We start from the raw sequence: 72,089 nt of genomic DNA, 5'->3' as shown, positions 1-72,089 counted from the left end.
ATTGTTTACTTAAATTAGCCTGAAATGGTAAATGTGTGTCATACAAGGCAGAATACCATTGAAATAGAGAAAGAAACACCTTAGGCAGCTTTGGAAAGCCTTACACTTCACTGCAATGTAGTATTACACTCTGTAACATAGTTGAGAGACAATGTTCCCGAGGTTTTCAGGTTCATAACAGTGTTTAGGTAGCTGTTTGTCCATGTTACCAATGCTTATACCTTGCCCAGAAGGCCTAATGTTAGAAACTATGAGAAAACATCAGTAATTCTGGGAAAATAACGGTAAATAAATGAGAACTCGCATAGAACATGGATAAAACACTTCTCCAAGTCTGTTGTTAGTTTATGAAAGGTATCTACGATCCCGGAAATACTTAATTACAGTTCAGATCACATGAAACAGTGTATAAATCCCATATTGTTTACTGAAAGGAGCCTGGAAGGGTAAATGTGTGTCATACAAGGCAGAATACCAATGAAATAGAGAAAGAAACACCATAGGTATCTTTGGAAACCCTTACACTTCACTGCAATGTAGTATTACACTCTACAACATAGTTGAGAGACAATGTTCCCGAGCTGCTTTTGTTCATAACAGTGTGTAGGAAGTTGTTTGTATATGTGGCAAAGCTTATACATGAACAAGTAGGCATAATATAGGAAACTACAAGAAAAAATGAATAATTCATAGAAAATGTCAGTAAATAGATGAGAACTCATTTAGAAAAGCCGAAACAGATTATCCAAGTCAGTTCTTAGTGTAGAAAGGTATCTAAGATTCAAGAAATCCATAATTAGAGTTTAGAGAACATGAATCATTATATGAATCCTATATTTTTTACTTATTGGAGCCTAGAACTTTACATGTATGTCACACAAAGCTTGAAAGAGAGAAATAAGCAAATTAAGCAGCTTTGGAAAGCCCTAAAGTTCACTTAATGTAGCTTTACACTCTATAACATAATTGAGAGAAAATGTTCCCAAGGTTTTCAGGTTCATAACTATGTTTAGGTAGTTGTTTGTCTATGTTCCCAATGCTTATACCTGGACCAGAAGGCCTACTGTTAGAAACTATGAGAAAACATCAGTAATTCTGGGAATATAACAGTAAATAGATGAGAACTCGCATAGAACATGTATAAAACACTTCTCCAAGTCTGTTGTTAGTTTAAAAAAAGGTATCTGCGATCCAAGAAATCCTTAATTAGAGTTCAGATTACATGAAACAGTGTACAAATCCTATATTGTTTACTTAAAGGATCCCGGAGTGGTAAATGTGTGTCATACAAGGCAGAATACCATTGAAATAGAGAAAGGAACACGTTCGGCAGCTTTGAAAAGCCTTACACTTCACTGCAATGTAGTACTACCCTCTATAATATAGTTGAGAGACAATGTTCCCGAGGTTTTCAGGTTCATAACCGTGTTTATGAAGTTGTTTGTCCATGTTCCCAATGCCTATACCTGGAACTGAGGGCCTAATGTTAGAAACTATGATAAAACATCAGTAATTCTGAGAAAATAACAGTAAATAGATGAGAACTCGCATAGAACATGTATAAAACACTTCTCCAAGTCTGTTGTTAGTTTATAAAAGTTTTATGATCCAGGAAATTCTTAATTCAAGTTCAGATCACATGATACAATGTATGAAACCTATATTGTTTACTTAAAGGAGCCTTCAATGATAAATTTGAGTCATACCAGGCAGAATACCATTGAAATAGAGAAAGAAATATGTTAGGCAGCTTTGGAAAGCCTTACACTTGACTGCAATGTAGTATTACACTCTATAACATGGTTGAGAGACAATGTTCCCGAGGTTTTCAGGTTCAAAACAGTGTTTAGGAAGTTGTTTGTCAATGTTCCCAATGCTTATACCTGGATCAGAAGGCCTATTGTTAGTAACTATGAGAAAAAATCAGTAATTCTGAGAAAATAAAGGTAAATAGATGAGAACTCGCATAGAACATGTATAAAACACTTCTCCAAGTCTGATATTAGTGTATAAAACTATCTATGATCCAGGAAATCCTTAATTAGTGTTCAGATCACAAGAAACAGTATGTAAATCCTATATTGTTTATTTAAAGGAGCCTGGAATTGTAAATTTGTCATACAAGGCAGAATACCATTGTAATAGAGAAAGAAACACGTTAGGCAGCTTTGGAAAGCCTCACACGTCACTTCAATGTAGTATTGCACTCTATAACACAGTTGAGAGACAACATTCCCTAACTTCTTCTGTTCATAACAGTGTGTAGTAAGTTCTTTGTATATGTGGGTAAAGCTTATACATGGACAAGAAGGCATGAAATAGGAAACTACATGAAAACATGAATAGTTCAGAGAAAATGTCAGAAAATAGATGAGAATTCATTTAGAACAGCTCAAACCGATTCTCCAGGTTAGTTCTTAGTGTAGAATAGATATCTAAGATCCAGGAAATCCTTAATTAGATTTCAGATCACATGAAACAGTGTACGAATCCTATATTGTTTACTTAAATGAGCCTAGAAAGATAAAAGTGTGTCATACCAGGCAGAATACCATTGAAATAGAGAAATAAACACATTAAGCAGCTTTGGAAAGCCTTACACTTCACTGAAATATTGTATTACACTCTCTAACATAGTTGAGAGACAATGTTCCCGAGCTTCTTCTGTTCATAACAGTGTGTAAGATGTTGTTTGTTTATGTGGGCAAAGCTTATACGTGGACAAGGAGGCATAATATAGGAAACTACATGAAAACATGAATAGTTCAGAGAAAATGTCAGAAAATAGATGAGAACTCATTTAGAACAGCTCAAAGAGATTCTCCAAGTCAGTTCTTAGTGTAGAAAGGTATCTAAGATCCAGGAAATCCTTAATTAAAGTTCAGATCACATGAAACAGTGTATGAATCCTACATTTTTTACTTATTGGAGCCTAGAACTTTAAATGCATGTCACACAAAGCTTTAAAGAGAGAAATAAGCAAATTTAGAAGCTTTGGAAACCCTTACAGTTCACTGTAATGTACCATTACACTCTATAACATAGTTGAGAGACAATGTTCCCGAGGTTTTCAGGTTCATAACAAAGTTTACGTTGTTGTTTGTCCATGTTCCCAATGCTTATACCTGGACCAGAAGGCCTAATGTTAGAAACTATGAGAAAACATCAGTAATTCTGGGAAAATAACAGTAAATAGATGAGAACCCGAATAGAACATGTATAAAACAATTCTCCAAGTCTGTTGTTAGTTTATCAAAGGTATCTACGATCCAGGAAATCCTTAATTAGAGTTCAGATCACATGAAACAGTGTATAAATCCTATATTGTTTACTTAAAGTAGCTTAAAATGGTAAATGTGTGTCATACAAGGGAGAATACCATTTAAATAGATAAATAAACACATTAAGCCGCTTTGGAAAGCCTTACAATTCACTGCAACCTAGTATTACACTCTTTAACATAGTTGAGAGACAATATTCCTGAGCTTTTGCTGTTCATAACAGTGTGTAGGACTTTGTTTGTATGTCGGTAAAGCTAATATTGGACAAGAAGGCCTAATATAGGAAACTACATGAAAGCATGAATAATTCAGATAAAATGTCAGTAAATAGATGAGAACTCTTTCAGAAGACCTGAAACAGATTCTCCAAGTCAGTTCTTAGTGTAGAAAGGTATCTAAGATCCAGGAAATTCTAAATTAGAGTTCAGATCACATCAAACAGTGGATGAATCCTATATTGTTTACTTAAAGGAGCATGGAATTGTAAATGTTGTCATATAGGCAGAATTCCATTGAAATAGAGAAATAAACACATTATGCAGCTTGTGAAGCGTTACACTTCACTTCAATGTAGTATTACACTCTATAACATAATTGAGAAACAATGTTCCCGAGGTCTTCAGGTTCATAACAGTGTTTAGGTAGTTGTTTGTCCATGTTACCAATGCTTATACCTGGACCAGAAGGCCTAATGTTAGAAACTATGAGAAAACATCAGTAATTTTGGGAAAATAACAGTAAATAGATGAGAACCCGCATAGAACATGTATAAAACACTTCTCTAAGTCTGTTGTTAGTTTATAAAAGTTATCTAGGATCCAGGAAATCCTTAATTAGAGTTCAGATCACATGAAACACTGTATGAATCCTACATTGTTTACTTAAATGAGCCTAGAAAGGTAAAAGTGTGTCATACAGGCAGAATACCATTGAAATAGAGAAAGAAACACGTTTGGCAGCTTTGGAAAGCCTTACACTTCACTGCAATGTAGTATTACACTCTAACATAGTTGAGAGACAATGTTCCCGACCTTCTACTGTTCATAACAGTATGTAGGACATTGTTTGCATATGGGGGCAAAGCTTATGCGTAGACAAGAAGGCCTAAAAAAGGAAACAAAATGAAAACATGAATAATTTGAGTAAATGACAGTATATAGATGAGAACTAGTTTAGAACAGGTGAAACAGATTTTCCAATCAGTTCTTAGTGTAGAAAAGGGATCTAACATCAAGGAATTCCTTAATTCAAGTTTAGAGCACATGAAACAGTGTATGAATCCTATATATTTAACTTATTGGAGCATAGAACGTTAAATGTATGTCACACAAAGCTTGAAAGACAGAAATAATCAAATTAAGCAGCTTTGGAAAGCCTTACAGTTCACTGTAATTTAGCATTACACTCTATACCATAGTTGAAAGACAATGTTCCTGAGCCTTTTCTGTTCATAACAGTGTGTAGGAAGTTGTTTGTATATGTGGGCAAAGCTTATATTGGACAAGAAGGCCTAATATAGGAAATTACATGAAAACATGAATAATTCATAGAAAATATCAATAAATTGATGAGAACTCTTTCAGAAGAGCTGAAACAGATTCTCCAAGTCAGTTCTTAGTGTAGAAAGGTATCTAAGATCCAGGAAATTCTAAATTAGAGTTCAGATCATATCCAACAGTGTATGAATCCTATATTGTTTACTTAAAGGAGCCTGGAATGGTAAATGTTGTCATACAAGCGGAATTCCATTGAAAGAGAGAAAAAAAGACATTATGCTGCTTGTGAAGCCTTACACTTCACTGCAATGAACAATAGTATTACACTCTATCACATAGTTGAGAGACAATGTTCCCGAGCTTCTTCTGTTCATAACAGTGTGTAGGAAGTTGTTTGTATATGTGGGTAAAGCTTATACTTAGAAAATAAGGCATAATATTTGAAACTATATGAAAACATGAATAATTCAGAATAAATGACAGTAAATAGATGAGAACTCGTTTAGAGCAGCTGAAACAGATTCTCCAAGTCAGTTCTTAGTGTAAAAAGATCCAAGAAATTCTTAATTAGAGTTGAGAGCACATGAAACACTGTATGAATCCTATGTTGTTTACTTAAAGGAGCCTAGAAAGGTAAATGTTGTCATACAGGCAGAATTCCATTGAAATAGAGAAATAAACACATTATGCAGCTTGTGAAGCCTTACACTTAATGTAGTATTACACTCTATAACATAGTTTAGAGACAATGTTCCCGAGGTTTACAGGTTCATAACAGTGTGAACTCGCATTCAACATGTATAAAACACTTCTCCAATTCTGTTGTTCATTTATAAAAGGTATCTATCATCTAGGAAATGATTAATTAGAGTCGAGATCACATGAAACATTGTAAGACACCTATATTGTTTATTTAAAGGAGCCTAGAACAATAAATGTGTGTCATACAAGGTAGAGTGCCATTGAAATAGAGAAAGAAACACATTAAGCAGCTTTGGAAAGCCTTATACATCACTGCAATGTAGGATTACACTCTATAACGTAGTTGAGAGACAATGTTCCCGAGCTTGTTCTGTTCATAACAGTGTGTAGGAAGTTGTTTGTATATGTGGGCTATACTTTTACTTGGACAAGAAGGCCTACTATAGGAAACTACAAGAAAACATGAATAATTCAGAGAAAATGTCAGTAAATACATGAGAACTCATTTAGAACAGCTGAAAAAAATTTACCAAGTCAGATTTTAGTGTAGAAAAGTTATCTAAGACCCAGGAAATGCTTAATTAGAGTTAAGAGCACATTAATCAGTTTATGAAACACTTTTGTTTACTTAAAATAACCTAGAACTTTACATGTGTGTCACACAAGGCTTGAAAGAGAGAAATAAGCAAATTGAGCAGCTTTGGAAAGCCTTACAGATCACTGTAATGTAGCATTACAATCTATAACATAGTTGATAGACAATGTTCCCTAGCTTCTTCTGTTCATAACAGTGTGTAGGAAGTTGTTTGTATATGTGGGCTATGCTTATACTTGGACAAGTATGCCAAATATAGGAAACTACTTGAAAACATGAATAATTCAAAGAAAATGTCAGTAAATACATGAGAACTCATTTAGAACAGGTGAAACAGATTCTCCAAGACAGTTATTAGTGTAGAAAAGTTATCTAACATCCAGGAATTCCTTAATTCGAGTTGAGAGTTCATTAAACAGTGTATGAATCCTTTATTTCTTACTTAAAGGAGCCTAGAACTTTAAATGTATGTCACACAAAGCTTGCAAGAGAGAAATAAGAAAATTAAGTCGCTTTGGAAAGCCTTACGCTTCACTTATGTATCATTAAACTCTATAACATAGTTGAGATACAATGTTCTCGAGCTTGTAATGTTCATAACGGTGTTTAGGTAGTTGTCCATGTTCCCAATGCTTATACCTGGACTAATATTAGAAACTACAAGAAAACATCAGTAATTCTGGGAAAATACCAGTAAATAGATGAGAACTCGCATAGAACATGTATAAAACACTTCTCCAAGTCTGTTGTTAGTCTATAAAAGGTATCTATGATCCAGGAAATGCTTAATTAGAGTCAAGATCACATGAAACCGTGTATGAAACCTATATTGTTCACTTAAAGGAGCCTAGAACGATAAATGTGTGTCATACAAGGCAGAATGCCATTGAAATAGAGAAAGAAAAACATTAAGCAGCTTTGGAAAGCCTTACACTTCACTGCAATGTAGGATTTACACTCTATAACAAAGTTGAGAGACAATGTTCCCGAGCTTCTTCTGTTCATAACAGTGTGTAGAAAGTTGTTTGTATATGTGGGCTATACTTTTACTTGGACAAGAAGGCCTACTATAGGAAACTACAAGAAAACATGAATAATTCAGAGAAAATGTCAGTAAATACATGAGAACTCGTTTAGAACAGCTGAAACAGATTTACCAAGTCAGATTTTAGTGTAGAAAAGTTATCTAAGACCCAGGAAATGCTTAATTAGAGTTAAGAGCACATTAATCAGTGTATGAAACCATTTTTGTTTACTTAAAATAACCTAGAACTTTACATGTGTGTCACACAAGGCTTGAAAGAGAGAAATAAGCAAATTGAGCAGCTTTGGAAAGCCTTACAGATCACTGTAATGTAGCATTACAATCTATAACATAGTTGATAGACAATGTTCCCTAGCTTCTTCTGTTCATAACAGTGTGTAGGAAGTTGTTTGTATATGTGGGCTATGCTTATACTTGGACAAGTATGCCAAATATAGGAAACTACTTGAAAACATGAATAATTCAAAGAAAATGTCAGTAAATACATGAGAACTCATTTAGAACAGGTGAAACAGATTCTCCAAGACAGTTATTAGTGTAGAAAAGTTATCTAACATCCAGGAATTCCTTAATTCGAGTTGAGAGTTCATTAAACAGTGTATGATTCCTTTATTTCTTACTTAAAGGAGCCTAGAACTTTAAATGTATGTCACACAAAGCTTGCAAGAGAGAAATAAGCAAATTAAGTCGCTTTGGAAAGCGTTACGCTTCACTGAAATGTATCATTAAACTCTATAACATAGTTGAGAGACAATGTTCTCGAGCTTTTCAGGTTCATAACAGTGTTTAGGTAGTTGTTTGTCCATGTTCCCAATGCTTATACCTGGACAAGAAGGACTAATGTTAGAAACTACATCAAAACATCAGTAATTCTTGGAAAATATCAGTAAGTAGATGAGAACTCGCTTAGAACATGTATAAAACACTTCTCCAAATCTGTTGTTAGTCTATAAAAGGTATCTATGATCCAGGAAATGCTTAATTTGAGTCAATATCACATTGAACAGTGTATGAAACATATACTGTTTACTTAAAGGAGCCTAGAATGGTAAATGTGTGTCATACAACCTTGAAATAGAGAAATAAGCGAATTGAGCAGCTTTGGAAATCCTTACAGATCACTGTAATGTAGCATTACACTCTATAACATAGTTGAGGGACAATGTTCTCAAGGTTTTCCTGTTTATAACAGTGTGTATGAAGTTGTTTGTATATGTGGGCTATGCTTATACTTCAACAAGTTGGCCTAATATAGGAAACTACTTGAAAACATGAATAATTCAGAGAAAATATCAGTAAATACATGAGAACTCAATTAGAACAGGTGAAACAGATTCTCCAAGACAGTTGTTAATGTAGAAAAGGTATCTCACATCCTGGAATTCCTTAATTCGAGTTGAGAGCTCATTAAACAGTGTATGAATCCTTTATTTCTTACTTAAAGGAGCCTAGAACTTTAAATGTATGTCACACAAAGCTTGAAAGAGAGAAATAAGCCAATTAAGTAGCTACGGAAAGCCTTACACTTTACTGAAATGTATAATTAAACTCTATAACATATTGATAGTTGAGAGACAATGTTCTTGAGCTTTTCAGGTTCATAACAGTGTTTAGGTAGCTGTTTGTCCATGTTCCCAATGCTTATACCTGGACAAGAAGGACTAATGTTAGAAACTACAAGAAAACATCAGTAATTCTGGGAAAATAACAGAAAATAGATGTGAACTCACATAGAACATGTATAAAACACTTCTGCAACTCTGTTGTTAGTTTATAAAAGGTATCTACGATCCAGGAAATCCTTCATTGAGCAGCTGGAAAAAGCCTTACAGTTCACTGCATTGTAGCATTGAACACTATAACATAGTTGAGAGACAATGTTCCAGAACTTCTCAGGTTCATAACCGTGTGTAGGAAGTTGTTTTTCCATATCCCCAATGCTTATACTTTGACAACAAGGCCTAATATTGGGAACTACAAGAAAATATCAGTAATTCAGGGAAAATAACATTAAATAGATGAGTACTCGCATAGAACATGTAGAAAACACTTCTCCAAGTCTGTTGTTTGTGTATAAAAAGAATCTAAGATCCAGGAAATCCTTATTACAGTAAAGAGTTGAGAAATCAGCTGACAATCGTATAGGTGCTCCTTTATAGGTAACTACCTTCTTTGCTCTTGCTGCTTTTAATATTCTCTCTTTGCCTTTGGCTCTTGGAATTTTAATTATGATTTGTTTTGGTTTGGTCCTCTTTGGATTCCTTTTGTTTGTAGTTCTGTGTGCTTCCTGGACTTGTAAGTCTAATTCTTTCACCAGATGGGGGAAGTTTTCTGTCACTATTTCTTTCAGAATGTTTTCGATATCTTGCTCTCTCTCATCTTCCGGGACCCCCATAATTCTGATGTTGGTTCGCTTGAAGTTGCCCAGAGGTTTCTTACATTATGTTCAATTTTCTGGATTCTCTTGCCTTCTAGGTTCTGTGGAGGAGTGTCTTCTGGCTCTTTATGTTCCAAATCTTTGACTTGTTTCTTGCGATCTTCCATTCTGTTTTTAGGACTCTCTATAATATTTTTTTATTTCAGACAATGTATTCTTTATTTCTTGTTGATCCCTTATCATTTCTTTTTGATCCCTTATCATTTCTTATTGATTCCTTATTAATTGTAGTTGATCTCTTTTCATATCCTCATAGGTCTTATCAATCTTTTCTAGGAAATTCTTGAAAAACTTTATAAGCGTAGATTTGAACTCTATGTCCAGTCGCTTTTTGTCCTCCATTTCTTTCATTTGTAATCTATTTTGTTGTCGCATTTCCCAGCTACAGATGGGATGGCATTTCAGGGTGGAGCCTACAGCCTTGGCTTCCGTCAGCCCCGTGGCTCCTGGGTCTCAGAGTCCTTCAGTCCACGCTGCAAGTGCCTCTGAGAGAAAGGTGCCCTTGATTTTCGCCTGCTACCAATCAGTCTAGGCTTTCGCCAAATGAGCCCGGTATTGGGGTTCAGTTCAGTTGGAAGTGGAGCTGGAGGTGGCATTCAGAGCAGTCTGGAGCCCCAGTCTCCTTTCTGCCAGGGCAATCCCACGGCACAGCCAACCATCCCTTCTCTGTGCACAATGTGCAAGCCACCGGGACCTCCTTTTGCCGTTCCCCCAAGGATCCGCCTCGCAGCCCAGCTTCCTATGGATGAGCCTGGGTCCCCGGGATCTGGCCTAGAACTGGGGTTCAGAGCAATCGGAACTGGGGACCAGCACAGTTGGAGCTTTTATCTCCTTCCTGCAAGGGAATGCCAGCCAGGCACTCAGCCTCCCTCCTCTCTAGCTCCATCCTCTCCGGCTCCATCCTCTCTGCAAGCGCGGCATGTCTCCGTACCTTAGGCTTTTACAACTCCTCTGCACTTCCTTCTGGTTTTCTCCTTACTTCTCGCTGTAGAATTTCCAGTCAATCGACTTTCCTATAGTTCTGGGTAATGTCCATTTTATATTTTAGTTGTATTTTATTGAAATTGTTGGGTGAGGATGCGGCTAGGTGTCTACCTGAGCAGCCATCTTGGATTCTACAGGAACCTAGAAGTTTAAATGTGTGTCACACAAGGCTTGAAAGAGAGAAATAAGCACAATTAAGCAGCTGGAGAAAGCCTTACACTTCACTGCAATGTAGCATTGAACTCTATAACATAGTTGAGAGACAATGTTCCAGAGCATCTCAGGTTCATAACCATGTGTAGAAAGTTGTTTGTCCATATCCCCAATGCTTATACTTTGACAACAAGGCCTAATGTTGGAAACTACAAGAAAATATCATTAATTCAGGGAAAATAACATTAAATAGATGAGAACTCACATATTACATGTAGAAAACACTTCTCCAAGTCTGTTGTTTGTGTATAAAAGGAATCGAAGATCCATGAAATCCTTATTACAGTAAAGAGCTCATTAAACAGTGTATGAAATCTCTATTATTTGTTAATCGAGCCTAGAAGTGTAAATGTGTGTCATACAAAGCAAATATCCTTGAAATAGATAAATAAGCACATTTCAGCATCTTTGGAAAGCCTTACACATCACTGATATGTAGTATTAAACTCTATAATATAGGTGAGATACAATGTTCCTGAGCTTCTCAGGTTGTTAACAGCGTGAGAACTCGCGTGTAATATGTAGGAAACACTTCTCCAAGTAAGTTGTTTGTGTAGAAAGGTATTTAACATCCAGGAAATCCTTAATTAGAGTTAAGAGCACATGAAACAGTGTATGCAGACTTTTTATTTAATTAAAGTACCGTGGAACTGTAAATGTGTGCCATGCAAGACAGAATATCCTTTAAATAGAGAAATAAGCACATTTAAGCAGCTTTGGAAAGCCTTTGACTTCACTGTAATGTCGCAATAAACTCTAAAACATAGTTGAGAGACAATGTTCCAGAGCTTCTCAGGTTCAACACAGTGTTTAGGTATTTGTTTGTCCATGTTCCCAATGCATATACTTGGACAAGAAGGCATAATATTGGAAACTAGAAGAAAACAGTAATTCAGAGAAAATAACAGTAAATAGATGAGAACTCGCATAGAACATGTAGAAAACAATTCTCCAAGTCAGTTGTTAGGGTAGAAAAGGTATCTAAGATCCAGGAAAACCTTAATTACACTAAAGAGATCATTAAACAGTGTATGAAACCAATAAACCAAAAAAACCCACATAATTATAAAGGTATGTCATACAAGACAGAAATCCTTGAAATAGAGAAATAAACATATTTAAGTAGCTTTGGAAACCCTTACACTTAACTGAAATGTAGCAATAAATTCTATAACAGAGTTGAAAGACAATATTCCCTCACCCTAACCATAACCCTAGCCCTAACCCTAACCCTAATCCTAACCCTAACCCTAACCCTAACCCTAGCCCTAACCGTAACCCTAGTTCTAACCCTAAACCTAACCCTAATCCTAACCCTAGCCCTAACCCTAACCCTAGCCCTAACCATAACCCTATCTTCCCAGCTTCATAACAGTGTGTAGCAAGTTGTTTGTCCTTGTGCGCAATGCTTATATTTGGATAAGAAGGCCTAATATATGAAACTACAAGAAAAAATGAGTAATACAGAGAAATCAACAGTAAATAGATGAGACCTCACATAAAACAGCTGAAACAGATTTCTACAAGTCAGTTATTAGTAGAGAAAGCGATCTAAGACCCAGGCAATCTTTAATTAAATGGAGCAGCACATTAAACAGTGTATGAAACCTCTATTATTTTCTTAAGGTAGCCTAGAACTTTAAATGTGTGTCACACAAGGCTTGAAAGAGAGAAATAAGCACAATTAAGCAGCTTTGGAAATCCTTAGACTTTACTGCATTGTAGCATTAAACTCTAAAACATAGTTGAGAGACAATGTTTCCAAGCTTCTCTGGTTCATAACAGTGTGCAGGAAGTTGTTTGTACATGTGGGCAATGCTTATACTTGGACAAGAAGGCCTAATATAGGAAACTACATGAAAACATGAATAATTCAGAGAAAATGACAGTAAATAGATGAGAACTCGTTTAGAACAGGTGAAACAGATTCTCCAAGTCAGTTGTTAGTATAGAAAAGGTATCTAATATCCAGGAATTCCTTAATTAGAGTTAAGAGCACATTAAACAGTGTATGAATCCCATATTATTTACTTAAAGGAGCCCAGATCTTTAAATATGTGTCACACAAGGCTTGAAAGAGAGAAATAAGCACAATTAAGCAACTGGAGAAAGCCTTAGACTTCACTACAATGTAGCATTGAACTCTATAACATAGTTGAGGGGCAATGTTCCAGAGCTTGTCAGATTCATAACCGTGTGTAGGAAGTTGTTTGTCCATATCTCCAATGCTTATACTTTGACAAGAAGTCCTAATATTGGAAACTATAAGAAAATATCAGTAATTCAGGGAAAATAACAGTAAATAGATGAATACTGGCATAGAACATGTAGAAAACACTTCTCCAAGTCTGTTGTTTGTGTATAAAAGGAATCTAAGATCCAGGAAATCCTTAATTACAGTAAAGAGCTCATTAAACCGTGTAGGAACCCTCTATTATTTACTTAAAGGAGCCTAGAACTGTAAATGTGTGACATGAAAGGCAAAATATCCTTGATATAGAGAAATACGCACATTTCAGCATCTTTGGAAAGTCTTAGGCTTCACAGCAATGTAGTATTCAACTCTATAATATAGTTGAGAATCAATGTTCCTGAGTTTCTCAGGTTGTTAACAGTGTGAGAACTCGCATGTAATATGTAGGAAACACTTCTCCAAGTAAGTTGTTTTTGTAGAAAGGTATCTAACATCCAGGAAACACTTAATTAGAGTTAAGAGCACATAAAACAGTGTATGAAACCTCTATTATTTACTTAAAGTAGCCTAGCACTGTAAATGTGTGTCATGCAAGACAGAATATCCTTGAAATAGAGAAATAAGCATATTTAAGCAGCTTTGGAAAGCTTTTGACTTTACTGTAATGTAGCATTAAACTCTATAACATAGTTGAGAGACAATGTTCCAGAGCTTCTCAGGTTCAAAACAGTGTTTAAGCAGTTGTTTGTCCATGTTCCCAATGCTTATACTTGATCAAGAAAGCCTAATATTGGAAACTAGAAGAAAACAGGAATTCAGAGAAAATAACAGTAAATAAATGAGAACTCGCATAGAACATGTAGAAAACACTTCTACAAGTCAGTTGTTAGTGTAGAAAAGGTATCTAAGATCCAGGAAAACCTTATTTATACTAAAGAGATCATTAAAACCTATATTATGTACTTAAAGGAGCACATAACTATAAATGTATGTCATAAAAGACATAAATCCTTGAAATAGAGAAATAAACATATTTAAGTAGCTTTGGAAACCCTTACACTTCACTGAAATGTAGCATTAAACTCTATAACAGAGTTGAAAGACAATACTCCCTCACCCTAACCATAACCGTAGCCCTAACCCTATCACTAACCCTAACCCTAACCCTAACACTAGCCCTAACCCTAACCCTAGCCCTAACTTTAACCCTAGCTTCCCAGCTTCATAACAGTGTGTAGCAAGTTGTTTGTCCTTGTGGGCAATGCTTATAATTGGATAAGAAGTCCTAATATATAAAACAATTAAGCAGCTTTGCAAATCCTTAGACTTTACTGCATTGTAGCATTAAACTCTAAAACACAGTTGAGAGACAATGTTCTCGAGCTTCTCGGGTTCATAACAGTGTGCAGGAAGTTGTTTGTCCATGGGGGAAATGCTTATACTTGGACAAGAAGGCCTAATATTTGAAACTACAAGAAAACATCAGTAATTCAGGGAAAATAACAGTAAATAGATGAGAACTCCCATAGGACATCTAGAAAACATTTCTCCAAGTCTGTTGTTAGTTTATAAAATGTATCTACGATCCAGGAAATCCTTAATTAGATTTAAGATCACATGAAACAGTGTATGAATTATTTACTTACAGGAGCCTAGAATGGTAAATGGGTGTCATACAAGGAAAAATATCCTTGAAATAGACAAACAATTTAAGCAACTTTGGAAAGACTCCTGCTTCATGATAATGTAGCATTTAACTCTATAATATAGTTGAGAGACAATGTTCCAGAGCTTCTCAGGTTCATAACCTTGTGTATAAAGTTGTTTGTCCATATCCCAATGCTTATTCCTTGAAAAAGAGGCCTAATATTGGGAACTACAAGAAAACATCAGTAATACAGAGAAAACTACATTAAATAGATGATAACTTGTATCGAACTGGTGAAACAGATTCTCCAAGTCAGTTGATAAAGTTGAAAAGGTATCTAAGATCCAGAAAATCCTTAATTAGAGTTACGATCACATCTAACAGTGTATGAACCCTACATTATTTACTTAAAGGTGCTTAGAACTTTAAATGTGTCTCAAACAAGATAAATAAGCATAATTAAGCAGCTTTGGAAAGCCTTACCCTTCACTATAATGTACTATTAAACTCTATAACATCACTAATTCCGGGAAAATAACAGCAAACAGATGAGAATTAGCATAGAACAGGTGAAACAGATTTCTCTAAGTCAGTTGTTAGTGTAGAGAAGGTATCTAAGATCCAGAAAATCCTTAATTAAACTTAAGAGCACATTAAACTCAAAATGAAACCTCATACAAGTCTTGAAAGAGTGAAATAAGCACAATTCAGCAGCTTTGAAAAGCCTTAGACTTCACTACAATTTAGCTTTAAACTCTATAACGTAGTTGAGAGACAATGTTACCCTGCTCTTAGGTTCATAACAGTGTGTTTGTTTAAGTAGGCAATGCTTATACTTAAACAAGAAGGCCTAATATAGGCAACTACATGAAAACATGAGTAATTCAGCGAAAATAACAGTAAATAGATGAGAACTCGTTTAGAACAGGTTAAACAGGTTCCTTTTCTACACTAACAACTTACTTGGAGAAGTGTTTTCTACATGTACTATGAGAGTTCTCGTCTATTTTCTGTTATTTTTTCTGAATTACTCATGTTTTCTTGTAGTTTCCTATATTAGGATTTCTTGTCCAATTATAAGCATTGCCCATATGTACAAACAATTTCCTACACAATGTTATGAAGCTGAGAACTCGGGAACATTGTCTCTCAACCATGTTTTAGAGTTTAATGCTACATTGTAGTGAAGTCTAAGGCTTTCCAAAGCTGCTTAGTTGTGTTTATTTCTCTCTTTCAATCCCTGTATGTCACACATTTAAAGTTCTAGGCCCCTTTAAGTAAATAATAGAGGTTTCATACACTGATTCATGTGCTCTTAACTCTAATTAAGAATTTCCTGGATCTTCAATACATTTCTACAATAACAACTAACGTGGAGAAGAGTGTTCTACCTCTTCTATTCGAGTTCTAATCCTTTTACTGTTATTTTCTCTGAATTACTCAAGTTTTCTTGTAGTTTACTACAGTAGGCCTTCTAGTCCAAGTATAAGCATTCCCACAGGTACAAACAACTTCCTACACACTGCTTAAATGTGCTTACGTCTTTCTTTCAAGCTTCTATGACACACATTTACAGTTCTCTTAACTCTAATTTAGGATTTCCTGTATCTTATATAACTTTCTACACTAACAACTTACTTGAAGAAATGTTTTCAACATGTTCTATTAGAGTTCTCATTTATTTATTGTTATTTGTTCTGAATTACTCAGGTTTTCTTGTAGTTTCGTATATTCAGCATTCTTGCCTTATAAGCATTGTTAAAGGGTTTAAGGCTACATTGCAGTGAACTCTAAGGCTTTCCAAAGCTGCTTAAATGTGCTTATTTCTGCATTTAAAGGATATTCTGCCTTGTATGACACATTTACAGTTCTAGGCTCCTTTAAGTAAATAATAGATGTTTCATGCATTGTTTCATGTGCTCTTTACTCTAATTAAGGATTTCCTGGATCTTAGATACCTTTCTACACTAACAACTTACTTGAAGTAGTGTTTTCTATACATTCTATGGGAGTTCTCATGTATTTACTGTTATTTTTCCTGGATCTTAGATAACTTTTCTACACTAACAACTGAGTAGGAGAATCTGTTTCACTTGTTCTATACCAGTTTACATATATTTACTGTTATTTTCTCTGAATTACTCATGTTTTCTTTTAGTTTTATATATTAGGCCTTCTTTCCAAGGATAAGCTTTGCCCACATATACACACAACTTTGTACACACTGTTAAGAACCTGAGAAACGCCAGAACATTGTCTCTCAACTATGTTATAGAGTTTAATGATACATTGCAGTGAAGTCTAATGGTTTCCACAACTGCTTAAATATTTTAGAGTTTAATGCTACATTGCAGTGAAATCTAAGGCTTTCCAAAGCTGCTTAGATGTGCTTATTTCTCTATTTCAAAGATATTCTGCCTTGTATGAAACATAATTACTGTTCTGGGCACCTTTAAGTAAATAATAGACGTTTCATTCACCGTTTAATGTGCTCTAATCTCTAATTAATGATTTCCTGGATCTTAGATAACTTTCTACACTAACAACTTACCTGGAGACCTGTTTTCTACATGTTCTATGAGAGTTCTCATCTATTTACTGTTATTACTTCTGAATTACTCATGTTTTCTTGTAGTTTCCTATATTAGACCTTCTTGTCCAATCATAAACATTGCTCACATGTACAATCAACTTACTACACACTGTTATAAAGCTGAGAAGCTCGGGAACATTGTCTCTCAACTATGTTTCAGAGTTTAATGCTACATTGCAGTGAAGTCTAAGGCTTTCTCCAGCTGTTTAATTGTGCTTATTTCTCTCAAGTCTTGTATGACACACATTTACAGTTCTAGGCTCCTTTAAGTAAATAATAGAGGCCTCATACACTGTTTAATCTGCCCTTAACTCTAAGGATTTTCTGGATCTTTGATACTTTTTCTATACTAACAACTGACTTGGAGAAGTGTCTTCCACATTTTTTATGCAATTTTTCATCTATATGTTGTTATTTTCTCTGAATTATTCATGTTTTCTTGTAGTTTCCTATATTAGGCCTTCTTGTCCAAGTATAAGCATTGCTCACATATACAAACAACTTCCTACACACTGTAATGAACCTGAGAAGCTAGGGAACATTTTCTCTCAACTACGGTTTAGAGTTTAATGCTACATTGCTGTGAAGTCTAAGGCTTCCCAAAGCTGCTTACTTGTGCATATTTCCCTCTTTCAAGCCTTGTATGACACACATGTAAAGTTCTAGGCTCCTTTCAGTAAATAATAGAGGTTTCATACAATCTTAAATGTGATATTTACTCTAATTAAGGAGTTCTGGATCTTAGGTACCTTTTCTACACTAACGACTGACTAGCAGAATGTGTTTTACCTGTTCTATGGGAGTTCTCATCTATTTACTGTTATTTTCCATAAATTACTCATGTTTTCTGTAGTTTCCTATATTAGGCCTTCTTTTCCAAGTATAAGCATTGCACACATGAACAAACAACTTCTTACACACTGTAATGAACCTGAGAAGCTCGGGAACATTTTTCTTGCAACTATGGATTAGAGTTTAATGCTATCTTGCAGTGAAGTCTAAGGCTTTCTAAAGCTGCTTAATTGTGCATATTTCTCTCTTTCAAACCTTGTATGACACACATTTACAGTTTGGGCTTTTTAAAGTAAATAATAGAGGTTTCATACACTGTTTAATGTGCTCTTTACTGTAATTAAAAATTTCCTGGATCATAGATACCTTTCTACGCTAACAACTTACTTGGAGAAGTGTGTTCTACATGTACTATGGGAGTTCTCATTTATTTACTGTTATTATCTCTGAATTACTCATGTTTTCTTGAGTTTTCTATATTTGGCTTTCTTGTCCAAGTATAAGCATTGCTCACATGTACAAACAACTTCCCACACACTGTTATGAACCTGAGAAGTTTGAGAACATTGTCTCTCCACTAAGTTATAGGGTTTAATGCTACACTGCAGTTAAGTCAAAGGCTTTCCAAAGCTGCTTAATTGTGCATATTTCTCTCTTTTAAGCCTTGTATGACACATATTTACAGTTCTAGGCTACTGTAAGTAAATAATAGAGGTTTCATACACTGTTTAATGTGCTCTTTATTGTAATTAAAAAATTCCTGGATCTTAGATAACTTTCTGCACTAACAACTTACATGGATTAGTGTTTTCTACATGTTCTATGAGAGTTCTCATCTATTTACTATTATTTCTTCTGAATTATTCATGCTTTTTTGTAGTTTTCTATATTATGCCTGCTTATCCAAGTATAAGCATTGCACACATGTACAAACAACTACCTAAACACTATAATCAACCTGAGAAACTAGGGAACATTGTCTCTACCATGTTTTACAGTATATTGCTACATTGCAGTGAAGTCTAAGCCTTTCCAAAGCTTCTTAACTGTGCTTATTTCTCTCTTTCAAGTCTTCTATGAGACACATTTAAAGTTCTTGGATCTGTTAAGTAAATAATAGACGTTTCATACAATGTTAAATGTGCTATTTATTCTAAGGATTCCCAAGATCTTAGATACCTTTTCTACACTAACAACTGAATTGGGGAATCAGTTTCACCTGTTCTATACCAGTTTTCATCTATTTACTTTTATTTTCTCTGAATTACTCATGTTTTCAGGTAGTTTCCCATATTAGGCCTTCTTGTCAAAGTATAAACATTGCCCACATATACAAACAACTTTTTACACACTGTTAATGACATGAGAAGCTTGGGAACATTGTCTCTCAACTATGTTTTAGAGTTTAATGCTACATTTCAGTGAAGTGTAAGGCTTTCCAAAGCTACTAAAATGTGCTTATTTCTCCAATTTAAGGATATTCTGCCTTGTATGAAACACATAACAGTTCTAGGCTTTTATAGTAAATAATAGAGGTTTCATACATGGTTTCATGTGCTCTAATCTCTAAGGATTTCCTGTATCTTAGATACGTTTGCTATACTAACAACTGACTTGGAAAAGTGTGTTCTACATGTTCTACGCATGTTCTCATCTACTTAATGTTATTTTTATGAATGACTCATGTTTTCCTGTAGTTTCGTATATGAGGCATTGTTGTCCAAGTATAACCATTGCCTACATGTACAAACAACTTCCTACAAACTGTTATGAACCTGAGAATGTCGGGAACATTGTATCTCAACTATCTTATAGGGTTTAAAGCTACATTGCAGTGAAGTCTAAGGCTTTCCAAAGCTGCTTAAATGTGCTTATTTCTCTATTTCAAGGATATTATTCCTTGTATGACACACATTTATAGTTCTAGGCTCCTTTAAGTAATAAAAGAGGTTTCATACACTGTTTAATGTGCTCTTAACTCTAATTAAAGATTTCCTGGATCTTCGATACTTTTTCTATACTAACAACTGATGTGGAGAAGTGTCTTCTACATGTTCTATTAGAGTTCTCATCTATTTACTGTTATTACTTCTGAAATTATTCATGTTTTCTTGTAGTTTCCTGTATAAGGCCTTCTTGTCCAAGTAAAAACATTGCCCACAAGAACAAAATACTTCATAAATACTGTAATGCACCTAAGAATCTAGGAAACATTTTCCCTCAACTATGGTTTAGAGTTCAATGCTACATTGCTATGAGGTCTAAGGCTTTCCATAACTGATTAATTGTGCATATTTCCCTCTTTCAAGCCTTGTATGACACACATTTACAGCTCTAGACTACTGTAAGTAAATAATAGAGGTTTCATACACTGTTGAATGTGATCTTTACTGTAATTAAAAATTTCCTGGATCATAGATAACTTTCTGCATTAACAACTTCCTAGGAATAGTGTTTTCTACATATTCTATGAGAGTTCTCATTTATTTACGATTATTACAATGAATTATTCATGATTTCTTCTACATTCCTATATTAGGCCTTCTTATCCAAGCATAAGCATTGCCCACATGTACAAACAACTTCCTAAACACTGTAATCAACCTGAGAAAGTAGGGAATATTATCTTTCAACCGTATTTTACAGGAGGAGGTGCCCCCATAGTGGAAAGTGATTTTCTGGGACTTGACACAGCTCTCTCCCCATTGTCAAAGGCTAACCCTAACCCTAAAACTAAGCCTATCCCTCAACCTAACCCTCACCAGTGGCTAACGCCCTGGGGCCCTGTAAAATGTGGAGAAGGGTCTCAAGTGGCCACAAAAGCCTCACCTGCCTGAGCTTCAGACTGGATGAAAGCAAGAGGGACCCTTGTCCTCAGGGCAGGGCGTTCCCGGCGAATGGGGCAGAAAGCAGGCCCCCGGGACCAGGCCACCAGACCAGTAAGAACCTCCGGAGGGGCCGGGGAGGTGCCCCCAGAGTGGAAACTGATTTTTCTCGGACTTGAGACATCTCTCTCCCTGTTGTCAAAGCAGCCCATAGGCAGGGTTGTGGGCATGCCAGGACACTCTGCTGTGAGCTGCTCCTTGGTAGGAGGGATGGGGGCGGGGTGGGGGAGGGGACTGGCAGCGAGGCTCATGGAGGCCCCTGGGTGTCCTGAAGGGAGGGCTGGCTGGTCTGTTCAGGCTCATGGACCTGGGAGGCACCCTGTGAGCAGAGGGCCATGTGCCTTTACATCCCAGAGCTGGGGGCTATTCCTCTGTGTTTGGGGGCAGGGCACACTGGCCGGTGCTGCTCGCTCATTCGTCAAATGGACCAGGGGCGGGGCTTCAGGAAAAAGGAGGCGGGCCGAGGCCCACACCTGAGCCCTGTCAAGTCAAGGAGGGGGCGGGGCCAGGTGAACACCTGGAGGCAGTCACGGGATCAAGGGGGCGGGGCCAGGTGAACAGCCTGAAGTGGTGAGGTAAGCAGGAGAAAGGGTGGCAGGCAGGGACACGGGAGACCAGGAGGACAGTCTGCTGGCTGCAGGGAACTGAAGAGGGGGCCTGGCGGGCGCTTAGCTTACTGGCCGGAAGCGATCAAGGGAAGAGTTGGTTGGGGCCTGTGTCAAAAGCTGGAGGTGGTCCAGTGGTGAAGGCCCTGGGGCCCAGTGAATGTAGAGGAGGGTTGCCAGTGGCCACAAAAGCCCCACATGCCTAAGCTCCAGGCTGGAAGCCAGCAAGAGGTTCCCTTGTCCTCAGGGCAGGGCGTTCCTGGGAAATGGGGCAGAAAGCTGGCCACCGGGGCCTGGCCAGCGGACCAGTAAGAACCTACGGAGGGGCCGGGGAGGTGCCCCTAGAGTGGAAAGTGATTTTTCTCGGACTTGACACAGCTGTCTCTCGGCTGTCAAAGCCCATAGGTTTGGCTGTGGGCGTCCCAGGACACTCTGCTGTGAGCTGCCCTAGGTGTGAGCGATGGGGATGGGAGGGGCGGGGGGGAAAGGGCCGGCCTCGAGGCTCACAGAGGCCCGTGGGTGTCCTGAAGGGAGGGCTGGCTGATCTGCCCACGCTTGGGGACCTGGGAGGCACCCTGTGAGCAGAGGGCAATGTGCCTTTACTTCCCAGTGGTGGGGCCTATTCCTCTATGTTTGGGAGCAGGGCAGACTGGCTGGTGCTGCTCACTCATTGGTCGAATGGACCAGGGGCTGGGTTTCCGGAACAAGGAGGCGGGCCCAGGCCCACAGCTGAGCCTGGTCAAGTCAAGGACGGGGCGGGGCCAGGTGAGCAGCTGGAGGCGGTCACTGGATCAAGGGGGCGGTGCCAGGTGAACAGCCTGAAGTGGTGAGGTAAGCAGGAGAGAGGGTCGCGGGCAGGGACACGGGTGACCGGCAGGCGGGTCTGCTGGAGGCAGGGACCTAAAGAGGGGGCCCGGTGGCTTGGCTGGCGCTTAGCTGACCGGCGGGAAGTGGTCAAGGGAAGAGTGGGTTGGGGCCGGTGTCAAAAGCTGGAGGTGGTACAGTGGGGAAGGCCCTGGGGCCCGGTGAATGTGGACGAGGGTCGCCAGTGGCCACAAAAGCCCCACATGCCTGAGCTCCAGGCTGCAAGCCAGAAAGAGGTTCCCTTGTCCTCAGGGGTTGAGAGACATATGTTAAGAGACATAGTTGAGAGACAATGTTCCCGAGCTGCTTCTGTTCATAACAGTGTGTAGGAAGTTGTTTGATGATGTGGGGAAAGCTTATACTTGGAAAAGAAGGCAGAATATAGTAAACTACATGAAAACATGAATAATTCAGAGAAAATGACTAAACAGATGAGAACTCGTTTAGAACAGCTGAAAGAGATTCTCCAAGTCAGTTCTTACTGTAGAAAAGGTAGCTAAGACCTGGGAAATCCTTTATTAGAGTTAATATCACATGAAACCTCAGTGGTAGAGCATCGGTCTCTGGACTGGGTGGTCCCGGGTTATGTACAGGGGCATGTACATTGGTTGCGGGCACATCCCCGGTAGGGGGTGTGCAAGAGGCAGCTGGTCCATGTTTCTCTCTCATCGATGTTTCTAGATCTCTATCTCTCTCACTTCCTCTCTGTAAAAAATCAATAAAATATATATTAAAAGAAAAGAAAAGGTAGATAAGATCTGGGAAATCCTTTATTAGAGTTAAGATCACATGAAACACTGTATGAATCCTATATTGTTTACGTAAAGGAGACTAGAGTGGTAAATGTGAGTCATACAGGGCAGAATCCCATTGAAATAGAGAAGGAAACACGTTCGGCAGCTTTGGAAAGCCTTACACTTCACTGCAATGTAGTACTACACTCTATAACATAGTTGAGAGACAATGTTCCCGAGCTGCTTCTGTTCATAACAGTGTGTAGGAAGTTGATAAAGTGGGCAAAGATTATACTTGTACCTGAAGGCAGAATATAGGAAACTACATGAAAACATGAATAATTCAGAGAAAATGACTGTAAACAGATGAGAACTTGTTTAGAACAGCTGAAAGAGATTCTCCAAGTCAGTTCTTAGTGTAGAAAAAGTAGCTAAGATCCGGGAAATCCTTAATTCAAGTTAAGATCACATGAAGCACTGTATGAATCCTATATTGTTTACTTAAAGGAGCCTAGAGTGGTAAATGTTTGTCATACACTGCAGAATACCATTAAAATAGAGAAAGAAACACGTTCGGTAGCTTTGGAAAGCCTTACAATTCACTGCAATGTAGTACTACACTCTATAACATAGTTGAGAAACAATGTTCCCGAGCTGCTTCTGTTCATAACAGTGTGTAGGAAGTTGTTTGATAAAGTGGGCAAAGCTTATACTTGGACCAGAAGGCAGAATATAGGAAACTACATGAAAAGATGAATAATTCTGAGAAAATGACTGTAAAGAGATGAGAACTCGTTTAAAACAGCTGAAAGAGATTCTCCAAGTCAGTTCTTAGTGTAGAAAAGGTAGCTAAGATCTGGGAAATCCTTTACTTGAGTTAAGATCATATAAAACACTGTATGAATCCTATATTGTTTACGTAAAGGAGACTAGAGTGGTAAATGTGAGTCATACAAGGCAGAATCCCATTGAAATAGAGAAAGAAACACGTTTGGCAGCTTTCGAAAGCCTTACACTTCACTGTAATGTAGTACTACACTCTATAACATAGTTGAGAGACAATGTTCCCGAGCTGCTTCTGTTCATAACAGTGTGTAGGAAGTTGTTTGATAAAGTGGGCAAAGATTATACTTGGTCCAGAAGGCAGAATATAGGAAAGTACATGACAACATGATGAGCCTGGAATGATAAATGTGAGTCATACCAGTCAGAATATCATTGAAATAGGGAAAGAAACACGTTAGGCAACTTTGGAAAGCCTTAAACTTGACTGCAATGTAGTATTACCCTCTATAACATAGTTGAGAGACAATGTTCCCAAGGTTTTCAGGTTCATAACAGTGCTTAGGTAGATGTTTGTCCATGTTCCCAATGCTTACACCTGGACCAGAAGACCCATTGTTAGGAACTATGAGAAAACATGAGTAATTCTGAGAAAATAACAGTAAATAGATGAGAACTTGCATAGAACATGTATAAAACACTTCTCCAAGTCTGTTGTTAATTAAAAAAGGTATCTACGATCCAGAAAATCCCTAATTACAGTTCAGATCACAAGAAACAGTATATAAGTCTTATATTGTTTTCTTAAAGGAGCCTGGAATGGTAAATGTGTCACATACAAGGCAGAAAACCATTGAAATAGAGAAAGAAACAAGTTAGGGAGCTCTGGAAAGCCTTACCCTTCACTGCAATGTACACTCTATAACATACACTCTATAACATAGTTGAGAGACAATTTTCCCGACCTTCTTCTGTTCATAACAGTGTGTAGCAAGTTGTTAGTGTATGTGCCCAAAGCTTATACATGGACAAGAAGTCATAATATAGGAAACTACAAGAAAAAATGAATAATTCAGAGAAAATGTCAGTAAGTAGATGAGAACTCGATTAGAACAGCTTAAACAGATTCTCCAAGTCAGTTCTTAGTGTAGAAAAGGTATCTACGATCCAGGAAATCTTAATTAGAGTTCAGATCACATGAAACAGTGTATAAATCCTACATTGTTTACTTAAAGGAACCTGGAATGGTAAATGTGTGTAATACAAGGCAGAATACCATTGAAATAGAGAAAGAAACAAGTTAGGTAGCTTTTGAAAGCCTTAAACTTCACTGCAATGTAGTATTACACTCATTAACATAGTTGAGAGACAATGTTCTGGAGCTTCTTCTGTTCATAACAGTGTGTAGGAAGTTGTTTGTATATGTGGGCAAAGCTTATATTAATACATGAAAAAGAAGGCATAATATAGGAAAGTACATGAAAGCATGAATAATTCAGAGAAAATGTCAGTGAATAGATGAGAACTCCTTTAGAACAGCTTAAACAGATTCTCCAAGTCAGTTCTTAATGTAGAAAAGGTATCTACGATCCAGGAAATCTTAATTAGAGTTCAGATCACATGAAACAGTGTATAAATCCTATATTGTTTACTTAAAGGAGCCTGGAATGGTAAATGTGTGTCATACCATGCAGAATACCATTGTAATAGAGAAAGAAACACGTTACGCAGCTTTGGAATGCCTTAAAATTCACTGCAATGTAGTATTACACTCTATAACATAGTTGAGGGACAATGTTCCCGAGATACTTCTGTTCATAACAGTGTGTAAGACGTTGTTTGTGTATTTGGGCAAAGCTTATACTTGGACAAGGAGGCATAATAAAGGAAACTACATGAAAACTTGAATAATTCAGAGAAAATGTCAATAAATAGATGAGAACTCATTTAGAACAGCTGAAACAGATTCTCCAGTCAGTTCTTACTGTAGAAAGGTTTCTAAGGAGCAGGAAATCCTTAATTAGAGTCAAGATCACATGAAACAGTGTATAAAGCCTATATTTTTTACTTATTGGAGCCTAGAACTTTAAATGTATGTCACACAAAGCTTGAAAGAGAGAAATAAGCAAATTTAGCAGGTTTTGAAAGCCTTAAAGTTTACTGTAATGTAGCATTACACTCTATAACATAGTTGAGAGACAATGATCCCGAGATTTTCAGGTTCATAACAATGTTTAGGTAGTTGTTTGTCCACGTTCCCAATGCTTATACCTGGACCAGAAGGCCTAATGTTAGAAACTATGAGAAAACATCAGTCATTCTGGGAAAATACCAGTAAATAGATGAGAAATCGCACAGGACATGTATAAAATACTTCTGCAAGTCTATTGTTAGTTTAAAAAAGGTATCTACAGTCCAGGAAATCCTTAATTACAGTTCAGATCACATGAAACAGTGTATAAAAACTATATTGTTTACTTAAAGGAGCCTGGAATGGTAAATGTGTGTCATACCAGGCAGAATACCATGGAAATAGAGAAACATGTTAGGCAGCTTTGGAAAGCCTTACACTTCAGTGCAATGTAGTATTACACTCTGTAACATAGTTGAGAGACAATGTTCCCGAGCTTCTTCTGTTCATAACAGTGTGTAGTAAGTTACTTGTATATGTGGGCAAAGCTTATACATGGACAAGAAGGCATAATATAGGAAACTACATAAAAACATGAATAGTTCAGAGAAAATGTCAGAAAATAGATGAGAACTAATTTAGAACAGCTGAAACAGATTCTACAGGTTAGTTCTTAGTGTAGAAAAGTATCTAAGATCCAGGAAATCCTTAATTAGTTTTCAGATCACATGAAACAGTGTATGAATCCTATATTGTTTACTTAAAGGAACCTAGAAAGGTAAATGTGTGTCATACAAGGCAGAATACCTTTGAAATAGAGAAATAAACACATTAAGCAGCTTTGGAAAGCCTTACACTTCACTGCAATGAACTATTACACTCTATAACATAGTTGAGAGACATTGTACCCGAAGTTTTCAGGTTCATAACAGTGTTTAGGTAGTTGTTTGCCACGTTCCCAACGCTTATACCTGGACAGAAGGCCTAATGTTAGAAACTTTGGGAAAACTCAGTAATTCTGGTAAAATAACAGTAAATAGATGAGAACTCGCATAGAACATGTATAAAACACTTCTCCAAAAATGTTGTTAGTTTAAAAAGTTATCTAGAATCCAGAAAATCATTAATTAGAGTTCAGATCACATGAAAGAGTGTATAAATCCTATATTGTTTACTTAAAGGAGCCTGGAATGGTAAATGTGTGTCTTACCAGGCAAAATACCATTGACATAGAGAAAGGAACACGTTCGGCAGCTTTGGAAAGCCTTACACTTCACTGCAATGTAGCATTAAACTGCATAACATAGTTGAGTGACAATGTTCCCGAGGTTTTCAGTTTCATAACAATGTTTAGGTAGTTTACTGTCCAAGTTGCCAATGCTTATATCTGGCCCTGAAGGCCTAATATTAGAAACTATGAAAAACATCAGTAATTCTGGGGAAATAACAGTAAATAGATGACAACTCTCATAGAGCATGTATAAAACACTTCTCAAAGTCTGTTGTTAGTTTATAAAAGATATCTACGATCCAGGAAATCCTTAATTAGAGTTCAGATCACATGAAACAGTGTATAAATTCTATATTGTTTACTTAAAGGAGCCTTGAATGTTAAATGTGTGTCATACAAGGCAGAATACCATTTAAATATAGAAAGAAACACATTAGGCAGCTTTGGAAAGCCTTAAACTTCACTTCAATGTAGTATTACAATCTATAACATAGTTGAGAGACAACATTCCTGAGCTTCTTCTGTTCATAACAGTGTATAGGAAGTTGTTTGTATATGTGAGCAAAGCTTAAACATGGACAAGAAGGCATAATATAGGAAACTACATAAAAAAATGAATAATTCAGAAAAAATGTCAGTAAATAGATGAGATCTCGTTTAGAACAGCTGAAACAGATTCTCCAAGTCAGTTCTTAGTGTAGAAAGGTATCTAGGATCCAGGAAATCCTTAATTAGAGTTCAGATCACATGAAACAGTGTATAAATCCTATATTGTTTACTTAAAGGAGCCTGGAATGGTAAATGTGTTTCATACAAGGCAGAATACCATTGAAATAGAGAAAGAAACATGTTAGGCAGCTTTGGAAAGCCTTACACTTCACTGCAATGTAGTATTACACTCTATAACATAGTCGAGAGACAATGTTCCCGAGGTTTTCAGGTTCATAACAGTGTTTAGGTAGTTGTTTGTCCATATTCCCAATGCTTATACCAGGACCAGAAGGCCTAATTTTAGAAACTATTAGAAAACATCATTAATTCTGGGCAAATAACAATAAATAGATGAGAACTCGCACAAGACATGTATGAAACACTTCTCCAAGTCTGTTGTTAATTCATATAAGGTATCTACGGTCCAGGAAATCCTTAATTAGTGTTCAGATCACATGAAACAGTGTATAAATCCAATATTGTTTTCTTAAAGGAGGCCGGAATGGTAAATGTGTGTCATACAAGGCACAATAGCATTGAAATAGAGAAAGAAATAGGATAGCAGCTTTGGAAAGCCTTACACTTCACTGCAATGTAGTACTACACTCTATAACATAGTTGAGAGACAATGATCCCCAGCTGCTTCTGTTCATACCAGTGTGGAGGAAGTTGTTTGTATAAGTGGGCAAAGCTTATACATGGACAAGAAGGCATAATATAGGAAACTATAGGAAAACATGAATAATTCAGAGAAAATGTCAGTAAACATATGAGAACTCGTTTAGAGCAGATGAAAAAGATTTTCCAAGTCAGTTCTTAGTGTAGAGAAGGTACCTAAGATCCAGGAAATCCTTAATTAGTGTTCAGATCACATGAAAGAGTGTATGAATCCTATATTGTTTACTTAAAGGAGCATAGAAAGGTAAATGTTTGTCATACAGGGCAGAATACCATTGAAATAGAGAAATAAATACATTAAGCAGGTTTGGAAAGCCTGACACTTCAAAGCAATGTAGCATTATACTCTATAACATAGTTGAGAGACAATGTTGCCGAGCTTCTTCTGTTCATATCAGTGTGTAAGTCGTTGTTTGTACATGTGGGCAAAGCTTATACTTGGACAAGGAAGCATAACATAGGAAACTACATGAAAACTTGAATAATTCAGAGAAAATTTCAGTAAATAGATGAGAACTCATTTAGAACAGCTGGAACAGATTCTCCAAGTCAGTTCTTAGTGTAGAAAGGTTTCTAAGGAGCAGGAAATCCTTAATTAGAGTCAAGATCACATGAAACAGTGTATGAAGCCTATATTTTTTACTTATTGGAGCCTAGAACTTTAAATGTATGTCACACAAAGATTGAAAGAGAGAAATAAGCAAATTTAGCAGCTTTTGAAAGCCTTAAAGTTTACTGTAATGTAGCATTACACTCTATAACATAGTTGAGAGACAATGTTCCCGAGGTTTTCAGGTTCATAACAATGTTTATGTAGTTGTTTGTCCATGTTCCCAATGCTTATACCTGGTCCAGAAGTCCTAATGTTAGAAACTATGAGAAAACATCAGTCATTCTGGGAAAATACCAGTTAATAGATGAGAACTCGCACAGGACATGTATAAAACACATCTCCAAGTCTGTTGTTAGTTTAAAAAAGGTATCTACAATCCAGGTAATCCTTAATTACAGTTCAAATCACATGAAACAGTGTATAAATCCTATATTGTTTACTTAAAGAAGCCTGGAATGGTAAATGTGTGTCATACCAGGCAGAATACCATTGAAATAGAGAAACACGTTAGGCAGCTTTGGAAAGCCTTACACTTCACTGCAATGTAGTATTACACTCTATAACATAATTGAGAGACAATGTTCCCGAGCTTCTTCTGTTCATAACAGTGTGTAGTAAGTTATTTCTATATGTGGGCAAAGCTTATACATGGACAATAAGGCATGATATGGGAAACTACATGAAAATATGAATAGTTCAGAGAAAATGTCAGAAAATAGATGAGAACTCATTTAGAACAGCTGGAACAGATTCTACAGGTTAGTTCTTAGTGTAGAAAAGTATCTAAGATCCAGGAAATCCTTAATTAGTTTTCAGATCACATGAAACAGTGTATGAATCCTATATTGTTTACTTAAAGAAGCCTAGAAAGGTAAATGTGTGTCATACAAGGCAGAATAACATTGAAATAGAGAAAGAAACACGTTAGGCAGCTTTGGAAAGCCTTACACTTCACTGCAATGTAGTATTACACTGTATAACATAGTTGAGAGACAATGTTCCCGAGGTTTTCTGGTTCATAACAGTGTTTAGGTAGTTGTTTGTCCATGTTCCCAGTGCTTATTCCTGGACCAGAAGGCCTAATGTTAGAAACTATGAGAAAACATCAGTAATTCTGGGAAAATAACAGTAAATAGATGAGAACTCGCATAGAACATGTATAAAACACTTCTACAAGTCTGTTGTTAGTTTAAAAAAAGGTATCTACGATCCAGGAAATCTTTAATTAGAGTTCAGATCATATGAAACTGTGTATAAATCCCATATTGTTTACTTAAAGGAGCCTGGAATGGTAAATGTGTGTCATACAAGGCAGGATACCATTGAAATAGAGAAAGGGACACGTTCCGCAGCTTTGGAAAGCCTTACACCTCAGAGCAATGTAGTATTCCACTCTATAACATAGTTGGGAGACAATGTTCCCTAACTTTTTCTGTTCATAACAGTGTGTAAGACGTTGTTTGTATATGTGGGTCTAGCTTATATGTGACAAGAAGGCATAATATAGGAAACTACATGAAAACATGAATAATTCAGAGAGAATGTCAGTAAATAGATAAGAACTCGTTTAGAACAGCTGAAACAGATTCTCCAGGTCAGTTCTTAGTGTAGAAAAGGGATCTAAGATCCAGGAAATCCTTAATTAGAGTTTAGAGCACAGGAAACAGTGTATGAAACCTTTATTTTTTACTTATTGGAGCCTAGAACTTTAAAAGTATGTCACACAAAGCTTGAAAGAGAGATATAACCAAATTAAGCAGCTTTGGAAAGCCTTACATTTCACTGTAATGTAGCATTACACTGTATAACATAGTTGAGTGACAATATTCCCGAGGTTTTCAGGTTCATAACAATGTTTAGGTAGTTTCCTGTCCAAGTTGCCAATGCTTATATCTGGACCTTAAGGCCTAATATTAGAAACTATGAGAAAACATCAGTAATTCTGGGGAAATAACAGTAAATAGATGACAACTCTCACAGAGCATGTATAAAACACTTCTCCAAGTCTGTTAGTTTATAAAAGGTATCTACGATTCAGGAAATCCTTAATTAGAGTTCAGATCACATGAAACAGTGTATAAATCCTATATTGTTTACTTAAAGGAGCCTGGAATGGTAAATGTGTGTCATACAAGGCAGAATACCATTTAAATATAGAAAGAAACACATTAGGCAGCTTTAGAAAGCCTTAAACTTCACTGCAATGTAGCATTACACTCTATAACATACTTGAGGGAAACTGTTCTTGAGATTCTTCAGTTCATAACAGTGTATAGGAAGTTGTTTGTATATGTGGGAATGCTTATACTTGGACAAGAAGGCCTAATATAGGAAACTACATAAAAAATGAATAATTCAGTGAAAATGACAGTAAGTAGATGAGAATTCATTTCGAACCGGTGAAACATCTTCTCCAAGTCAGGTCTTAGTGTTAAAAAGATATCTAACATCCAGGAATTCCTTAATTCAAGTTGAGAGCACATTAAACATTGTATGAATCCTATATTTTTTACTTAAAGGAGCCTAGAACTTTAAATGTATGTCACACAAAGCAAGAAAGAGAGAAATAAGAAAATTAAGTAGCTTTGGAAAACCTTGCACTTCAGTGAAATGTATCATTAAACTGTATAACATAGTTTAGAGACAATGTTCCCGAGCTCTTCAGGTTCATAACACTGTTTAAGTAGTTGTTTGTCCATGTTCCCAATGCTTATACCTGGACAAGAAGGCCTAATGTTAGAAACTATGAGAAAACATCAGTAATTCTGGGAAAATAACAGTAAATAGATTAGAACTCGCATAGAACATGTATAAAACACTTCTCCAAGTCTGTTGTTAGTTTATAAAAGTATCTAAGATACAGGAATTCCTAAATTAGAGTAAGGATCACATGAAACATAGTATGAATCCTATAATGTTTACTTAAAGGAGCCTAGAACAGGAAAGTGTGTCATATAAGGAAGAATACCATTGAAATAGAGAAATAAACACATTAAGCAGCTTTGGAAATCCTTACACATCACTGCAATGTAGTATTACACTCTATAACAAATTTGAGAGACAATGTTCCCAAGCTTCTTCTGGTCATAACAGTGTGTAGGAAGTTGTTTTTATATGTGGGCTATGCTTATACTTGGACAAGAAGGCCTAATTTAGGAAACTACATGAAAAAATGAATAATTCAGAGAAAATCACAGTAAGTAGATGAGAACTCATTTAGAAGAGGTGAAACAGATTCTCCAAGTCAGTTTTTAGTGTAGAAAAGGTTTCTAAGGTCCAAGAAATCTTTAATTAGTGTTACGAGCACATTAAACAGTATTTGAAACCTCTTTGATTTACTTAAAGTAGCCTAGAACTCTACATGTGTGTCAAACAAGGCTTGAAAGTTAGATATAAGCAAATTGAACAGCTTTGGAAAGCCTTACAGTTCACTGTAATGTAGCACTACACTCTATAACAGGGGTCCTCAAACTTTTTAAAGTGGGGGCCAGATCATGGTCCCTCAGAGAGCTGGTTGGCCGGACTATATGAACTACTAATTCCTACTATAACACCTCGGATGCGTTCACTCCCCCAAAAACCTGGCGAGCCGGATCAGAATCCTCTGCGGGCCACATGTGGCCCGCGGGCCATAGTTTGAAGACCCCTGCCTATAACATAGTTGAGGGACAATGTTCTCGAGCTACCTCTGTTCATAACAGTGTATAGGAAGTTGTTTCTAAATGTGGGCAATGCTTATACTTGGACAAGAAGGCCTAATATAAGAAACTACATGAAAACATGAATAATTCAGATAAAATGACAGTAAGTAGATGGGAACTGGTTTAAAACAGCTGAAACAGCTTCTTCAAGACAGTTCTTAGCATTGAAAAGGTATCTAGCATCCAGGAATTCTTTAATTCAAGTTGAGAGCACATTATACAGTGTATGAATCTTATATTTTTTTCTTAAAGGAGACTAGAACTTTAAATGAATGTCACACAAAGCTTGAAAGAGAGAAATAGGCAAATTAAGCAGCTTTGGAAAGCCTTACACTTCACTGTAATATAGCATTAAACTCTATAACATAGTTGATAGACAATGTTCCCGAGGTTTTCAAGTTCATAACAATGTTTAGGTATTTGTTTGTCCACGTTCCCAATGCTTATACCTGGACTAGAAGGCCTAATGTTAGAAACTATGAGAAAACATCAGTAATTCTGGGAAATTAACAGTAAATAGATGAGAAATCCCATAGAACCTGTATAAAACATTTCCCCAACTCTGTAGTTAGTCTATAAAAGGTATCTACGATCCAGGAAATCCTTAATTATAGTTCAGATCACATGAAACAGTATTTGAATCCTATATTCTTTACTTATAGGAGCCTAGAATGGTACCTGTGTGTCATACAAGGCAGAATACCATTGTAATAGAGAAATAAACACATTAAGCAGTTTTGGAAATCCTTTCACTTCATTGCAATGTAGTATTACACTCTATCACATAGTTGAGAGACAATGTTCCCGACCTTCTTCTGTTCATAACAGTGTGTAGGACATTGTTTGCATATGGGGGCAAAGCTTATACATAGACAAGAAGGCCTAATAAAGGAAACAAAATGAAAACATGAATAATTTGAGTAAATGACAGTAAATAGATGAGAAGTAGTTTAGAACAGGTGAAACAGATTTTCCAATCATTTCTTAGTGTAGAAAAGGGATCTAACATCAAGGATTCCTTAATTCAAGTTTAGAGCACATGAAACAGTGTATGAATCCTATATTTTTAACTTATTGGAGCCTAGAACTTTAAATGTAAGTCACACAAAGCTTGAAAGACAGAAATACTCAAATTAAGCAGCTTTGGAAAGCCTTACAGTTCACTGTAATTTAGCATTACACTCTATAACATAGTTGAAAGACAATGTTCTCGAGCCTTTTCTGTTCATAACAGTGTGTGGAAAGTTTTTTGTATATGTGGGCAAATCTTATATTGGACAAGAAGGCCTAATATAGGAAATTACATGAAAACCTGAATAATTCATAGAAAATGTCAATAAATTGATGAGAACTCTTTCAGAAGAGCTGAAACAGATTCTCCAAGTCAGTTCTTAGTGTAGAAAGGTATCTAAGATCCAGGAAATTCTAAATTAGAGCTCAGATCACATCAAAAAGTGTATGAATCCTATATTGTTTACTTAAAGGAGCCTGGAATGGTAAATGTTGTCATACAGGCAGAATTCCATTGAAATAGAGAAATAAACACATTAGGCAGCTTTGGAAAGCCTTATACTTCACTGCAATGAAGGATTACACTCTATAACATAGTTGATAGACAATGTTCCCTAGCTTCTTCTGTTCAGAACAGTGTGTAGGAAGTTGTTTGTATACATGGGCTATACTTTTACTTGGACAAGAAGGCCTACTATAGGAAACTACATGAAAACATGAATAATTCAGAGAAAATGTCAATAAATTGATGAGAATTCTTTCAGAGGAGCTGAAACAGATTCTCCAAGTTAGTTCTTAGTGTAGAAAGTTATCTAAGATCCAGGAAATTCAAAATTAGAGTTCAGATCACATCAAACAGTGTATGAATCCTATATTGTTTACTTAAAGGAGCCTGGAATGGTAAATGTTGTCATACAGGCAGAATTCCATTGAAATAGAGAAATAAACACTTTATGCAGCTTGTGAAGCCTTACACTTCACTGCAATGTAGTATTACACTCTATCACATAGTTGAGAGACAATGTTCCCGAGCTTCTTCTGTTCATAACAGTGTGTAAGACGTTGTTTGTATATGTGTGTAAAGCTTATACTTAGAAAAGAAGGCATAATATAGGAAACTATATGAAAACATGAATAATTCAGAATAAATGACAGTAAATAGATGAGAACTCGTTTAGAACAGCTGAAACAGATTCTCCAAGTCAGTTCTTAGTGTAAAAAGGTATCAAAGATCCAAGAAATTCTTAATTAGAGTTTAGAGCACATGAAACAGTGTATGAATCCTATATTGTTTATTTAAAGGAGCCTAAAAAGGTAAATGTTGTCATACAGGCAGAATTCCATTGAAATAGAGAAATAAACACATTATGCAGCTTGTGAAGCCTTACACTTCACTGCAATGTAGTATTACACTCTATCACATAGTTGAGAGAAAATGTTCCCGAGCTTCTTCTGTTCATAACAGTGTGTAAGACGTTGTTTGTATATGTGTGTAAAGCTTATACTTAGAAAAGAAGGCATAATATAGGAAACTATATGAAAACATGAATAATTCAGAATAAATGACAGTAAATAGATGAGAACTCGTTTAGAACAGCTGAAACAGATTCTCCAAGTCAGTTCTTAGTGTAAAAAGGTATCAAAGATCCAAGAAATTCTTAATTAGAGTTTAGAGCACATGAAACAGTGTATGAATCCTATATTGTTTATTTAAAGGAGCCTAAAAAGGTAAATGTTGTCATACAGGCAGAATTCCATTGAAATAGAGAAATAAACACATTATGCAGCTTGTGAAGCCTTACACTTCACTGCAATGTAGTATTACACTCTATAACATAGTTGAGAGACAATGTTCCCGAGGTTTACAGGTTCATAACAGTGTGAACTCGCATTCAACATGTATAAAACACTTCTCCAATTCTGTTGTTAATTTATAAAAGGTATCTACCATCTAGGAAATGATTAATTAGAGTCAAGATCACATGAAACATTGTAAGAAACTTATATTGTTTATTTAAAGGAGCCTAGAACAATAAATGTGTGTCATACAAGGGAGAGTGCCATTGAAATAGAGAAAGGAACACATTAAGCAGCTTTGGAAAGCCTTATACTTCACTGCAGTGTAGGATTACACTCTATAACATAGTTGATAGACAATGTTCCCTAGCTTCTTCTGTTCATAACAGTTTGTAGGAAGTTGTTTGTATATGTGGGCTATACTTTTACTTGGACAACAAGGCCTACTATAGGAAACTACATGAAAACATGAATAATTCAGAGAAAATGTCAATAAATTGATGAGAATTCTTTCAGAGGAGCTGAAACAGATTCTCCAAGTCAGTTCTTAGTGTAGAAAGGTATCTAAGATCCAGGAAATTCAAAATTAGAGTTCAGATCACATCAAACAGTGTATGAATCCTATATTGTTTACTTAAAGGAGCCTGGAATGGTAAATGTTGTCATACAGGCAGAATTCCATTGAAATAGAGAAATAAACACATTATGCAGCTTGTGAAGCCTTACACTTCACTGCAATGTAGTATTACACTCTATAACATTGAGAGACAATGTTCCCGAGGTTTACAGGTTCATAACAGTGTGAACTCGCATTCAACATGTATAAAACACTTCTCCAATTCTGTTGTTAATTTATAAAAGGTATCTACCATCTAGGAAATGATTAATTAGAGTCAAGATCACATGAAACATTGTAAGAAACCTATATTGTTTATTTAAAGGAGCCTAGAACAATAAATGTGTGTCATACAAGGGAGAGTGCCATTGAAATAGAGAACGAAACACATTAAGCAGCTTTGGAAAGTCTTATACTTCACTGCAATATAGGATTACACTCTATAACATAGTTGAGAGACAATGTTCCCAAGCTTCTTCTGTTCATAACAGTGTGTAGGAAGTTGTTTGTATATGTGGGCTATGCTTATACTTGGACAAGTATGACAAATACAGGAAACTACCTTAAAACATGAATAATTCAAAGAAAATGTCAGTAAATACATGAGAACTCGTTTAGAACAGGTGAAACAGATTCTCCAAGACAGTTGTTAGTGTAGAAAAGTTATCTAACATCCAGGAATTCCTTAATTCGAGTTGAGAGTTCATTAAACAGTGTATGATTTCTTTATTTCTTACTTAAAGGAGCCTAGAACTTTAAATGTATGTCACACAAAGCTTGCAAGAGAGAAATAAGCAAATTAAGTCGCTTCGGAAAGCCTTAAGCTTCACTGAAATTTATCATTGAACTCTATAACATAGTTGAGAGACAATGTTCTCGAGCTTTTCAGGTTCATAACAGTGTTTAGGTAGTTGTTTGTCCATGTTCCCAATGCTTATACCTGGACAAGAAGGACTAATGTTAGAAACTACATCAAAACAGCAGTAATTCTTGGAAAATATCAGTAAGTAGATGAGAACTAGCATTGAACATGTATAAAACACTTCTCCAAGTCTGTTGTTAGTCTATAAAAGGTATCTATGATCCAGGAAATGCTTAATTAGAGTCAACATCACATGAAACAGTGTATGAAACATATATTGTTTACTTAAAGGAGCCTAGAACGGTAAATGTGTGTCATACAAGGCTTGAAATAGAGAAATAAGCAAATTGAGCAGCTTTGGAAATCCTTACAGATCACTGTAATGTAGCATTACACTCTATAACATAGTTGAGGGACAATGTTCTCAAGGTTTTCCTGTTTATAACAGTGTGTAGGAAGTTGTTTGTATATGTGGGCTATGCTTATACTTCAACAAGTAGGCCTAATATAGGAAACTACTTGAAAACATGAATAATTCAGAGAAAATATCAGTAAATACATGAGAACTCAATTAGAACAGGTGAAACAGATTCTCCAAGACAGTTGTTAATGTAGAAAAGGTATCTAACATCCTGGAATTCCTTAATTCGAGTTGAGAGCTCATTAAACAGTGTATGAATCCTTTATTTCTTACTTAAAGGAGCCTAGAACTTTAAATGTATGTCACACAAAGCTTGAAAGAGAGAAATAAGCAAATTAAGTAGCTTCGAAATGCCTTACACTTTACTGAAATGTATCATTAAACTCTATATCATAGTTGAGAGACAATGTTCTTGAACTTTTCAGGTTCATAACAGTGTTTAGGTAGCTGTTTCTTCATGTTCCCAATGCTTATAACTGGACAAGAAGGACTAATGTTAGAAACTACAAGAAAACATCAGTAATTCTGGGAAAATAACAGTAAATAGATGTGAACTCACATAGAACATGTATAAAACACTTCTGCAACTCTGTTGTTAGTTTATAAAAGGTATTTACGATCCAGGAAATCCTTCATTGAGCAGCTGGAAAAAGCCTTACAGTTCACTGCATTGTAGCATTGAACGCTATAACATAGTTGAGAGACAATGTTCCAGAACTTCTCAGGATCATAACCGTGTGTAGGAAGTTGTTTTTCCATATCCCCAATGCTTATACTTTGACAACAAGGCCTAATATTGGGAACTACAAGAAAATATCAGTAATTCAGGGAAAATAACATTGAATAGATGAGTACTCGCATAGAACATGTAGAAAACACTTCTCCAAGTCTGTTGTTTGTGTATAAAAAGAATCTAAGATCCAGGAAATCCTTATTACAGTAAAGAGCTCATTAAACAGTGTATGAAACCTCTATTATTTCTTAATGGATCCTAGAAGTGTAAATATCTGTCATACAAGGCAAAATAGTCTTAAAATAGACAAATAAGCACATTTCAGCATCTTTGGAAAGCCTTACACTTCACCGCAATGTAGTATTAAACTCTATAATATAGGTGAGATACAATGTTCCTGAGCTTCTCAGGTTGATAACAGTGTGAGAACTCGCATGTAATATGTAGAAAACACTTCTCCAAGTCTGTTCTTAGTGTATAAAAGATATTTATGAGCCAGGAAATCCTTAATTAGAGTTACAATCACAATAAGCAGTGTGTGAATCTTATATTATTTACTTAAAGGAACCTAGAAGTTTATTTTTTTTGCATCCAATATCTTTATTTTTTTAAATAAATTTTTATTGTTCATATTATTACAAATGTTCCTTTCCCCACCACCACCATTGCTCTCCTCCAACAGGTTCCAACCCCACCCTCTGCCCTTTCCCCTCTCCCCATTGTCCTCGTCCATAGGTGCACAGTTAATGTTCAGTCTCTTCCCACATCCCCCTGTGCCCTTTTCCCCAAGAATCATCAGTTCACTCCCCTTCCATACCTCTGATTCTATTACATTCAACAGTTAATATTGTTCATCAGATTTTTTTTTAATTTCCTTGGTTTTTAGATTCACTTGTTGATAGTTACGTATTTGTTGTTCATAATTTTTATCTTTATTTACTTTCTCTTCTGAAAGAACCCCCTTCAGCAATTCATATAATTCTGGTTTGTTTTTTGATGAACTCCTTTAGCTTTTTTTGTTTATTAGTGAAGCTCTTTATCTGACCTTCGATTCTGAGTAATAGCTTTGCTGGATAGATTATCTTTGGCTGTAGGTTCTTACTATTCATCACCTTGAATATTTCTTGCCATTCCTGTCTGGCCTGCATGGTTTCTGTTGAGAAATCAGCTGACAATCGTATAGGTGCTCCTTTATAGGTAACTACCTTCTTTGCTCTTGCTGCTTTTAATATTCTGTCTTTGCCTTTGGCTCTTGGAATTTTAATTATGATTTGTCTTGGTGTGGTCCTCTTTGGATTCCTTTTGTTTGTAGTTCTGTGCGCTTCCTGGACTTATAAGTCTAATTCTTTCACCAGATGGGGGAAGTTTTCTGTCACTATTTCTTTCAGAATGTTTTCGATATCTTGCTCTCTCTCATCTTCCGGGACCCCCATAATTCTGATGTTGGTTCGCTTGAAGTTGCCCAGAGGTTTCTTACATTATGTTCAATTTTCTGGATTCTCTTGCCTTCTAGGTTCTGTGGAGGAGTGTCTTCTGGCTCTTTATGTTCCAAATCTTTGACTTGTTTCTTGCGATCTTCCATTCTGTTTTTAGGACTCTGTATAATATTTTTTTTTATTTCAGACAATGTATTCTTTATTTCTTGTTGATCCCTTATCATTTCTTGTTGATTCCTTATTAATTCTAGTTGATCTCTTTTCATATCCTCATAGGTCTTATCGATCTTTTCTACGAAATTCTTGAAAAACTTTATAAGCGTAGATTTGAACTCTATGTCCAGTCGCTTTTTGTCCTCCATTTCTTTCATTTGTGATCTATTTCGTTGTCGCATTTCCCAGCTACAGATGGGATGGCATTTCAGGGTGGAGCATACAGCCTTGGCTTCCGTCAGCCCCGTGGCTCCTGGGTCTCAGGGTCCTTCAGTCCACGCTGCAAGTGCCTCTGAGAGAAAGGTGCCCTTGATTTTCGCCTGCTACCAAACAGTCTAGGCTTTCGCCAAATGAGCCCAGTATTGGGGTTCAGTTCAGTTGGAAGTGGAGCTGGAGGTGGCATTCAGAGCAGTCTGGAGCCCCAGTCTCCTTTCCGCCAGGGCAATCCCGCGGCACAGCCAACCATCCCTTCTCTGTGCACAATGTGCAAGCCACCGGGACCTCCTTTTGCCGTTCCCCCAAGGATCCGCCTCGCAGCCCAGCTTCCTATGGATGAGCCTGGGTCCCCGGGGTCTGGCCTAGAACTGGGGTTCAGAGCAGTCGGAACTGGGGCCCAGGACAGTTGGAGCTTTTATCTCCTTCCTGCAAGGGAATGCCAGCCAGGCACTCAGCCTCCCTCCTCTCTAGCTCCATCCTCTCCGGCTCCATCCTCTCTGCAAGCGCGGCATTTCTCCGTATCTTAGGCTTTTACAAATCCTCTGCACTTCCTTCTGGTTTTCTGCTTAATTCTTGCTGTAGAATTTCCAGTCAGTCGACTTTCCTGTAGTTCTGGGTAATGTCCATTTTATATTTTAGTTGTATTTTATTGAAATTGTTGGGTGAGGATGCGGCTAGGTGTCTACCTGAGCAGCCATCTTGGATTCTACAGGAACCTAGAAGTTTAAATGTGTGTCACACAAGGCTTGAAAGAGAGAAATAAGCACAATTAAGCAGCTGGAGAAAGCCTTACACTTCACTGCAATGTAGCATTGAACTCTATAACATAGTTGAGAGACTATATTCCAGAGCTTCTCAGGTTCATAACCGTGTGTAGGAAGTTGTTTGTCCATATTACCAATGCTTGTACTTTGACAACAAGGCCTAATGTTGGAAACTACAAGAAAATATCATTAATTCAGGGAAAATAACATTAAATAGATGAGAACTCACATAGAACATGTAGAAAACACTTCTCCAAGTCTGTTGTTTGTGTATAAAAGGAATCAAAGATCCAGGAAATCCTTATTACAGTAAAGAGCTCATTAAACAGTGTATGAAATCTCTATTATTTCTTAATGGAGCCTAGAAGTGTAAATGTGTGTCATACAAAGCAAAATATCCTTGAAATAGACAAATAAGCACATTTCAGCATCTTTGGAAAGCCTTACACATCACTGCAATGTAGTATTAAACTCTATAATATAGGTGAGATACAATGTTCCTGAGTTTCTCAGGTTGTTAACAGCGTGAGAACTCGCGTGTAATATGTAGGAAACACTTCTCCAAGTAAGTTGTTTGTGTAGAAAGGTATTTAACATCCAGGAAATCCTTAATTAGAGTTAAGAGCACATGAAACAGTGTATGCAGACTTTTTATTTAATTAAAGTAGCGTGGAACTGTAAATGTGTGCCATGCAAGACAGAATATCCTTTAAATAGAGAAATAAGCACATTTAAGCAGCTTTGGAAAGCCTTTGACTTCACTGTAATGTAGCATTAAACTCTAAAACATAGTTGAGAGACAATGTTCCAGAGCTTCTCAGGTTCAAAACAGTGTTTAGGTATTTGTTTGTCCATGTTCCCAATGCTTATACTTGGACAAGAAGGCGTAATATTGGAAACTAGAAGAAAACAGTAATTCAGAGAAAATAACAGTAAATAGATGAGAACTCGCATAGCACATGTAGAAAACAATTCTCCAAGTCAGTTGTTAGGGTAGAAAAGGTATCTAAGATCCAGGAAAACCTTAATTACACTAAAGAGATCATTAAACAGTGTATGAAACCAATAAACCAAAAAACCCACATAATTATAAAGGTATGTCATACAAGACAGAAATCCTTGAAATAGAGAAATAAATATATTTAAGTAGCTTTGGAAACTCTTACACTTCACTGAAATGTGGCATTAAATTCTATAACAGAATTGAAAGACAATATTCCCTCACGCTAACCATATCCCTAGCCCTAACCCTAACCCTAGTCCTAACCCTAACCCTAACACTAACCCTAACCCTAGCCCTAACCCTAACCCTAGTTCTAACCCTAAACCTAACCCTAATCCTAACCCTAGCCCTAACCCTAAACCTAGCCCTAACCCTAACCCTATCTTCCCAGCTTCATAACAGTGTGTAGCAAGTTGTTTGTCCTTGTGGGCAATGCTTATATTTGGATAAGAAGGCCTAATATATGAAACTACAAGAAAAAAATGAGTAATACAGAGAAATCAACAGTAAATAGATGAGACCTCACATAAAACAGCTGAAACAGATTTCTACAAGTCAGTTATTAGTGGAGAAAATGAATCTAAGACCCAGACAATCTTTAATTAAATGGAACAGCACATTAAACAGTGTATGGTACCTCTATTATTTTCTTAAGGTAGCCTAGAACTTTAAATGTGTGTCACACAAGGCTTGAAAGAGAGAAATAAGCACAATTAAGCAGCTTTGGAAATCCTTAGACTTTACTGCATTGTAGCATTAAACTCTAAAACATAGTTGAGAGACTATGTTTCCGAGCTTCTCGGGTTCATAACAGTGTGCAGGAAGTTGTTTGATAAAGTGGGCAATGCTTATACTTGGACAAGAAGGCCTAATATAGGAAAGTACATGAAAACATGAATAATTCAGAGAAAATGACAGTACATAGATGAGAACTCGTTTAGAACAGGTGAAACAGATTCTCCAAGTCAGTTGTTAGTATAGAAAAGGTATCTAATATCCAGGAATTCCTTAATTAGAGTTAAGAGCACATTAAACAGTGTATGAATCCCATATTATTTACGTAAAGGAGCCCAGATCTTTAAATGTGTGTCACACAAGGCTTGAAAGAGAGAAATAAGCACAATTAAGCAACTGGAGAAAGCCTTAGACTTCACTGCCATGTAGCATTGAACTCTATAACATAGTTGAGGAACAATGTTCCAGAGCTTGTCAGGTTCATAACCGTGTGTAGGAAGTTGTTTGTCCATATCTCCAATGCTTATACTTTGACAAGAAGTCCTAATATTGGAAACTATAAGAAAATATCAGTAATTCAGGGAAAATAATAGTAAATAGATGAATACTGGCATAGAACATGTAGAAAACACTTCTCCAAGTCTGTTGTTTGTGTATAAAAGGAATCTAAGATCCAGGAAATCCTTAATTACAGTAAAGAGCTCATTAAACCGTGTAGGAACCCTCTATTAATTACTTAAAGGAGCCTAGAACTGTAAATGTGTGACATGCAAGGCAAAATATCCTTGATATAGAGAAATACGCACATTTCAGCATCTTTGGAAAGTCTTAGACTTCACAGCAATGTAGTATTCAACTCTATAATATAGGTGAGAATCAATGTTCCTGAGTTTCTCAGGTTGTTAACAGTGTGAGAACTCGCATGTAATATGTAGGAAACACTTCTCCAAGTAAGTTGTTTTTGTAGAAAGGAATCTAACATCCAGGAAATACTTAATTAGAGTTAAGAGCACATAAAACAGTGTATGAAACCTCTATTATTTACTTAAAGTAGCCTAGCACTGTAAATGTGTGTCATGCAAGACAGAATATCCTTGAAATAGAGAAATAAGCATATTTAAGCAGCTTTGAAAAGCCTTACACTTCACTGCAATGTAGTACTACACTCTATAACAGAGTTGAAAGACAATACTCCCTCACCCTAACCATAACCATAACCGTAGCCCTAACCCTATCACTAACCCTAACCCTAACACTAGCCCTAACCCTAACCCTAACCCTAACTTTAACCCTAGCTTCCCAGCTTCATAACAGTGTGTAGCAAGTTGTTTGTCCTTGTGGGCAATGATTATAATTAGATAAGAAGTCCTAATATATAAAACAATTAAGCAGCTTTGGAAATCCTTAGACTTCACTGCATTGTAGCATTAAACTCTAAAACATAGTTGAGAGACAATGTTCTTGTTCTTCTCGGGTTCATAACAGTGTGCAGGAAGTTGTTTGTACATGTGGGCAATGCTTATACTTGGACAAGAAGGCCTAATATTGGAAACTAGAAGAAAACATCAGTAATTCAGGGAAAATAACAGTAAATAGATGAGAACTCCCATAAAACATCTATTAGAAAACATTTCTCCAAGTCTGTTGTTAGTGTATAAAATGTATCTACGATCCAGGAAATCCTTAATTAGAGTGAAGATCACATTAAACAGTGTATGAATTATTTACGTACAGGAGCCTAGAATGGTAAATGGGTGTCATACAAGGAAAAATATCCTTGAAACAGACAAACAATTTAAGCAACTTTGGAAAGACTCCTGCTTCATGATAATGTAGCATTTAACTCTATAATATAGTTGAGACACAATGTTCCAGAGCTTCTCAGGTTCATAACCTTGTGTAGAAAGTTGTTTGTCCATATCCCAATGCTTATTCTTTGACAAAGAGGCCTAATATTGGGAACTACAAGAAAACATCAGTAATACAGAGAAAACTACATTAAATAGATGATAACTTGTATCGAACTGGTGAAACAGATTCTCCAAGTCAGTTGATAATTTTGAAAAGGTATCTAAGATCCAGGAAATCCTTAATTAGAGTTATGATCACATTAAACAGTGTATGAACCCTACATTATTTACTTAAAGGTGCTTAGAACTTTAAATGTGTCTCAAACAAGGCTTGAATGAGAGAAATAAGCATAATTAAGCAGCTTTGGAAAGCCTTACCCTTCACTATAATGTACTATTAAACTCTATAACATCACTAATTCCGGGAAAATAACAGTAAACAGATGAGAATTAGCATAGAACAAGTGAAACAGATTTCTCTAAGTCAGTTGTTAGTGTAGAGAAGGTATCTAAGATCCAGAAAATCCTTAATTAAACTTAAGAGCACATTAAACTCAATATGAAACCTCATACAAGTCTTGAAAGAGTGAAATAAGCACAATTCAGCAGCTTTGAAAAGCCTTAGACTTCACTACAACTTAGCTTTAAACTCTATAACGTAGTTGAGAGACAATGTTACCCTGCTCTTAGGTTCATAAAAGTGTGTTTGTTTAAGTAGGCAATGCTTATACTTAAACAAGAAGGCCTAATATAGGCAACTACATGAAAACATGAGTAATTCAGCGAAAATAACAGTAAATAGATGAGAACTCGTTTAGAACAGGTTAAACAGGTTCCTTTTCTACACTAACAACTTACTTGGAGAAGTGTTTTCTACATGTACTATGAGAGTTCTCATCTATTTTCTGTTATTTTTTCTGAATTACTCATGTTTTCTTGTAGTTTCCTATATTAGGATTTCTTGTCCAATTACAAGCATTGCCCATATGTACAAACAATTTCCTACACAATGTTATGAAGCTGAGAACTCGGGAACATTGTCTCTCAACCATGTTTTAGAGTTTAATGCTATATTGCAGTGAAGTCTAAGGCTTTCCAAAGCTGCTTAATTGTGTTTATTTCTCTCTTTCAATCCTTGTATGTCACACATTTAAAGTTCTTGGCCCCTTTAAGTAAATAATAGAGGTTTCATACACTGATTCATGTGCTCTTAACTCTAATTAAGAATTTCCTGGATCTTCAATACATTTCTACAATAACAACTAACGTGGAGAAGAGTGTTCTACCTCTTCTATTCAAGTTCTAATCCTTTTACTGTTATTTTCTCTGAATTAGTGTATAAAATGTAATTTTTCAAGTTTTCTTGTAGTTTACTACAGTAGGCCTTCTAGTCCAAGTATAAGCATTGCCCACAGGTACAAACAACTTCCTACACACTGCTTAAATGTGCTTACGTCTTTCTTTCAAGCTTCTATGACACACATTTACAGTTCTCTTAACTTTAATTTAGGATTTCCTGTATCTTATATAACTTTCTACACTAACAACTTACTTGAAGAAATGTTTTCAACATGTTCTATTAGAGTTCTCATTTATTTATTGTTATTTGTTCTGAATTACTCAGGTTTTCTTGTAGTTTCGTATATTCAGCATTCTTGCCTTATTATAAGCATTGTTAAAGGGTTTAAGGCTACATTGCAGTGAACTCTAAGGCTTTCCAAAGCTGCTTAAATGTGCTTATTTCTGCATTTAAAGGATATTCTGCCTTGTATGACACACATTTACAGTTCTAGGCTCCTTTAAGTAAATAATAGATGTTTCATGTGCTCTTTACTCTAATTAAGGATTTCCTGGATCTTAGATACCTTTCTACACTAACAACTTACTTGAAGTAGCGTTTTCTATACATTCTATGGGAGTTCTCATGTATTTACTGTTATTTTTCCTGGATCTTAGATACCTTTTCTACACTAACAACTGAGTAGGAGAATCTGTTTCACTTGTTCTATACCATTTTCATCTATTTACTGTTATTTTCTCTGAATTACTCATGTTTTCTTTTAGTTTTATATATTAGGCCTTCTTTCCAAAGATAAGCTTTGCCCACATATACACACAACTTTGTACACACTGTTAATAACCTGAGAAACGCCAGAACATTGTCTCTCAATATGTTATAGAGTTTAATGATACATTGCAGTGAAGTCTAATGGTTTCCACAACTGCTTAAATGTTTTAGAGTTTAATGCTACATTGCAGTGAAATCTAAGGCTTTCCAAAGCTGCTTAGATGTGCTTATTTCTCTATTTCAAAGATATTCTGCCTTGTATGACACATAATTACAGTTCTAGGCACCTTTAAGTAAATAATAGACGTTTCATTCACCGTTTAATGTGCTCTAATCTCTAATTAATGATTTCCTGGATCTTAGATAACTTTCTACACTAACAACTTACCTGGAGACCTGTTTTCTACATGTTCTATGAGAGTTCTCATCTATTTACTGTTATTACTTCTGAATTACTCATGTTTTCTTGTAGTTTCCTATATTAGACGTTCTTGTCCAATCATAAACATTGCTCACATGTACAATCAACTTACTACACACTGTTATGAAGCTGAGAAGCTCGGGAACATTGTCTCTCAACTATGTTTCAGAGTTTAATGCTACATTGCAGTGAAGTCTAAGGCTTTCTCCAGCAGCTTAATTGTGCTTATTTCTCTCAAGTCTTGTATGACACACATTTACAGTTCTAGGCTCCTTTAAGTAAATAATAGAGGCTTCATACACTGTTTAATCTTCTCTTAACTCTAAGGATTTTCTGGATCTTCGATACTTTTTCTATACTAACAACTGACTTGGAGAAGTGTCTTCCACATTTTTTATGCAATTTTTCATCTATATGTTGTTATTTTCTCTGAAGTATTCATGTTTTCTTGTAGTTTCCTATATTAGGCCTTCTTGTCCAAGTATAAGCATTGCTCACATATACAAACAACTTCCTACACACTGTAATGAACCTGAGAAGCTAGGGAACATTTTCTCTCAACTACGGTTTAGAGTTTAATGCTACATTGCTGTGAAGTCTAAGGCTTCCCAAAGCTGCTTACTTGTGCATATTTCCCTCTTTCAAGCCTTGTATGACACACATGTAAAGTTCTAGGCTCCTTTCAGTAAATAATAGAGGTTTCATACAATCTTAAATGTGATATTTACTCTAATTAAGGAGTTCTGGATCTTAGGTACCTTTTCTACACTAACGACTGACTAGCAGAATGTGTTTTACCTGTTCTATGGGAGTTCTCATCTATTTACTGTTATTTTCCATAAATTACTCATGTTTTCTGTAGTTTCCTATATTAGGCCTTCTTTTCCAAGTATAAGCATTGCACACGTGAACAAACAACTTCTTACACACTGTAATGAACCTGAGAAGCTCGGGAACATTTTTCTTGCAACTATGGTTTAGAGTTTAAGGCTATCTTGCTGTGAAGTCTAAGGCTTTCTAAAGCTGCTTAATTGTGCATATTTCTCTCTTTCAAGCCTTATATAACACACATTTACAGTTTAGGCTTTTTTAAGTAAATAATAGAGGTTTCATACACTGTTTAATGTGCTCTTTACTGTAATTAAAAATTTCCTGGATCTTAGATACCTTTCTACGCTAACAACTTACTTGGAGAAGTGTGTTCTACATGTACTATGGGAGTTCTCATCTATTTACTGTTATTATCTCTGAATTACTCATGTTTTCTTGAGTTTTCTATATTGGGCTTTCTTGTCAATGTATAAGCATTGCTCACATGTACAAACAACTTCCCACACACTGTTATGGACCTGAGAAGTTTGAGAACATTGTCTCTCCACTAAGTTATAGGGTTTAATGCAACACTGCAGTTAAGTCAAAGGCTTTCCAAAGCTGCTTAATTGTGCAAATTTCTCTCTTTTAAGCCTTGTATAACACATATTTACAGTTGTAGGCTACTGTAAGTAAATAATAGAGGTTTCATACACTGTTTAATGTGCTCTTTATTGTAATTAAAAATTTCCTGGATCTTAGATAACTTTCTGCACTAACAACTTACATGGATTAGTGTTTTCTACATGTTCTATGAGAGTTCTCATCTATTTACTATTATTTCTTCTGAATTATTCATGTTTTCTTGTAGTTTTCTATATTATGCCTGCTTATCCAAGTATAAGCATTGCACACATGTACAAACAACTACCTAAACACTATAATCAACCTGAGAATCTAGGGAACATTGTCTCTCAACCATGTTCTACAGTTTATTGTTACATTGCAGTGAAGTCTAAGCCTTTCCAAAGCTGCTTAACTGTGCGTATTTCTCTCTATCAAGTCTTCTATGACACACATTTAAAGTTCTTGGGTCCATTAAGTAAATAATAGATGTTTCATACAATGGTAAATGTGCTATTTATTCTAAGGATTCCCAAGATCTTAGATACCTTTTCTACACTAACAACTGAATTGGGGAATCAGTTTCACCTGTTCTATACCAGTTTTCATCTATTTACTTTTATTTTCTCTGAATTACTCATGTTTTCAGGTAGTTTCCCATATTAGGCCTTCTCGTCAAAGTATAAACATTGCCCACATATACAAACAACGTTTTACACACTGTTAATGACATGAGAAGCTTGGGAACATTGTCTCTCAATTATGTTTTAAAGTTTAATGCTACATTTCAGTGAAGTGTAAGGCTTTCCAAAGCTACTAAAATGTGCTTATTTCTCCAATTCAAGGATATTCTGCCTTGTATGAAACACATAACAGTTCTAGGCTTTTATAGTAGATAATGGAGGTTTCATACATGGTTTCATGTGCTCTAAACTCTAAGGATTTCCTGTATCTTAGATACGTTTTCTACACTAACAACTGACTTGGAAAAGTGTGTTCTACATGTTCTATGCATGTTCTCATCTACTTAATGTTATTTTTATGAATGACTCATGTTTTCCTGTAGTTTCCTATATGAGGCATTGTTGTCCAAGTATAACCATTGCCCACAGGTACAAACAACTTCCGACAAACTGTTATGAACCTGAGAATGTCGGGAACATTGTATCTCAACTATGTTATAGGGTTTAAAGCTACATTGCAGTGAAGTCTAAGGCTTTCCAAAGCTGCTTAAATGTGCTTATTTCTCTATTTCAAGGATATTATTCCTTGTATGACACACATTTATAGTTCTAGGCTCCTTTAAGTAAATAAAAGAGGTTTCATACACTGTTTAATGTGCTCTTAACTCTAATTAAAGATTTCCCGGATCTTCGATACTTTTTCTATACTAACAACTGACTTGGAGAAGTGTCTTCTACATGTTCTATTAGAGTTCTCATCTATTTACTGTTATTACTTCTGAATTATTCATGTTTTCTTGAAGTTTCCTGTATAAGGCCTTCTTGTCCAAGTAAAAACATTGCCCACAAGAACAAAATACTTCATAAATACTGTAATGAACCTGAGAATCTAGGAAACATTTTCCCTCAACTACGGTTTAGAGTTCAATGCTACATTGCTATGAGGTCTAAGGCTTTCCATAACTGATTAATTGTGCATATTTCCCTCTTTCAAGCCTTGTATGATACACATTTACAGCTCTAGACTACTGTAAGTAAATAATAGAGGTTTCATACACTGTTCAATGTGCTCTTTACAGTAATTAAAAATTTCCTGGATCTTAGATAACTTTCTGCATTAACAACTTCCTAGGAATAGTGTTTTCTACATATTCTATGAGAGTTCTCATTTATTTACGATTATTACAATGAATTATTCATGATTTCTTCTACATTCCTATATTAGGCCTTCTTGTCCAAGCATAAGCATTGCCCACATGTACAAACAACTTCCTAAACAATGTAATCAACCTAAGAAAGTAGGGAATATTATCTTTCAACCATATTTTACAGGAGAAGGTGCCCCCATAGTGGAAAGTGATTTTCTTGGACCTGACACAGCTCTCTCACCATTGTCAAAGGCTAACCCTAACCCTAAAACTAAGCCTATCCCTCAACCTAACCCTCACCAGTGGCTACCGCCCTGGGGCCCTGTGAAACCTGGAAGAGGGTCTCAAGTGCCCACAAAAGCCTCACCTGCCTGAGCTTCAGACTGGATGCCAGCAAGAGGGACCCTTGTCCTCAGGGCAGGGCGTTCCAGGCGAATGGGGCAGAAAGCAGGCCCCCGGGGACCGGGCACCAGACCAGTAAGAACATCCCGAGGGGCCGGGGAGGTGCCCCCAGAGTGGAAAGTGATTTTTCTCGGATTTGACAGAGCTCTCTCCCGGTTGTCAAAGCCCATAGGCAGGCCTGTGGGATTCCCAGGACACTCTGCTGTGAGCTGCCCTTTGGTGGGAGCGATGGGGGCCGGGGTGGGGGGGGTGGATAGAGGGTCGGCCCCGAGGCTCATGGAGGCTCGTGTGTGTCCTGAAGGGAGGGCTGGCTGGTCTGCCCACGCTTGGGGACCTGGGAGGCACCCTGTGAGCAGAGGGCTATGTGCCTTTACATCCCAGTGGTGGGGGCTATTCCTCTGTGTTTGGGAGCAGGGCAGACTGGCTGGTGCTGCTCGCTCATTGGTCGAATGGACCAGGGGCGTGGTTTCCGGAACCAGGAGGCGGGCCCAGGCCCACAGCTGAGCCAGGTCAAGTCAAGGCGGGGGCGGGGCCAGGTGAGCAGCTGGAGGCGGTCACGGGATCAAGGGGGCGGGGCCAGGTGAACAGCCTGAAGTGGTGAGGTAAGCAGGAGAGAGGGTCTCGGGCAGGGACATGAGTGACCAGCAGGCGGGTCTGCTGGCGGCAGGGACCTAAAGAGGGGGCCCGGCAGCTCGGCCGGGCGCTTAGCTGACCAGCGGGAAGCGGTCAAGGGAAGAGTGGGTTGGGGCCGGTGTCAAAAGCTGGAAGTGGTCCAGTGGGGAAGGCCCTGGGGCCCGGTGAAGGTGCCCCCAGAGCGCAAAGTGATTTTCTCGGACTTGATACAGCTCTCTCCCCGTTGTCAAAGGCTAACCCTAACCCTAAAACTAAGCCTATCCCTCAACCTAACCCTCACCAGTGGCTAAGGCCCTGGGGCCCTGTGAAACCTGGAAGGAGGGTCTCAAGTGCCCACAAAAGCCTCACATGCCTGAGCTTCAGACTGGATGCCAGCAAGAGGGACCCTTGTCCTCAGGGCAGGGCGTTCCAGGGGAATGGGGCGGAAAGCAGGCTCCCGGGGCCGGGCCACCAGACCAGTGAGAACCTCCGGAGGGGCCGGGGAGGTGCCCCCAGAGTGGAAAGTGATAATTTCTCGGACTTGACACAGCTCTCTCCCGGTTGTCAAAGCCCATAGGCAGGGCTCTGGGCGTCCCAGGACACTCTGCTCTGAGCTGCCCTTTGGTGGGAGCGATGGGGGCCGGGGCCGTGGGGTTAGACGGCCGGTCCCGAGGCTCATGGAGGCCCCTGGGTGTCCTGAAGGGAGGGCTGGCTGGTCTGCCCACGCTTGGGGACCTGGGAGGCACCCTGTGAGCAGAGGGCTATGTGCCTTTACATTCCAGTGGTGGTGCTATTCCTCTGTGTTTGGGAGCAGGGCAGGCTGGCTGGTGCTTCTCGCTCATTGGTCGAATGGACCAGGGGCGTGGTTGCCGGAACCAGGAGGGGCCCCAGGCCCACAGCTGAGCCAGGTCAAGTCAAGGAGGGGGCGGGGCCAGGTGAGCAGCTGGAGGCGGTCACGGGATCATGGGGGCGGGGCCAGGTGAACAGCCTGAAGTGGTGAGGTAAGCAGGAGAGAGGGTCGGGGGCAGGGACACTGGTGACAAGCAGGCGGGTCTGCCGGCGGCAGGGACCTAAAGAGGGGGCCCGGCGGCTTGGCCGGCCCCTTAGCTGACCTGCGGGAAGCGGTCAAGGGAGAGTGGGTTGGGGCCGGTGTCAAAAGCTGGAGGTGGTCTAGTGGTGAAGGCCCTGGGGCCCGGTGAAGGTGCCCCAGGAGCGCAAAGTGATTTTCTCGGACTTGACACCGCTCTCTCCCCGTTGTCAAAGGCTCACCCTAAACCTAAAACTAAGCCTATACCTCAACCTAACCCTCACCAGTGGCTCAGGCCCTGGGGCCCTGTGAAACCTGGACGAGGGTCTAAAGTGCCCACAAAAGCCTCACCTGCCTGAGCTTCAGACTGGATGCCAGCAAGAGGGACCCTTGTCCTCAGGGCAGGGCGTTCGAGGCGAATGGGGCGGAAAGCAGGCCCCCGGGGCCGGGCCACCAGACCAGTCAGAACCTCCGGAGGGGCCGGGGAGGAGCCCCCAGAGTGGAAAGTGATAATTTCTCGGACTTGACACAGCTCTCTCCCGGTTGTCAAAGCCCATAGGCAGGGCTCTGGGCGTCCCAGGACACTCTCCTCTCAGCTGCCCTTTGGTGGGAGCGATGGGGGCCGGGGCGGGGGGGTTAGAGGGCCGGCCCCGAGGCTCATGGAGGACCCTGGGTGTCCTGAAGGGATGGCTGGCTGGACTGCCCACGCTTGGGGACCTGGGAGGCAACCTGTGAGCAGAGGGCTATGTGCCTTTACATCCCAGTGGTGGGGGCTATTCCTCTGTGTTTGGGAGCAGGGCAGACTGGCTGGTGCTGCTCGCTTATTGGTCGAATGGACCAGGGGCGTGGTTTCCGGAACCAGGAGGCGGGCCCAGGCCCACAGCTGAGCCAGGTCAAGTCAAGGCGGGGGCGGGGCCAGGTGAGCAGCTGGAGGCGGTCACGGGATCAAGGGGGCGGGGCCAGGTGAACAGCCTGAAGTGGTGAGGTAAGCAGGAGAGAGGGTCGCGGGCAGGGACACGGGTGACCAGCAGGCGGGTCTGCCGGCGGCAGGGACCTAAAGAGGGGGCCCGGCGGCTTGGCCGGCCCCTTAGCTGACCTGCGGGAAGCGGTCAAGGGAAGAGTGGGTTGGGGCCGGTGTCAAAAGCTGGAGGTGGTCCAGTGGGGAAGGCCCTGGGGCCCGGTGAAGGTGCCCCAGGAACGCAAAGTGATTTTCTCGGACTTGACACAGCTCTCTCCCCGTTGTCAAAGGCTCACCGTAACCCTAAAACTAAGCCTATCCCTCAACCTAACCCTCACCAGTGGCTAAGGCCCTGGGGCCCTATGAAACCTGGACGAGGGTCTCAAGTGCCCACAAAAGCCTCACCTGCCTGAGCTTCAGACTGGATGCCAGCAAGAGGGACCCTTGTCCTCAGGGCTGGGCGTTCCATTCGAAGGGGGCAGAAAGCAGGCCCCCGGGGCCGTTCCACCAGACCAGTCAGAACCTCCGGAGGGGCCGGGGAGGTGCCCCCAGAGTGGAAAGTGATAATTTCTCGGACTTGACACAGCTCTCTCCCGGTTTTCAAAGCCCATAGGCAGGGCTCTGGGCGTCCCAGGACACTCTGCTCTGAGCTGCCCTTTGGTGGGAGCGATGGGGGCCGGGGCGGGGGGGTTAGAGGGCCGGCCCCGAGGCTCATGGAGGCCCCTGGGTGTCCTGAAGGGATGGCTGGTTGGTCTGCCCACGCTTGGGGACCTGGGAGGCACCCTGTGAGCAGAGGGCTATGTGCCTTTACATCCCAGTGGTGGGGCTATTCCTCTGTTTTTGGGAGCAGGGCAGGCTGGCTGGTGCTGATCGCTTATTGGTCGAATGGACCAGGGGCGTGGTTTCTGGAACCAGGAGGCGGGCCCAGGCCCACAGCTGAGCCAGGTCAAGTCAAGGAGGGGGCGGGGCCAGGTGAGCAGCTGGAGGCGGTCACGGGATCACGGGGGCGGGGCCAGGTGAACAGCCTGAAGTGGTGAGGTAAGCAGGAGAGAGGGTCGCGGGCAGGGACACGGGTGACCAGCAGGCGGGTCTGCCAGCGGCAGGGACCTAAAGAGGGGGCCCGGCGGCTTGGCCGGCCACTTAGCTGCCCTGCGGGTAGCGGTCAAGGGAAGAGTGGGTTGGGGCCGGTGTCAAAAGCTGGAGGTGGTCCAGTGGTGAAGGCCCTGGGGCCCGGTGAAGGTGCTCCAGGAGCGCAAAGTGATTTCCTCGGACTTGACACAGCTCTCTCCCCGTTGTCAAAGGCTAAACCTAACCCTAAAACTAATCCTATCACTCAACCTAACCCTCACCAGTGGCTAAGGCCCTGGGGCCCTGTGAAACCTGGACGAGGGTCTCAAGTACCCACAAAAGCCTCACCTGCCTGAGCTTCAGACTGGATGCCAGCAAGAGGGACCCTTGTCCTCTGGGCAGGGCGTTCCAGGGGAATGGGGCGGAAAGCAGGCCCCCGGGGCCGGGCCACCAGACCAGTCAGAACCTCCGGAGGGGCCGGGGAGGTGCCCCCAGAGTGGAAAATGATAATTTCTCGGACTTGACACAGCTCTCTCCCGGTTGTCAAAGCCCATAGGCAGGGCTCTGGGCATCCCAGGACACTCTGCTCTGAGCTGCCCTTTGGTGGGAGCGATGGGGGCCGGGGCCGGGGGGTTAGAGGGCCGACCCCGAGGCTCAAGGAGGCCCCTGGGTGTCCTGAAGGGAGGGCTGGCTGGTCTGCCCAAGCTTGGGGACCTGGGAGGCACCCTGTGAGCAGAGGGCTATGTGCCTTTACATCCCAGTGGTGGGGGCTATTCCTCTGTGTTTGGGAGCAGGGCAGACTGGCTGGTGCTGCTCGCTCATTGGTCGAATGGACCAGGGGCGTGGTTTCCGGAACCAGGAGGCGGGCCCAGGCCCACAGCTGAGCCTGGTCAAGTCAAGGCGGGGGCGGGGCCAGGTGAGCAGCTGGAGGCGGTCACGGGATCAAGGGGGCGGGGCCAGGTGAACAGCCTGAAGTGGTGAGGTAAGCAGGAGAGAGGGTCTCGGGCAGGGACACGGGTGACCAGCAGGCGGGTCTGCCGGCGGCAGGGACCTAAAGAGGGGGCCCGGCGGCTTGGCCGGTCCCTTAGCTGACCTGCGGGAAGCGGTCAAGGGAGAGTGGGTTGGGGCCGGTGTCAAAAGCTGGAGGTGGTCTAGTGGTGAAGGCCCTGGGGCCCGGTGAAGGTGCCCCAGGAGCGCAAAGTGATTTTCTCGGACTTGAAACAGCTCTCTCCCCGTTGTCAAAGGCTAAACCTAACCCTAAAACTAATCCTATCACTCAACCTAACCCTCACCAGTGGCTAAGGCCCTGGGGCCCTGTGAAACCTGGACGAGGGTCTCAAGTACCCACAAAAGCCTCACCTGCCTGAGCTTCACACTGGATGCCAGCAAGAGGGACCCTTATCCTCAGGGCAGGGCGTTCCAGGGGAATGGGGCCGAAAGCAGGCCCCCGGGGCCGGGCCACCAGACCAGTCAGAACCTCCGGAGGGGCCGGGGAGGTGCCCCCAGAGTGGAAAATGATAATTTCTCGGACTTGACACAGCTCTCTCCCGGTTGTCAAAGCCCATAGGCAGGGCTCTGGGCGTCCCAGGACACTCTGCTCTGAGCTGCCCTTTGGTGGGAGCGATGGGGGCTGGGGCGGGGGGGTTAGAGGGCCGGCCCCGAGGCTCATGGAGGACCCTGGGTGTCCTGAAGGGATGGCTGGCTGGTCTGCCCACGCTTGGGGACCTGGGAGGCACCCTGTGTGCAGAGGGCTATGTGCCTTTACATCCCAGTGGTGGGGTCTATTCCTCTGTGTTTGGGAGCAGGGCAGACTGGCTGGTGCTGCTCGCTCATTGGTCGAATGGACCAGGGGCGTGGTTTCCGGAACCAGGAGGCGGGCCCAGGCCCACAGCTGAGCCAGGTCAAGTCAAGGCGGGGGCGGGGCCAGGTGAGCAGCTGGAGGCGGTCACGGGATCAAGGGGGCGGGGCCAGGTGAACAGCCTGAAGTGGTGAGGTAAGCAGGAGAGAGGGTCGCGGGCAGGGACACGGGTGACCAGCAGGCGGGTCTGCCGGCGGCAGGGACCTAAAGAGGGGGCCCGGCGGCTTGGCCGGCCCCTTAGCTGACCTGCGGGAAGCGGTCAAGGGAAGAGTGGGTTGGGGCCGGTGTCAAAAGCTGGAGGTGGTCCAGTGGGGAAGGCCCTGGGGCCCGGTGAAGGTGCCCCAGGAGCGCAAAGTGATTTTCTCGGACTTGACACAGCTCTCTCCCCGTTGTCAAAGGCTCACCGTAACCCTAAAACTAAGCCTATCCCTCAACCTAACCCTCACCAGTGGCTAAGGCCCTGGGGCCCTGTGAAACCTGGACGAGGGTCTCAAGTGCCCACAAAAGCCTCACCTGCCTGAGCTTCAGACTGGATGCCAGCAAGAGGGACCCTTGTCCTCAGGGCAGGGTGTTCCAGGCCAATGGGGCGGAAAGCAGGCCCCCGGGGCTGGGCCACCAGACCAGTCAGAACCTCCGGAGGGGTCGGGGAGGTGCCCCCAGAGTGGAAAGTGATGATTTCTCGGACTTGACACAGCTCTCTCCCAGTTGTCAAAGCCCATAGGCAGGGCTCTGGGCGTCCCAGGACACTCTGCTCTGAGCTGCCCTTTGGTGGGAGCGATGGGGGCCGGGACGGGGGGGTTAGAGGGCCGGCCCCGAGGCTCCTGGAGGACCCTGGGTGTCCTGAAGGGAGGGCTGGCTGGTCTGCCCACGCTTGGGGACCTGGGAGGCACCCTGTGAGCAGAGGGCTATGTGCCTTTACATCCCAGTCAGTGGTGGGGGCTATTCCTCTGTGTTTGGGAGCAGGGCAGACTGGCTGGTGCTGCTCGCTCATTGGTCGAATGGACCAGGGGCGTGGTTTCCGGAACCAGGAGGCGGGCTTAGGCCCACAGCTGAGCCATTTAAAGTCAAGGCGGTGGCAGGGCCAAGTGAGCAGCTGGAGGCAGTAACGGGATCACGGAGGCGGGGCCAGGTGAACAGCCTGAAGTGGTGAGGTAAGCAGGAGAGAGGGTCGCGGGCAGGGACATGAGTGACCAGCAGGCGGGTCTGCCGGCGGCAGGGACCTAAAGAGGGGGCCCGGCGGCTTGGCCGGCCCCTTAGCTGACCTGCGGGAAGCGGTCAAGGGAAGAGTGGGTTGGGGCCGGTATCAAAAGCTGGAGGTGGTCCAGTGGTGAAGGCCCTGGGGCCCGGTGAAGGTGCTCCAGGAGCGCAAAGTGATTTCCTCGGACTTGACACAGCTCTCTCCCCGTTGTCAAAGGCTAAACCTAACCCTAAAACTAATCCTATCACTCAACCTAACCCTCACCAGTGGCTAAGGCCCTGGGGCCCTGTGAAACCTGGACGAGGGTCTCAAGTACCCACAAAAGCCTCACCTGCCTGAGCTTCAGACTGGATGCCAGCAAGAGGGACCCTTGTCCTCTGGGCAGGGCGTTCCAGGGGAATGGGGCGGAAAGCAGGCCCCCGGGGCCGGGCCACCAGACCAGTCAGAACCTCCGGAGGGGCCGGGGAGGTGCCCCCAGAGTGGAAAATGATAATTTCTCGGACTTGACACAGCTCTCTCCCGGTTGTCAAAGCCCATAGGCAGGGCTCTGGGCATCCCAGGACACTCTGCTCTGAGCTGCCCTTTGGTGGGAGCGATGGGGGCCGGGGCCGGGGGGTTAGAGGGCCGACCCCGAGGCTCAAGGAGGCCCCTGGGTGTCCTGAAGGGAGGGCTGGCTGGTCTGCCCAAGCTTGGGGACCTGGGAGGCACCCTGTGAGCAGAGGGCTATGTGCCTTTACATCCCAGTGGTGGGGGCTATTCCTCTGTGTTTGGGAGCAGGGCAGACTGGCTGGTGCTGCTCGCTCATTGGTCGAATGGACCAGGGGCGTGGTTTCCGGAACCAGGAGGCGGGCCCAGGCCCATAGCTGAGCCTGGTCAAGTCAAGGCGGGGGCGGGGCCAGGTGAGCAGCTGGAGGCGGTCACGGGATCAAGGGGGCGGGGCCAGGTGAACAGCCTGAAGTGGTGAGGTAAGCAGGAGAGAGGGTCTCGGGCAGGGACACGGGTGACCAGCAGGCGGGTCTGCCGGCGGCAGGGACCTAAAGAGGGGGCCCGGCGGCTTGGCCGGCCCCTTAGCTGACCTGCGGGAAGCGGTCAAGGGAGAGTGGGTTGGGGCCGGTGTCAAAAGCTGGAGGTGGTCTAGTGGTGAAGGCCCTGGGGCCCGGTGAAGGTGCCCCAGGAGCGCAAAGTGATTTTCTCGGACTTGAAACAGCTCTCTCCCCGTTGTCAAAGGCTAAACCTAACCCTAAAACTAATCCTATCACTCAACCTAACCCTCACCAGTGGCTAAGGCCCTGGGGCCCTGTGAAACCTGGACGAGGGTCTCAAGTACCCACAAAAGCCTCACCTGCCTGAGCTTCACACTGGATGCCAGCAAGAGGGACCCTTATCCTCAGGGCAGGGCGTTCCAGGGGAATGGGGCCGAAAGCAGGCCCCCGGGGCCGGGCCACCAGACCAGTCAGAACCTCCGGAGGGGCCGGGGAGGTGCCCCCAGAGTGGAAAATGATAATTTCTCGGACTTGACACAGCTCTCTCCCGGTTGTCAAAGCCCATAGGCAGGGCTCTGGGCGTCCCAGGACACTCTGCTCTGAGCTGCCCTTTGGTGGGAGCGATGGGGGCCGGGGCGGGGGGGTTAGAGGGCCGGCCCCGAGGCTCATGGAGGACCCTGGGTGTCCTGAAGGGATGGCTGGCTGGTCTGCCCACGCTTGGGGACCTGGGAGGCACCCTGTGTGCAGAGGGCTATGTGCCTTTACATCCCAGTGGTGGGGTCTATTCCTCTGTGTTTGGGAGCAGGGCAGACTGGCTGGTGCTGCTCGCTCATTGGTCGAATGGACCAGGGGCGTGGTTTCCGGAACCAGGAGGCGGGCCCAGGCCCACAGCTGAGCCAGGTCAAGTCAAGGCGGGGGCGGGGCCAGGTGAGCAGCTGGAGGCGGTCACGGGATCAAGGGGGCGGGGCCAGGTGAACAGCCTGAAGTGGTGAGGTAAGCAGGAGAGAGGGTCGCGGGCAGGGACACGGGTGACCAGCAGGCGGGTCTGCCGGCGGCAGGGACCTAAAGAGGGGGCCCGGCGGCTTGGCCGGCCCCTTAGCTGACCTGCGGGAAGCGGTCAAGGGAAGAGTGGGTTGGGGCCGGTGTCAAAAGCTGGAGGTGGTCCAGTGGGGAAGGCCCTGGGGCCCGGTGAAGGTGCCCCAGGAGCGCAAAGTGATTTTCTCGGACTTGACACAGCTCTCTCCCCGTTGTCAAAGGCTCACCGTAACCCTAAAACTAAGCCTATCCCTCAACCTAACCCTCACCAGTGGCTAAGGCCCTGGGGCCCTGTGAAACCTGGACGAGGGTCTCAAGTGCCCACAAAAGCCTCACCTGCCTGAGCTTCAGACTGGATGCCAGCAAGAGGGACCCTTGTCCTCAGGGCAGGGTGTTCCAGGCCAATGGGGCGGAAAGCAGGCCCCCGGGGCTGGGCCACCAGACCAGTCAGAACCTCCGGAGGGGTCGGGGAGGTGCCCCCAGAGTGGAAAGTGATGATTTCTCGGACTTGACACAGCTCTCTCCCAGTTGTCAAAGCCCATAGGCAGGGCTCTGGGCGTCCCAGGACACTCTGCTCTGAGCTGCCCTTTGGTGGGAGCGATGGGGGCCGGGACGGGGGGGTTAGAGGGCCGGCCCCGAGGCTCCTGGAGGACCCTGGGTGTCCTGAAGGGAGGGCTGGCTGGTCTGCCCACGCTTGGGGACCTGGGAGGCACCCTGTGAGCAGAGGGCTATGTGCCTTTACATCCCAGTCAGTGGTGGGGGCTATTCCTCTGTGTTTGGGAGCAGGGCAGACTGGCTGGTGCTGCTCGCTCATTGGTCGAATGGACCAGGGGCGTGGTTTCCGGAACCAGGAGGCGGGCTTAGGCCCACAGCTGAGCCATTTAAAGTCAAGGCGGTGGCAGGGCCAAGTGAGCAGCTGGAGGCAGTAACGGGATCACGGAGGCGGGGCCAGGTGAACAGCCTGAAGTGGTGAGGTAAGCAGGAGAGAGGGTCGCGGGCAGGGACATGAGTGACCAGCAGGCGGGTCTGCCGGCGGCAGGGACCTAAAGAGGGGGCCCGGCGGCTTGGCCGGCCCCTTAGCTGACCTGCGGGAAGCGGTCAAGGGAAGAGTGGGTTGGGGCCGGTATCAAAAGCTGGAGGTGGTCCAGTGGGGAAGGCCCTGGGGCCCGGTGAAGGAGCCCCAGGAGCGCAAAATGATTTTCTCGGACTTGACACCGCTCTCTCCCCGTTGTCAAAGGCTAACCCTAACCCTAAAACTAAGCCTATCCCTCAACCTAACCCTCACCAGTGGCTAAGGCCCTGGGGCCCTGTGAAACCTGGACGAGGGTCTCAAGTGCCCACAAAAGCCTCACCTGCCTGAGCTTCAGACTGGATGCCAGCAAGAGGGACCCTTGTCCTCAGGGCAGGGCGTTCCAGGCGAATGCGGTGGAAAGCAGGCCCCCGGGGCCGTTCCACCAGACCAGTCGGAACCTCCGGAGGGGCCGGGGAGGTGCCCCCAGAGTGGAAAGTGATAATTTCTCGGACTTGACACAGCTCTCTCCCGGTTGTCAAAGCCCATAGGCAGGGCTCTGGGCGTCCCAGGACACTCTCCTCTCAGCTGCCCTTTGGTGGGAGCGATGTGGGCCGGGGCGGGGGGGTTAGAGGGCCGGCCCCGAGGCTCATGGAGGACCCTGGGTGTCCTGAAGGGATGGCTGGCTGGTCTGCCCACGCTTTGGGACCTGGGAGGCAACCTGTGAGCAGAGGGCTATGTGCCTTTACATCCCAGTGGTGGGGGCTATTCCTCTGTGTTTGGGAGCAGGGCAGACTGGCTGGTGCTGCTCGGTCATTGGTCGAATGGACCAGGGGCGTGGTTTCCGGAACCAGGAGGCGGGCCCAGGCCCACAGCTGAGCCAGGTCAAGTCAAGGCGGGGGCGGGGCCAGGTGAGCAGCTGGAGGCGGTCACGGGATCAAGGGGGCGGGGCCAGGTGAACAGCCTGAAGTGGTGAGGTAAGCAGGAGAGAGGGTCGCGGGCAGGGACACGGGTGACCAGCAGGCGGGTCTGCCGGCGGCAGGGACCTAAAGAGGGGGCCCGGCGGCTTGGCCGGCCCCTTAGCTGACCTGCGGGAAGCGGTCAAGGGAAGAGTGGGTTGGGGCCGGTGTCAAAAGCTGGAGGTGGTCCAGTGGGGAAGGCCCTGGGGCCCGGTGAAGGTGCCCCAGGAGCGCAAAGTGATTTTCTCGGACTTCACACAGCTCTCTCCCCGTTGTCAAAGGCTCACCGTAACCCTAAAACTAAGCCTATCCCTCAACCTAACCCTCACCAGTGGCTAAGGCCCTGGGGCCCTGTGAAACCTGGACGAGGGTCTCAAGTGCCCACAAAAGCCTCACCTGCCTGAGCTTCAGACTGGATGCCAGCAAGAGGGACCCTTGTCCTCAGGGCTGGGCGTTCCATTCGAAGGGGGCAGAAAGCAGGCCCCCGGGGCCGTTGCACCAGACCAGTCAGAACCTCCGGAGGGGCCGGGGAGGTGCCCCCAGAGTGGAAAGTGATAATTTCTCGGACTTGACACAGCTCTCTCCCGGTTTTCAAAGCCCATAGGCAGGGCTCTGGGCGTCCCAGGACACTCTGCTCTGAGCTGCCCTTTGGTGGGAGCGATGGGGGCCGGGGCGGGGGGGTTAGAGGGCCGGCCCCGAGGCTCATGGAGGCCCCTGGGTGTCCTGAAGGGATGGCTGGCTGGTCTGCCCACGCTTGGGGACCTGGGAGGCACCCTGTGAGCAGAGGGCTATGTGCCTTTACATCCCAGTGGTGGGGCTATTCCTCTGTGTTTGGGAGCAGGGCAGGCTGGCTGGTGCTGCTCGCTTATTGGTCGAATGGACCAGGGGCGTGGTTTCTGGAACCAGGAGGCGGGCCCAGGCCCACAGCTGAGCCAGGGCAAGTCAAGGAGGGGGCGGGGCCAGGTGAGCAGCTGGAGGCGGTCACGGGATCACGGGGGCGGGGCCAGGTGAACAGCCTGAAGTGGTGAGGTAAGCAGGAGAGAGGGTCGCGGGCAGGGACACGGGTGACCAGCAGGCGGGTCTGCCAGCGGCAGGGACCTAAAGAGGGGGCCCGGCGGCTTGGCCGGCCACTTAGCTGACCTGCGGGAAGCGGTCAAGGGAAGAGTGGGTTGGGGCCGGTGTCAAAAGCTGGAGGTGGTCCAGTGGTGAAGGCCCTGGGGCCCGGTAAAGGTGCTCCAGGAGCGCAAAGTGATTTCCTCGGACTTGACACAGCTCTCTCCCCGTTGTCAAAGGCTAAACCTAACCCTAAAACTAATCCTATCACTCAACCTAACCCTCACCAGTGGCTAAGGCCCTGGGGCTCTGTGAAACCTGGACGAGGGTCTCAAGTACCCACAAAAGCCTCACCTGCCTGAGCTTCAGACTGGATGCCAGCAAGAGGGACCCTTGTCCTCAGGGCAGGGCGTTCCAGGGGAATGGGGCGGAAAGCAGGCCCCCGGGGCCGGGCCACCAGACCAGTCAGAACCTCCGGAGGGGCCGGGGAGGTGCCCCCAGAGTGGAAAATGATAATTTCTCGGACTTGACACAGCTCTCTCCCGGTTGTCAAAGCCCATAGGCAGGGCTCTGGGCATCCCAGGACACTCTGCTCTGAGCTGCCCTTTGGTGGGAGCGATGGGGGCCGGGGCCGGGGGGTTAGAGGGCCGACCCCGAGGCTCATGGAGGCCCCTGGGTGTCCTGAAGGGAGGGCTGGCTGGTCTGCCCAAGCTTGGGGACCTGGGAGGCACCCTGTGAGCAGAGGGCTATGTGCCTTTACATCCCAGTGGTGGGGGCTATTCCTCTGTGTTTGGGAGCAGGTCAGACTGGCTGGTGCTGCTCGCTCATTGGTCGAATGGACCAGGGGCGTGGTTTCCGGAACCAGGAGGCGGGCCCAGGCCCACAGCTGAGCCAGGTGAAGTCAAGGCGGGGGCGGGGCCAGGTGAGCAGCTGGAGGCAGTCACTGGATCAAGGGGGCGGGGCCAGGTGAACAGCCTGAAGTGGTGAGGTAAGCAGGAGAGAGGGTCGCGGGCAGGGACACGGGTGACCAGCAGGCGGGTCTGCCGGCGGCAGGGACCTAAAGCGGGGGCCCGGCGGCTTGGCCGGCCCCTTAGCTGACCTGCGGGAAGCGGTCAAGGGAAGAGTGGGTTGGGGCCGGTGTCAAAAGCTGGAGGTGGTCCAGTGGTGAAGGCCCTGGGGCCCGGTGAAGGTGCCCCAGGAGCGCAAAGTGATTTTCTCGGACTTGACACAGCTCTCTCCCCGTTGTCAAAGGCTAACCCTAACCCTAAAACTAAGCCTATTCCTCAACCTAACCCTAACCAGTGGCTAAGGCCCTGGGGCCCTGTGAAACCTGGACGAGGGTCTCAAGTGCCCACAAAAGCCTCACCTGCCTGAGCTTCAGACTGGATGCCAGCAAGAGGGACCCTTGTCCTCAGGGCAGGGCGTTCCAGGCGAATGGGGCGGAAAGCAGGCCCCCGGGGCCGGGCCACCAGACCAGTCAGAACCTCCGGAGGGGCCGGGCAGGTGCCCCCAGAGTGGAAAGTGATAATTTCTCGGACTTGACACAGCTCTCTCCCGGTTGTCAAAGCCCATAGGCAGGGCTCTGGGCGTCCCAGGACACTCTCCTCTCAGCTGCCCTTTGGTGGGAGCGATGGGGGCCGGGGCGGGGGGGTTAGAGGTCCGGCCCCGAGGCTCATGGAGGACCCTGGGTGTCCTGAAGGGATGGCTGGCTGGTCTGCCCACGCTTGGGGACCTGGGAGGCACCCTGTGAGCAGAGGGCTATGTGCCTTTACATCCCAGTGGTGGGGGCTATTCCTCTGTGTTTGGGAGCAGGGCAGGCTGGCTGGTGCTGATCGCTTATTGGTCGAATGGACCAGGGGCGTGGTTTCCGGAACCAGGAGGCGGGCCCAGGCCCACAGGTGAGCCAGGTCACGTCAAGGCGGGGGCGGGGCCAGGTGAGCAGCTGGAGGCGGTCACGGGATCAAGGGGGCGGGGCCAGGTGAACAGCCTGAAGTGGTGAGGTAAGCAGGAGAGAGGGTCGCGGGCAGGGACACGGGTGACCAGCAGGCGGGTCTGCCGGCGGCAGGGACCTAAAGAGGGGGCCCGGCGGCTTGGCCGGCCCCTTAGCTGACCTGCGGGAAGCGGTCAAGGGAAGAGTGGGTTGGGGCCGGTGTCAAAAGCTGGAGGTGGTCCAGTGGGGAAGGCCCTGGGGCCCGGTGAAGGTGCCCCAGGAGCGCAAAGTGATTTTCTCGGACTTGACACAGCTCTCTCCCCGTTGTCAAAGGCTCACCATAACCCTAAAACTAAGCCTATCCCTCAACCTAACCCTCACCAGTGGCTAAGGCCCTGGGGCCCTGTGAAACCTGGACGAGGGTCTCAAGTGCCCACAAAAGCCTCACCTGCCTGAGCTTCAGACTGGATGCCAGCAAGAGGGACCCTTGTCCTCAGGGCAGGGTGTTCCAGGCCAATGGGGCGGAAAGCAGGCCCCCGGGGCTGGGCCACCAGACCAGTCAGAACCTCCGGAGGGGTCGGGGAGGTGCCCCCAGAGTGGAAAGTGATGATTTCTCGGACTTGACACAGCTCTCTCCCAGTTGTCAAAGCCCATAGGCAGGGCTCTGGGCGTCCCAGGACACTCTGCTCTGAGCTGCCCTTTGGTGGGAGCGATGGGGGCCGGGACGGGGGGGTTAGAGGGCCGGCCCCGAGGCTCCTGGAGGACCCTGGGTGTCCTGAAGGGAGGGCTGGCTGGTCTGCCCACGCTTGGGGACCTGGGAGGCACCCTGTGAGCAGAGGGCTATGTGCCTTTACATCCCAGTCAGTGGTGCAGGCTATTCCTCTGTGTTTGGGAGCAGGGCAGACTGGCTGGTGCTGCTCGCTCATTGGTCGAATGGACCAGGGGCGTGGTTTCCGGAACCAGGAGGCGGGCCCAGGCCCACAGCTGAGCCAGGTCAAGTCAAGGCGGGGGCGGGGCCAGGTGAGCAGCTGGAGGCGGTCACGGGATCAAGGGGGCGGGGCCAGGTGAACAGCCTGAAGAGGTGAGGTAAGCAGGAGAGAGGGTCTCGGGCAGGGACACGGGTGACCAGCAGGCGGGTCTGCGGGCGGCAGGGACCTAAAGAGGGGGCCCGGCGGCTTGGCCGGCCCCTTAGCTGACCTGCGGGAAGCGGTCAAGGGAGAGTGGGTTGGGGCCGGTGTCAAAAGCTGGAGGTGGTCTAGTGGTGAAGGCCCTGGGGCCCGGTGAAGGTGCCCCAGGAGCGCAAAGTGATTTTCTCGGACTTGACACCGCTCTCTCCCCGTTGTCAAAGGCTCACCCTAAACCTAAAACTAAGCCTATACCTCAACCTAACCCTCACCAGTGGCTCAGGCCCTGGGGCCCTGTGAAACCTGGACGAGGGTCTAAAGTGCCCACAAAAGCCTCACCTGCCTGAGCTTCAGACTGGATGCCAGCAAGAGGGACCCTTGTCCTCAGGGCATGGCGTTCGAGGCGAATGGGGCGGAAAGCAGGCCCCCGGGGCCGGGCCACCAGACCAGTCAGAACCTCCGGAGGGGCCGGGGAGGAGCCCCCAGAGTGGAAAGTGATAATTTCTCGGACTTGACACAGCTCTCTCCCGGTTGTCAAAGCCCATAGGCAGGGCTCTGGGCGTCCCAGGACACTCTCCTCTCAGCTGCCCTTTGGTGGGTGCGATGGGGGCCGGGGCGGGGGGGTTAGAGGGCCGGCCCCGAGGCTCATGGAGGACCCTGGGTGTCCTGAAGGGATGGCTGGCTGGTCTGCCCACGCTTTGGGACCTGGGAGGCAACCTGTGAGCAGAGGGCTATGTGCCTTTACATCCCAGTGGTGGGGGCTATTCCTCTGTGTTTGGGAGCAGGGCAGACTGGCTGGTGCTGCTCGGTCATTGGTCGAATGGACCAGGGGCGTGGTTTCCGGAACCAGGAGGCGGGCCCAGGCCCACAGCTGAGCCAGGTCAAGTCAAGGCGGGGGCGGGGCCAGGTGAGCAGCTGGAGGCGGTCACGGGATCAAGGGGGCGGGGCCAGGTGAACAGCCTGAAGTGGTGAGGTAAGCAGGAGAGAGGGTCGCGGGCAGGGACACGGGTGACCAGCAGGCGGGTCTGCCGGCGGCAGGGACCTAAAGAGGGGGCCCGGCGGCTTGGCCGGCCCCTTAGCTGACCTGCGGGAAGCGGTCAAGGGAAGAGTGGGTTGGGGCCGGTGTCAAAAGCTGGAGGTGGTCCAGTGGGGAAGGCCCTGGGGCCCGGTGAAGGTGCCCCAGGAGCGCAAAGTGATTTTCTCGGACTTCACACAGCTCTCTCCCCGTTGTCAAAGGCTCACCGTAACCCTAAAACTAAGCCTATCCCTCAACCTAACCCTCACCAGTGGCTAAGGCCCTGGGGCCCTGTGAAACCTGGACGAGGGTCTCAAGTGCCCACAAAAGCCTCACCTGCCTGAGCTTCAGACTGGATGCCAGCAAGAGGGACCCTTGTCCTCAGGGCTGGGCGTTCCATTCGAAGGGGGCAGAAAGCAGGCCCCCGGGGCCGTTGCACCAGACCAGTCAGAACCTCCGGAGGGGCCGGGGAGGTGCCCCCAGAGTGGAAAGTGATAATTTCTCGGACTTGACACAGCTCTCTCCCGGTTTTCAAAGCCCATAGGCAGGGCTCTGGGCGTCCCAGGACACTCTGCTCTGAGCTGCCCTTTGGTGGGAGCGATGGGGGCCGGGGCGGGGGGGTTAGAGGGCCGGCCCCGAGGCTCATGGAGGCCCCTGGGTGTCCTGAAGGGATGGCTGGCTGGTCTGCCCACGCTTGGGGACCTGGGAGGCACCCTGTGAGCAGAGGGCTATGTGCCTTTACATCCCAGTGGTGGGGCTATTCCTCTGTGTTTGGGAGCAGGGCAGGCTGGCTGGTGCTGCTCGCTTATTGGTCGAATGGACCAGGGGCGTGGTTTCTGGAACCAGGAGGCGGGCCCAGGCCCACAGCTGAGCCAGGGCAAGTCAAGGAGGGGGCGGGGCCAGGTGAGCAGCTGGAGGCGGTCACGGGATCACGGGGGCGGGGCCAGGTGAACAGCCTGAAGTGGTGAGGTAAGCAGGAGAGAGGGTCGCGGGCAGGGACACGGGTGACCAGCAGGCGGGTCTGCCAGCGGCAGGGACCTAAAGAGGGGGCCCGGCGGCTTGGCCGGCCACTTAGCTGACCTGCGGGAAGCGGTCAAGGGAAGAGTGGGTTGGGGCCGGTGTCAAAAGCTGGAGGTGGTCCAGTGGTGAAGGCCCTGGGGCCCGGTGAAGGTGCTCCAGGAGCGCAAAGTGATTTCCTCGGACTTGACACAGCTCTCTCCCCGTTGTCAAAGGCTAAACCTAACCCTAAAACTAATCCTATCACTCAACCTAACCCTCACCAGTGGCTAAGGCCCTGGGGCCCTGTGAAACCTGGACGAGGGTCTCAAGTACCCACAAAAGCCTCACCTGCCTGAGCTTCAGACTGGATGCCAGCAAGAGGGACCCTTGTCCTCAGGGCAGGGCGTTCCAGGGGAATGGGGCGGAAAGCAGGCCCCCGGGGCCGGGCCACCAGACCAGTCAGAACCTCCGGAGGGGCCGGGGAGGTGCCCCCAGAGTGGAAAATGATAATTTCTCGGACTTGACACAGCTCTCTCCCGGTTGTCAAAGCCCATAGGCAGGGCTCTGGGCATCCCAGGACACTCTGCTCTGAGCTGCCCTTTGGTGGGAGCGATGGGGGCCGGGGCCGGGGGGTTAGAGGGCCGACCCCGAGGCTCATGGAGGCCCCTGGGTGTCCTGAAGGGAGGGCTGGCTGGTCTGCCCAAGCTTGGGGACCTGGGAGGCACCCTGTGAGCAGAGGGCTATGTGCCTTTACATCCCAGTGGTGGGGGCTATTCCTCTGTGTTTGGGAGCAGGTCAGACTGGCTGGTGCTGCTCGCTCATTGGTCGAATGGACCAGGGGCGTGGTTTCCGGAACCAGGAGGCGGGCCCAGGCCCACAGCTGAGCCAGGTGAAGTCAAGGCGGGGGCGGGGCCAGGTGAGCAGCTGGAGGCAGTCACTGGATCAAGGGGGCGGGGCCAGGTGAACAGCCTGAAGTGGTGAGGTAAGCAGGAGAGAGGGTCGCGGGCAGGGACACGGGTGACCAGCAGGCGGGTCTGCCGGCGGCAGGGACCTAAAGCGGGGGCCCGGCGGCTTGGCCGGCCCCTTAGCTGACCTGCGGGAAGCGGTCAAGGGAAGAGTGGGTTGGGGCCGGTGTCAAAAGCTGGAGGTGGTCCAGTGGTGAAGGCCCTGGGGCCCGGTGAAGGTGCCCCAGGAGCGCAAAGTGATTTTCTCGGACTTGACACAGCTCTCTCCCCGTTGTCAAAGGCTAACCCTAACCCTAAAACTAAGCCTATTCCTCAACCTAACCCTAACCAGTGGCTAAGGCCCTGGGGCCCTGTGAAACCTGGACGAGGGTCTCAAGTGCCCACAAAAGCCTCACCTGCCTGAGCTTCAGACTGGATGCCAGCAAGAGGGACCCTTGTCCTCAGGGCAGGGCGTTCCAGGCGAATGGGGCGGAAAGCAGGCCCCCGGGGCCGGGCCACCAGACCAGTCAGAACCTCCGGAGGGGCCGGGCAGGTGCCCCCAGAGTGGAAAGTGATAATTTCTCGGACTTGACACAGCTCTCTCCCGGTTGTCAAAGCCCATAGGCAGGGCTCTGGGCGTCCCAGGACACTCTCCTCTCAGCTGCCCTTTGGTGGGAGCGATGGGGGCCGGGGCGGGGGGGTTAGAGGTCCGGCCCCGAGGCTCATGGAGGACCCTGGGTGTCCTGAAGGGATGGCTGGCTGGTCTGCCCACGCTTGGGGACCTGGGAGGCACCCTGTGAGCAGAGGGCTATGTGCCTTTACATCCCAGTGGTGGGGGCTATTCCTCTGTGTTTGGGAGCAGGGCAGGCTGGCTGGTGCTGATCGCTTATTGGTCGAATGGACCAGGGGCGTGGTTTCCGGAACCAGGAGGCGGGCCCAGGCCCACAGGTGAGCCAGGTCACGTCAAGGCGGGGGCGGGGCCAGGTGAGCAGCTGGAGGCGGTCACGGGATCAAGGGGGCGGGGCCAGGTGAACAGCCTGAAGTGGTGAGGTAAGCAGGAGAGAGGGTCGCGGGCAGGGACACGGGTGACCAGCAGGCGGGTCTGCCGGCGGCAGGGACCTAAAGAGGGGGCCCGGCGGCTTGGCCGGCCCCTTAGCTGACCTGCGGGAAGCGGTCAAGGGAAGAGTGGGTTGGGGCCGGTGTCAAAAGCTGGAGGTGGTCCAGTGGGGAAGGCCCTGGGGCCCGGTGAAGGTGCCCCAGGAGCGCAAAGTGATTTTCTCGGACTTGACACAGCTCTCTCCCCGTTGTCAAAGGCTCACCATAACCCTAAAACTAAGCCTATCCCTCAACCTAACCCTCACCAGTGGCTAAGGCCCTGGGGCCCTGTGAAACCTGGACGAGGGTCTCAAGTGCCCACAAAAGCCTCACCTGCCTGAGCTTCAGACTGGATGCCAGCAAGAGGGACCCTTGTCCTCAGGGCAGGGTGTTCCAGGCCAATGGGGCGGAAAGCAGGCCCCCGGGGCTGGGCCACCAGACCAGTCAGAACCTCCGGAGGGGTCGGGGAGGTGCCCCCAGAGTGGAAAGTGATGATTTCTCGGACTTGACACAGCTCTCTCCCAGTTGTCAAAGCCCATAGGCAGGGCTCTGGGCGTCCCAGGACACTCTGCTCTGAGCTGCCCTTTGGTGGGAGCGATGGGGGCCGGGACGGGGGGGTTAGAGGGCCGGCCCCGAGGCTCCTGGAGGACCCTGGGTGTCCTGAAGGGAGGGCTGGCTGGTCTGCCCACGCTTGGGGACCTGGGAGGCACCCTGTGAGCAGAGGGCTATGTGCCTTTACATCCCAGTCAGTGGTGCGGGCTATTCCTCTGTGTTTGGGAGCAGGGCAGACTGGCTGGTGCTGCTCGCTCATTGGTCGAATGGACCAGGGGCGTGGTTTCCGGAACCAGGAGGCGGGCCCAGGCCCACAGCTGAGCCAGGTCAAGTCAAGGCGGGGGCGGGGCCAGGTGAGCAGCTGGAGGCGGTCACGGGATCAAGGGGGCGGGGCCAGGTGAACAGCCTGAAGAGGTGAGGTAAGCAGGAGAGAGGGTCTCGGGCAGGGACACGGGTGACCAGCAGGCGGGTCTGCGGGCGGCAGGGACCTAAAGAGGGGGCCCGGCGGCTTGGCCGGCCCCTTAGCTGACCTGCGGGAAGCGGTCAAGGGAGAGTGGGTTGGGGCCGGTGTCAAAAGCTGGAGGTGGTCTAGTGGTGAAGGCCCTGGGGCCCGGTGAAGGTGCCCCAGGAGCGCAAAGTGATTTTCTCGGACTTGACACCGCTCTCTCCCCGTTGTCAAAGGCTCACCCTAAACCTAAAACTAAGCCTATACCTCAACCTAACCCTCACCAGTGGCTCAGGCCCTGGGGCCCTGTGAAACCTGGACGAGGGTCTAAAGTGCCCACAAAAGCCTCACCTGCCTGAGCTTCAGACTGGATGCCAGCAAGAGGGACCCTTGTCCTCAGGGCAGGGCGTTCGAGGCGAATGGGGCGGAAAGCAGGCCCCCGGGGCCGGGCCACCAGACCAGTCAGAACCTCCGGAGGGGCCGGGGAGGAGCCCCCAGAGTGGAAAGTGATAATTTCTCGGACTTGACACAGCTCTCTCCCGGTTGTCAAAGCCCATAGGCAGGGCTCTGGGCGTCCCAGGACACTCTGCTCTGAGCTGCCCTTTGGTGGGTGCGATGGGGGCCGGGGCGGGGGGGTTAGAGGGCCGGCCCCGAGGCTCATGGAGGACCCTGGGTGTCCTGAAGGGATGGCTGGCTGGTCTGCCCACGCTTGGGGACCTGGGAGGCAACCTGTGAGCAGAGGGCTATGTGCCTTTACATCCCAGTGGTGGGGGCTATTCCTCTGTGTTTGGGAGCAGGGCAGACTGGCTGGTGCTGCTCGCTTATTGGTCGAATGGACCAGGGGCGTGGTTTCCGGAACCAGGAGTCGGGCCCAGGCCCACAGCTGAGCCAGGTCAAGTCAAGGAGGGGGCGGGGCCAGGTGAGCAGCTGGAGGCGGTCACGGGATCACGGGGTCGGGGCCAGGTGAACAGCCTGAAGTGGTGAGGTAAGCAGGAGAGAGGGTCGCGGGCAGGGACACGGGTGACCAGCAGAAGGGTCTGCCGGCGGCAGGGACCTAAAGAGGGGGCCCGGCGGCTTGGCCGGCCCCTTAGCTGACCTGCGGGAAGTGGTCAAGGGAAGAGTGGGTTGGGCCAGTGTCAAAAGCTGGAGGTGGTCCAGTGGGGAAGGCCCTGGGGCCCGGTGAAGGTGCCCCAGGAGCGCAAAGTGATTTTCTCGGACTTGACACAGCTCTCTCCCCGTTGTCAAAGGCTCACCGTAACCCTAAAACTAAGCCTATCCCTCAACCTAACCCTCACCAGTGGCTAAGGCCCTGGGGCCCTGTGAAACCTGGACGAGGGTCTCAAGTGCCCACAAAAGCCTCACCTGCCTGAGCTTCAGACTGGATGCCAGCAAGAGGGACCCTTGTCCTCAGGGCTGGGCGTTCCATTCGAAGGGGGCAGAAAGCAGGCCCCCGGGGCCGTTCCACCAGACCAGTCAGAACCTCCGGAGGGGCCGGG

This window comes from Pipistrellus hanaki (assembly GCF_964339955.1).
Source record: "Pipistrellus hanaki genome assembly, chromosome: 6".
In the NCBI taxonomy this organism is placed as follows: Eukaryota; Metazoa; Chordata; class Mammalia; order Chiroptera; family Vespertilionidae; genus Pipistrellus; species Pipistrellus hanaki.
The sequence above is the reverse complement of the archived record's forward strand: the minus strand, read 5'-3'. Positions refer to the sequence as shown.